This window comes from Aotus nancymaae, unplaced genomic scaffold, assembly GCF_030222135.1.
Source record: "Aotus nancymaae isolate 86718 unplaced genomic scaffold, 86718_ANA_hifiasm-v0.15.2.pri h1tg000210l, whole genome shotgun sequence".
In the NCBI taxonomy this organism is placed as follows: Eukaryota; Metazoa; Chordata; class Mammalia; order Primates; family Aotidae; genus Aotus; species Aotus nancymaae.
In genome coordinates, this window is record NW_026988625.1 from 2,072,718 (window position 1) to 2,123,711 (window position 50,994).

General features: G+C 48.7%; 1 protein-coding gene across 2 annotated transcripts; it reads left to right on the forward strand.

The window, feature by feature from the left end:
* Positions 1-3,353: 3,353 nt before the first annotated feature.
* On the forward strand, positions 3,354-39,210 carry UPB1 (beta-ureidopropionase 1). 2 transcript variants are annotated; one of them, XM_012454159.3, is made up of 10 exons: positions 3,355-3,545; positions 11,024-11,195; positions 12,954-13,041; positions 22,367-22,461; positions 25,024-25,185; positions 27,479-27,648; positions 32,185-32,266; positions 33,781-33,823; positions 35,414-35,568; positions 38,010-39,210. In XM_012454159.3, exons 1-10 carry the CDS (start codon positions 3,409-3,411, stop codon positions 38,091-38,093), a joined length of 1,188 nt encoding a protein of 395 aa, XP_012309582.2. In that variant the 5' UTR covers positions 3,355-3,408; the 3' UTR covers positions 38,094-39,210. The 2 variants fall into 2 exon arrangements, with proteins under 2 accessions (XP_021529610.2, XP_012309582.2); XM_021673935.2 differs by lacking the exon at positions 33,781-33,823 and having other exon boundaries at positions 3,354-3,545; positions 38,010-38,098.
* The last annotated feature ends 11,784 nt before the right edge of the window (positions 39,211-50,994 follow it).

The window sequence follows — 50,994 nt, forward strand, 5'->3', positions numbered from 1 at the left end:
TATTAAATTTACTTGTTCCAGGTCTGAGTTCAAGTCCTGGATATCCTTGTTAATTTTCTGTCTCGTTGATCTGTCTAATATTGACAATGTGACGTTACAGTCTCCCATTATTATTGTGTGGGAGTCTAAGTCTCTTTATAAATAACTTGTCTTATGTATCTGGGTGCTCCTGTATTGGGTGCGTATATATTTAGGATCATTAGCTCTTCTTGTTGCATTGATCCTTTTACCATTATGTAATGTCCTTCTTTGCCTCTTTTGATCTTTGTTGCTTTAAAGTCTATTTTATCAGAGGCGAGAATTGCAACTCCTGCTTTTTATTTATTTATTTATTTTTGCCCTCTGTTTGGTTGGTAAATCTTCCTCCATCCCTTTGACTCTTTGTGTATCGTTGCATGTGAGATGGGTCTGGATGCAGCATACCAATGGGTTTTGGCTTTTTATCCAATTTGAATAATAATATATATGAGTTTAATACTGCCATTTGATGCTAGCTGGCTGTTTTGCCCATTAGTTGGTGTAAATTCTTCATTATGTTGATGTTCTTTACTTTTTGATATATTTTTGGAAAGGCTGATACTGGTTGTTCCTTTATATGTGTAGTGCTTCTTTCAGAAGCTCTTGTAAAGCAGGCCTGGTGGTGGTGAAATCTCTAAGTACTTGCTTGTTTGCAAAAGATTTTATTTTTCCTTAGCTTGTAAAGCTTAGTTTGGCAGGATATGAAAGTCTGGGTTGAAAGTTCTTTTCTTTAAGGATGTTGAATATTGGCCCCCACTCTTTTCTGGCTTGTAGGGTTTCTGCTGAGAGATCTGCTGTAAGTCTGACAGGCTTCCCTTTGTGGGTAACCTGACCTTTCTCTCTGGCTGCCCTTAGTATTTTCTCCTTCATTTCAACCCTAATGAATCTGACGATTATGTGCCTTGGGGTTGGTCTTCTTGAGGAGTATCTTTGTGGTGTTCTCTGTATTACCTGGAGTTGAATATTGTCCTGCCTTACTAGGTTGGGAAAGTTTTCCTGAATGATACTCAAAATCAGAACGCCTCTCCCTCTACAGGGGATCACAGTTCCTCATCAGCAACGGAACAAGGCCTGATGGAGAACGAGTGCGTTCCATTAATAGAAGTAGGCTTCAAAAGGTGGATGATAAGAAACTTCTGTGAATTAGAAAAATTTGTTCTAACCCAATGCAAAGAAACCAAGAACTCTGAAAAAAGGTTTGATGAAACGCTGACGAGAATAGACAATTTAGAGAGGAATATAAGTGAATTAATGGAGCTGAAAAACAACACGAGAACTTTGCGAAGTATGCACAAGTTTTAACAGTCGAATTGATCAAGCAGAAGAAAGGATAACAGAGGTCGAAGACCAACTTAATGAAATAAAACGAGAAGACAAGATTAGAGAAAAAAGGATAAAAAGGAATGAGCAAAGTCTCCAAGAAATATGGGACTATGTGAAAAGACCTAATCTACGTTTGATAGGTATACCTAAATGTGACGAAGAGAATGAATCCAAGTTGGAAAATACTCTTCAGGATATCATTCAGAAAAGGTACTGGGTCTTACTTGTCTTTATATGGCTCTCCTGGCAGTGCCTTACACATAGAAAATACTCAAAGTTTGCATTCTTGAAAAGGCAGCTCCATCAGATACTAGAAACTGTCAGCTAACATTTATCAAAACAAGGAACAAAACTAGTGAATTAGTAGCCTAAACAAAATACCTGAAGTATAATATTTGGCCCTGTAGCACCTATTTTTAATGTTAGTAGCTGATTCTGGATATAAATTAGCTTCCTTTGCACTTATCTTACTTACCTCTTTTCTTTTTTTCTTTGAGATTGGATCTCACTTTGTTGCCCAGATTAAAGTAAAGTGGTAAGATCATAGCTAGGGAGCCTCAAACTCTTGAGCTCAAGTGATCCTCTCACCTGAGCTTCCCAAGAAGCAGCTGCATACCACCATGATTGGCTAATTTTTAAAAAATTATTTTGCAGCTAGAGTCTTGCTGTGTCACCCTGGCTGGTCTGGAGCTCCTGGCCTCAAACAATTCTCCTTTCTTGGCCTCCTAAAGTGCTAGAATTACAGGTGTGAGCCATCGTGCTGGCCTTTTCTGACTTTTAAACAACCCTGCAGCGTAATCTTTGGATTCCTATTTTACAGATAAAGCAACAGAAGCCTCCAATGACTGAGTAACTTTCCCGGGGTCACAAGGTTTGCAAGTGGCTAAATAGGATTTCTACAGACCGATTCTTTCAGCCTGCTGCCCGCCTGAGGTAAACGGGTCTTACTGCCTTAATTCTCAGTAGGTCCCCCAAAGAGGGTGCTTCTTTGCTCCTGAAGGGATGGCACCCTCTGGATTAGCGGGAACGGCAAACGGGGCTCTCACTCCTACCATCTCAGTGACTGTCTAAAGCGCACCGTACCCCAGGAGAGTACCCATATTTGCACACCCGCCGCAGACGTCAGAGCTGAAAGGGGGCCCTAGGGGGCATGGGGCGTGCCCTCGCCCGGGGACCCCGCATTTTACAGCATTAGCTCCATGGAGGCGCACCGGACGGCAGGCGAACAGCTGACCTTCGGCCCCAACGCGGCTCCAAAGCCAGGGGTGGGAACGCGCGGCCCAGGTGGCTGCCTGGACTCCGACCCTGGCCCCTCCGGGGTTAACACTCCCCAGACATAAGGCTCCACACTACAGAGGTGCCGCCGCCGCGTGCCCAGGAGACACTGAAACTCGTTCCTTACCTTCCTCCGCAGTCCTGTGCGGGGGGCTGGCCCGGTCGGCTGCTCTATGCTGCGGACTGGAGGTCGCGGTCGGGAAAGACCCCGCCCAGCGGCTGCTGCTGGAACCCGCCCCCGCGAAGGTCCGCAGCGGGACGCCGACTTACCACAGACCCGTGCCGCAGCCTCCCTGACAGCCTCTCCAGGGTCCCGCACCGACACCAGTGGGCAGGTGACGGGTGGAACCTGGAGGCACCCTCGCGAGGGCCCATGAGGGAGGTGGGAGGGAGCAGCCTTGGCCCGGACTCGCAAACGAGGCACTAGGGCTCCGCGCAGTCCCGCATGTGGAGGCGCGTGTTTCATCGCGTGCCAGAGGAGGGGCGAAGGGCAAGGGGCAAAGGGCAAGGGGCGGATTCCCCCACCCCGCCTCACGCTAGGCCCTGGAGCGCTGATTGGTCGTGTGCTGGGGAGGCGACAAGAGCACGTGTTCTGGCACGTGCCGAAGGCGCGCTAAGGGCCTGGGGCGGGCCCACTCGCGAAGCCCTGGAGGGCAGATTGGCTACTCCAGGAAGGGGGCGTGTCCCCACGTGGGCCGTCCGGGAGCAGGACTATAAGAGATAGAGGCGAGGGCGTCTGTGCGGTCCTGGCTTGGCCATCTCCTTTCACTGGGTGCAAAGGGCAGGCGGTTAATGCTCGGACACCCACCCTGGCTGAGTGTGGTCATGGCGGGCGCTGAGTGGACGTCGCTGGAGGAATCCTTGGAGAAGCACCTGCCACTCCTAGACTTGCAGGAGGTGAAGCGCGTTCTCTATGGCAAGGAGCTCAGGTCCGCAGCCCAGGGGCTAACTTATGGGTCTTGTGGGGCCACAGACTGCGGGGTCTAGGGGAGCAGGCAGGGAGGGGTTCAGGGTCTGAAGGGCTCTGAGGAGGTGGTGAGAAGTCCTAAGTTGGCAGGCAGAGACCATAGTATGTCTTGATGTGACAGCCCTCGGGTCCTTGGGGGGTTTCAGAATCCTGGGGTGACCTTTGCAAATCTCTTCTCCCCCAAGTTACCCAGAACTTGAAGGAAAAGGACGGGATTTTACTCTCCAGGGCTTTCTCTGTGGCCATCCCAACCTTCCTCCCTGGAGCCAGACTTATTTCCTGGGTGTCTGGCCGGATCATTGCCTCCAGCCGGAGCCCCCAAGCAGGTGTACTGATTGTCCAGCCCCAGACCATCCTTCCTGCGGTGACCTGACCTCTCTGGCTGACCCTTGGAAATAGAGGCTGTCTACATTTAGTTGGCAAGGGAACCTTTCCCACTGTTAAGCCATGGGCGTTAGTTACCACGCGCAAATGTTTTTTTACTCCCTGCAAGTTGTGTGCATCACCAGGACTTTCTGAGGGCTTGTGTACTGCTGGACAGTGTGTCCACAAAGCTGAAGAAAGACACTTGCCCTTCGCTCTAGTGTCTCTTCAGTGCATTTCTTACCAGCAGCAACGAGAGGATCTCTTTAATATGTAAATCATATGCTGTTGCTCTTTTGAGCTTAAAATTCTGTAAGGAATTTCCTAGACTCTTAGAATGAAACCCAAACTCTGATCGCAAGCAGCCCCTAACTCTCGTTCAACTTCTTGCTCATTTGTGGGCTCCCTCCCTCCCCCAGTCCAGCCAGTCTGCAGGCACCATGACCTTGCAGGAACCAGAACAATTCACCTGTAACTGAAGGTGTTGATTGGATCAGTGGTTCACAGCCACAGCTGCTGTGGAGTTACTGCAGGGAGGCTAGACCTCAGGTCCAAGGGTGTTTTCACAGCTAGTGGATGATGAAGTTAGAACAGCTGCTTCTGGGGGTGAGGTAGTAGAGAACTTTATCTGAAAGGGCTTTTCATATTCAAAGGGCTGGGTGAACTTTAAGTCCCCTCCCAGTGAATGCACTCATGCTCCTATTTCCACTCCACCTGTAAAGACTAGTTCTTGAGAAGTGTCTTAGAGCTGAGACTCCTAAAAATGTCTTAAATAAAGCAAGAGGTGTCTCATGCTTCTAGGGATGGAAATTAGCTCATTATAAGAGTGGGGTGGGCATGTGTTCCTGGGAAAAAGACAGTGCCTGGGTGCCAGGAGAGAGGTGAAGGAGAAGAGTCTCAGGAAAAGAGAAGTCAATTTCCTACAGAAGTGTTTGGCTGAGGCACATTCTGGAGAAGGGCTGAGGTCAGGCCAAGGACTGCCTGCAAGAGGGATTTTATCTGAGCATTTGGGTCACTCCAGATTGGAAGGGATGATGATAATGGCTGGTGAAATGGGAGACAACCTCTCTTGACCAATGACTGCTAGGCTTTATCCTAGGGCTCACAATAACTACGTGGCTCCTTTTCCTCTCTTTTCCTATCCCCTTTGCTTACTATGTTCTACTCAGCATTTAGCCCTTTCAGCTTTGGTTTTTTTTTTTTTTTTTGAGGTGTAGTCTTGCTCTGTCACCCAGGCTGGTGTGCAGTGGCGCGATCTCGGCTCACTGCAACCTCTGCCTCCCAGATTCAAGCTATTCTCCTGCCTCAGCCTCCCAAGTAGCTGAGATTACAGGCACCTGCCACCACACCTGGCTAATTTTTGTATTTTTAATAGAGACAGGGTTTCACAATATTGGCCAGGCTGGTCTCAAACTCCTGACCTTGTGATTCACCCGCCTTGGCCTCCCAAAGTGCTGTGATTAGAGGTGTGAGCCACCGTGATCAGCCCAGCCCAGCCCTTTCACCTTTTATCCCTAACGTATAAACCTTTGTACTTGCTCTGTCCTTGCAAGTGTGTGGGATTTGGCAATGAACAGCCTTTTGAACTGAAGATAGAAAAATTACTGCTCATTTAAATACTCCAATTCCACTTAAATTCCTATAAACTCCTCAGAGTCTGACTTGGACATGGCTGCCTCTGTGAAGGTCCAGTGGACCTGAAGTCCTCAGCCTCTCTGATCCGACTCCCAGTGTGCTCCACACAAGACCACCTCCTCTCCCAGTTACAGTGCTTAGTAAATGTTTGCTCAGTGAATGAGCCAAACGGGCCTTTGCCTGTGGCAGGCAGATGCAATCCCCAGAGAACATCGATTTTCCATTTTAAGACAGCCAGAACCAAGAAGCCGTCATTCAGTCAACAAACATTCATTGAGCACTTATTTTAGTCTTGGCCACTGGCACTGGGGATACCAGGATGAGTAAGTCATGGTTCCTGCCCTTGGGGACTTTCCATCTTTTGATGGTTGCCTTACACTGTGAGAGAAGGAGGCAGGGAGAGCTTGAGAGAATTTGTGTATTTGGGGTTGTGGGGACATCAAGAAGGCTTCCTAGGGGGACCATGCTTGAGCTACATCCTGGGGAAGGCAGGAAGGGTACCTGTCTCCAGACACCAGGGGACATACCCATTTAGAACTGTGCATGTGAGAGGGTTAGTCATTGAGTGCCCCCCAAGGAAGACCCAAGAGAGGAGACAGGAGTGGCAGGTAGATCTTTGGGGCTCTGAGGCAGCAGAACTGTGACCTGATAATGGTGGAGACTTTGAAGAGTTTGACCTGGCGGTTGAGTGAAGAATGACCTGGAATAACTACTGGATGAGCCGAAATTTTTAAAAAGGGAAAGGAAAAAAGACTAGCCTGGAAAAAGGCAGGTGAAAGGTGAGAGTCCTGATGTGAACAGAGTGCCTGGGGCTGGAGAGACAGAAGGCTTCCTTCCAGAGGTCTTGGGAAGGTCAGTGGACAGTGAGGCAGTGACGATCTTGCTGGCCTCTGGCTTGGACTCTCGGATGAGCAGTAGACATCTGATGAGGAGGATCTTTGGACAGGTTGCATTTGAGTGCTGTTTAGTTCCTAGGGCTGCTGTAACAATTGAAACAACAGAAACTTACTCTCACAGTTCTGAAGACCATAAGTACTAGACCAAGGTGTCAGCAGGGCCATGCTCCCCACAAACATCCTAGGGGAGAATCCTCCCTTGTCTTTTCTAGCCTTGGGTGGCTCTTGGCTTTCCTAGCCAGTCTCCGCCTCTTTCTTCACATGGCCTTCTCCTCTTGTCCCTGTATCTCTCCTGTAGCGTTTCTTCTATTTGTCTTTGAGCAAGGTGCAGTGGCTCACATCTGTAATCTCAGCACTTTGGGAGGTGAGGGCTGGAGGATTGCTTGAACCCAGGAGTACAAGACTGGCCTGGGCAACATAGCGAGACCCCATCTTTATAAAACATTTTAAAAAGTTACCCAGGCGTGGTAGCATGCACCTGTAGTCCTAGCTACACAGCAGGCTGTGGTGTGAGGATCGCTTGAGCCTGGGAGGTTGAGGCTGCAGTGAGCCAAGATCTCGCTTCTACACTCCAGCCTGGGGTCAGAGCGAGGCCCTGTCCACACACATCTTTGGATTTGGGGCTTACTTGGATAATCCAGGTTGATCTTATCTTGAGATCCTGACCTTAATTAGATCTGTGAAGACCCTTTTTCCAAATAAAATCACAATGACAGATTCCAGGTGTCAGGATGAGGACACAGTTCTACCTGCTACAGTAGCTTCAGGGTCCGCAGGTGGAAATAACCCAGTGGCTGGCTATTTGCTGTGTGGAGGTGGGCCTCAGGTGGGAGAGGCTGGGCTTGTTGAGCTGTGCTGGAGATGGTCATTCCAGGTGGAGGAGGAGCAGGTGCAAAGAGAGCGGCCCTGGAGAGAATGCCAAAAAGCCTGGATATTAAAGAGGTCAGAGAAAGAGACTGTGGGAGATTCTGGAAGTGAGGATTCTGGGGCAGGACAGGGAAAGAAGCGTCAGATGGTGCAGAAATGTTTACCCGGTGAGGACATTAGGAAGTCTGCTGGTTTTAGCTATGATAAGGCTGGTGGCAGTTCCTGAGATGGAGCCAGGAGATGAGGCCTGAGCCAAAGGAAAGCATGCGTGGAAGCTCCCTAGGCAGCAGGGGGAGAGAGCAAGTGAGCAAAGTGGAGCACTGTCCCTCTTTTTCTTTCTTCCTCTCCTTCCCTCCCTCCCGTGCCCCCTTCTGTTTCTCAATGGGAGAGACTCTTAACAGCTTCAGTGATGAGTGTGGAGATCTGCAGGTACTAGTGGGGAAAGATGTGCAAGTTAGGTGTATGAAGTGAAAAAGGCAAGTTGAAGAACAGAAAATACAGAATGATGCCATTGAGTCTGTACTGCATCCACGTAGGAAAATAGGAAAGAGACATAAAACATTAAGAGGGGGCTGGGCACGGTGGCTCACGCCTGTAATCCCAGCACTTTGGGAGGCCGAGGCGGGTGGATCGCGAGGTCAAGAGATCGAGACCATCCTGGTCAACATGGTGAAACCCCGTCTCTACTAAAAATACAAAAAATTAGCTGGGCGTGGTGGCGCGTGCCTGTAATCCCAGCTACTCAGGAGGCTGAGGCAGGAGAATTGCCTGAACCCAGGAGGCGGAATTTGCGGTGAGCCGAGATCGCACCATTGCACTCCAGCCTGGGTAACAAGAGCGAAACTCCATCTCAAAAAAAAAAAAAAAAATTAAGAGAGGTTGCTTCTGAGTTTTGGGACTGGGGTGGGGTAGAGAGGGAAACTTATTTTTCATTTTATACCTTCCCCACTATTTAGTTCACCCCTGCTGTGAGCACGTATCTCTTTTGTAACAGAGCTCCTTTAATTATTTAACGTGCTGATGGTAAAGAGCCATCAGAGATGGGAAGATGAAGTTCCAGAAGTGAGAGTTTGCTGAGGAAGCAGGAACTTAGTGTCCTCTGGCAAGGTCTGCCTTGATCCTAGGTGGGAGAGGTGGGGGCCCTGAAGGGCATGGTGGGGCTAGGATGGGAAGTGATGGGCTTTACTCCTTGAAGTCTGAAGGGAAGCCCTGAGCAGGGAGACCTCAGTAGCAGGCTGAGGGGTAGAAGGTCTGAAAGCCAACTACAGGGACCAGGGCGGGCAGTGGGGGCTTGAGGCTGCCTGTGAGGTTATGACTCATTTGCTGGACTTGTCCTGCTGGGCAGTGGGTGATTAATGCTTGTCTTAGTCCTTTTGGACTGCTGTAACAAAATTCCACAGACTTCCCAGTCCTCGTGGGCAGTCACAGGGAGAAAAAGGAGAAGGCTCTCTGTGTCCGTTTCCCCAAAGACCTGTGGGCCTGGTAGCTGAATGGCCCTGTCCTCAGCCTGCGGCCTCACACCAGAAAGATGTCAGGAAGAAGAGCTCTTGTCTGAGTGTGCAAACCTGGCTGTAACCAACACCTGTCTGCAGTCTCCCTCCCCGTCTTAAACCACATAAATTTATTCCTCACAGTTCTGGAGGCTGTGAAGTCCAAGATCAAGGTGCCGCAGCAGATCTGGTGTCTAGTGAGGGCCCACTTCCTGGTGCGTAGATCGTGCCTTCTCACTGTGTCCTTACGTGGTGCAAGAAGCAAGCAAGCTCTCTTGGGGGGTCTTATAAAAGAGCACTAATCCCATTCATGAGGACTCTACCCTCTTGACCTAAGCACCTCCCCAAAAGCCCTGTCACATCTGAGGTTAGGATTTCAACATATGAATTCGGGGCAGACATAAGCATTCTGTCCATCTCAGTGGTCCGCTACACTTCCCATACCAGGCCTTTGGTGGGCACAGCACATGGTCATTGACTGCATCTGCACAGGGTATGGTATGGTCGGTTAGGTTCTCCAAGGTGAAGCTGTGTAGGATGTGGGAGCACAGAGAGGCCTTACGGGTGGTGCCCAGATAGAGAGGAGTGGCTGGGAAGAGGTAGAGCCCCAAAGGCAGCTGTCCTGGAGGGTAGAGCGGCCTCTCCTCTGTTGCCTTGGTTTAGAGAATGAGCTTGCAAGGAGCTGGGGCTGAGGAGGTGGGCAGCCTCAGGGCTGGCCGGACGCAGACACCACTGGAGGGAAGGAGATGGGTAAAGGAGGTCATGCATGGTGGAAAGATGGGGAGAGAGACTTCAGCCAAGTGATGGCTACAGCTGTGTTTCCAGACCCAAGACGACCTCTTCACCTGACATCTTCCTGGTGTGAGACCACAGGCTGAGACACCAGGCAGGGTTCACCAGGTCACTCTCAAAGGCCTGTCTGGCTTCCAGGCCCACAGGCCTTTGGGGGAATAGACACATAAGCCTTGCTCCTTTTTCTCCATGTGTCTGGCCACACACACATGCTGGAAAGCTGCCTGATCATGTCCACCAGAGGGAATTTGCCCTGAGGCTGAGCCCTGCCCTGTGAGAGCAGCCCTTCCGCTGGAGGGTGGGAGGACTGTCTAAGGCAGTCACAGCAAGGGGAGGCACGGTGTGGGCACTGCTGCTATTTCTAACCTGCCAGAGTGACGGGAACCTTGACTACTTGAAAAGCAGGCTGATTGTCAGGGGCGGAACCGAACTCAGAGCTGTCAGGGCCATCACATGAAAAGTGCCTGGCAGGGGGCGGCGACAGGGGGCTTGGGCTGACAGGGCTGTGATTTTGAAAGAAACATCTCTAAGAAAGTGATTTAAAGTAGGAGAGAAATATTATTATTAGATAATGGCTGTCAGGTTATTTTTTGATGTGTTCTCTGGGTATTTCATAATCATCTTGCCCTTAGATGGTAAGGCCTTCCTGGCCAGAGGCCGTGTCCCGTGCCTCTGCGGGCTTCACCTTAGGGCGTGCAACAGGCATCAGGAGGTATTTGCTGTTTGGCCAATGGTCATGTCAGTGGAAGGTTTTATAACTAATTCTCTAGCTTTTGTTAATAAACCACAAAGGTGGATGAGCACTTAGGGCTTCCGTCTGAACACCTGGGCCCCGCCAAGCCCACCCAACACCAGGTGTGGAACTGGCCTCCCCCAGCGGGAGCAGCAGGACAGAATGGCCAGGGTCTTTATTCACCACAAGGCCTCCATATGGTCCCAGGTCATGGTCTCTCCATCCAGCCTTTCTCCTGAGCTTCATTTTCCAAGCCCCTCTCTGTTCCCACAGAGTGCCCCACACCCTAGGCTCAGCACAGCCCTGATTCTGGTTCAGAAACACTTGAGAATCTATTCCCTCCTTTCTGTGCTGACTGCCAGGACTTTAGTTCCTACCCTGATTTCAGCAACTCTAAAACACCAACCTCTTGACTGGCCTCCCCTTTGCCAGGCCTAACTGAGGTCTCCCTGCCAACTGCAGGTAAAGTCCAGGTTCAGTGTAGCGTCCGGTCGTGGCTGGACCCCCTGCTCCCCAGCTCTGTTGGGCTCTGGCACTGAGTGCCTTCTAGCCAGGACATCCTCATCTTTTCTTTCCCTGATAAATATGCAGGAAATAGGAGAGGGATTTTAAGTGGAACAGACTGCCTCCGAATCACCTTCCCTCTTCTTTTCTGCCCATCTAGGAAGCTTGATCTGCCCAGGGAAGCTTTCAAAGCCGCCTCCAGAGAAGACTTTGAACTGCAGGGATATGCCTTTGAAGCGGCGGAAGAGCAGCTGAGACAACCCCGCATTGTGCATGTGGGGCTGGTTCAGAACAGAATCCCCCTCGCCACAGATGCCCCTGTGACAGAACAGGTGCAGACTCTTTTGACCATAATAAATACACAAACGGGGCTGTGGCCCCGCCTTTGGAACATACCCCAGGCCCTGGCTGGCCACATACTCCAGGTCTGCAGGCTTGGGTGCCTCAAACGGTAGCAGATACACTCCTGCCCTGGCCTCCCCATGTCCCTCCGGCCTGCATCTCTGGCTCTTCTGTCTTCCGGTTCTCTCTCTCTCCCTCCTCCTCACTGATCTTTCCACTTCTCCCCAGCTATTGATCTGAAGCTCCATTAAACAACCAGGAGGGTGCCCTTTTAGGCTGCTTGTGCTCTCCACGGGATGCTGCCCCTCAGTCACCTGCCAGGAGGCGGCTAGCCAGCACATAGCGGTCGAGACCGTCCATCTGTGTATTCTTCTGCCTTAATCCTCAAGGCGGGGACTCGCTATATCCAGAAGTCTGCCAGCTGTGGTGCCTGCAGGCTTACGGGAACAGATAGGCATTCACTTATAACCTCACACCTAGTAAATAAAGGTGACGGCATCTTGTATCTCCCTAAAGAACCATGTTGTCACAGACACAGGTGGTTTGCTTTGTACACTTCTCCACAGCATTCCCCAGCTGCTCAAACTTTCAGGGGTTTCCCTGCACAGATTTCCTCAGGATACAGCGTGTTTGAGGATTCTTAGGGATTCTGGAGAAACCTAAGGTCTCTTGGATTCCAGGTTGGGTTCTGCATCATCATTCACATTGGTCCTTCCTTTGCTTTTGTTGGATTCACAGATGTCTGGTTCTCAGTTCTCTCACTTTTTGTATCTGGATTCATTATTGGTGGTTATGTCCCCTCTGTCATCCCAGACTGTCAGGTCATAGAACCAGCTATGTCTTTTCCACCCCCACAGCGCCTAGACGTATGCTTGCATTTTGCTACCACCAAGCAAATGTGTGTTCATGGGGCTGATGCTGTCAGCAAATATCCACAAAGCTGTGGGATGCACAGCCTCTCAAAGGAGGGGACCATAGGCATTGTAAAGAGTTTGTGCACTCTGGTTTTTCAGCCAGGTTCCCTTGGTCTGTCTTTGAACAAACACTTTTGAATGTCTCCTGGGAGCCAGGCATTGTGCCAAGGACAAGCAGACGATGAGGATGCTTTCTTCCTATCCCCAAGGAGCCTGTGGGGTCCTGGGAGTGACAGACAAAGGCCAGGGGGTGCTGAGTTACCTCGACCCTTGGCCCATAGCTGTGAGAGCCTGTAGAGGCCCACAGAGGGGCGACGATAACACCTCCAGGACGATTAGGTGAGAGGAGGGAAGTACATTCCTGGCCCAGGGCACAGCACACACCAAAGCATGGGGATTTAAAAGAGCCAGAGAGGCGAGGCATTCCATGATAAGATGCACACAGGAGAAGTAGAAGTGCAGGACAGTGGAGAGCGGAATCCTGGGCCGAGGGAGCGGCTGACCCAGGAGATGGGTGTGAGCGTGGGCCCTGGGTACAGTAAGCAGCACCATCCTCATTGCTGCCTCTCAGCAACCCCACAGGTCAGGTGGCAGTCTCCCCATTATCAGGTGAGGAAACTGAGGCAGTGTCCAAGTGTCAGCCCAGAGCCTCTGTACCTCCACCTTTTCATGCAGATTTTGGACATAAGGAAAAAACCAAATATAGAACCTCCCCACCCTACTCCCCATACCTGCGCGGGTGGGCATTGATTGTTCCATTTGCAGTAGGATGAGATCCTAAAAATTGCCTTACCAGTAGAACTAAATGGATTCTAATCCTTTTTAAATCCTCAGGTCTCTGCCCTTCATAAACGCATAAAGTCTATCGTAGAGGTGGCTGCAATGTGTGGAGTCAACATCATCTGTTTCCAGGAAGCATGGAGTGAGTCTTTTTTACGATGCTTTTTCTCTACTGACTTCAAAAAATTTTGTATTCTCTCCATGTTGCCAAGAGTGTCTGCTGCCTGAATTTTAAAGAATCTCCTTTGTTTTCTCATGCATAGAAAGGTTCTCTGCCCACATCACCAGGAACCCCGGCCTCCCTGCTGTCATGTGCCAGGCTGTTGTCTGGGTCCCATCAGTTCTCCCACATGGTTCTGAATCCATTCACTCCTCCCCATCTCTATCACTGCCTGGTCCAAGCCCCTGGCAGCTCACCCTGGCTTTTGTAATTCCCTCCAGCTGGTGTCCTGTGCCCTCCCGACTGTTCTTCACCTTCAGATCTCAGCCCAGAGCCAGCCCCCCATCTAAACATTCCTGGTACCATGTACCTTTGTGATTTTTATTTTTATCAGAGCTATACATGCTCATGGTTGAGAGTCAGATGGGTCTACAAGGTCTGTTACCGAAAAATAGCTGTTATCCCCAGAGTGAACACTGAGCTAGTTCCTTTGGAATTTACCTTTATTCATGTTGCTACTTCCCAATTTTTTAGCTTTGCATCACCTGTTGACTTCCCCCCCACCCACCCACCCATGGAAGATGTCAGTGTTAGCCCTTTCCTTCCTCCTGGCCCCTCTGCATACGTGTGCCCTTGTTTTTCTATCCCCCGAGCCATTTTGTCAACTTCGATTCCTTTTTTTTTTTTAAGACAAGGATTGGAGTGCAGTGGCACAATCAATCCTTGCAGCCTTGACCTCCCAGGCCCAAGCAATCCTCCCACCTCAGCCTCCCAAGTAGCTGGGACCACAGGTATACACCACCGTGCCCAGCTAGTTAAAAAAAAAAAAGTAGGGGGTCTGTCTCTTGGCTTTGGAGCCCCTCTCCCTCTGTCTTTGTACAGGGGAGCTTCTTGTGGTTTTTCTTCCTCCCTTCTTTCTTGCCTGTTAAACTCCTTGCTCCTTAAAACTCAAAAAAAAAAGTTTGTAGAGTTGGAGATCTCACAATGTTGCTCAGGCTGAACTTTGATTTCTTTTCTTGAATTACTTTCTGTTTTCCCTAGAATTTGCTTTGTTTTCTGTGTACTTGCCACACATTCAACCCCAAACTTTCTACCAGTTCCTAAATCCCCCTTAATGTGTTTTAGACGTATCAAGCAGTCTATCAGTTTCGTCTCCTCCAAGGAATTTGCCCCACAGCCTTGTGACTGCTGTGGTCTGAGTCAGGTGCCCCCTCTGCTGGCCACACAGTTGCTGTCCTGGGATTCCCCCTCACTGTCATCCTGGGGAATCCCTTTGCCTTGCTCTTGTGTTTCTCCATTCCCACACCTTCCTGTTTCTTGGTTTATACCCTCATTTTGGTAGAGTAGTGTAGTGGATCCTTATACATTTATGTTGCCTTGGCATCCATGTTGAATACAAGTCTAACACTCTCAAATCAGAGACAGGGCTCAGTCACCCTGGGCACAGTTTCCAGTTATACACCACACCCAAATGGCTCAAGCCAAGTGGCCAGAGGTGAGAACTTAAAGGTTTTCTCCCACCAGCAGACTGGGCTGCCCACTTTCCTGCTGCTTCCTTTAAATGAACCATCCAGGCATTTGGCCATTAACTTTAGATGACTACATCTTAGTTACTATATGTACTGCTAGCTGCCCCACACTCTCTCTGACTCTTCATTTCTGCCTCATCTGACCTGGGGAAAGAGAACTGCCCTCCTGACTCATGGCTTTCTCCCTGCCTAGAATCTGTAAGTAAAATCTGAACTTGTTTCCTATTGCCATGGTGTGTTGAATTTGCACCTTCCATGAGAAGAACCAGGGGCTGCCCCTGGCTGGGTTTTCCCTGGGATACCCGGGAAAATATATCTGCCAGTATAAACAAGTTTCACTTAACAGGGACTCCTGGTCACAGGTTGGACAGACAGGCATTAGGCTGTCCACCACGTACAAGATGTATCCCGGGAAAGGCATGCTGTAGAGACCACGTCCAGCTCCCATCATTTGCTGTTAGTGCTGGGTTGCCAGCTGCTCTGGTACTAGAGCCCGCATTTAACTAGGGACTCTCAGAACAAGTAGTTCCCTGAGGAAGAACACATCAGAGGTAAACTTTTTGAGGCCTTGCCCATCTGAAAATATGTTCCTTCTACAATTTTCTTGATAGTTTGGTTGAGCATCAAATTTTAGGTTAGAAATCATTTTCCTTCAGAAGTTTGAACACGCATTGTTCTATTGTCTTCTAGCTTTTGGGCATTGTTGAGTAGTCCACACCGTTTTAATTTGTGACCCATTGTGACTTGTTTTTTTCTGGAAGACTGTTGGAGTTTCTCTTTTTCACCAATACTCTACAATTTCATAATGATATCCCATTGTGTGTATCTATTTTAATCTACTCTAGGCACTCTGTGGGTTCTTTCAGTCTAGAAACTTGGGTTCTGAAGATCTAGGAAATTTTCTTTTCTTTTTTTTTTTTTTTGAGACGGAGTGTCACTTTGTCACCCAAGCTAGACTGCAGTGGAGCTATTTCTGCTCACTACAACCTCTGCCTCCTGGGTTCAAGCGATTCTCCTGCCTCAGCCTCCCAAGTAGCTGGGATTATAGATATGTGCCACCATGCTCAGCTAATTTTCATATTTTTAGTTGAGATGGGTTTTTGCCATGTTGGCCAGGCTGTTCTCAAACTACTGACTTCAAGCAATCTGCCCATCTCGACCTCCCAAAGTGCTGGGATTATAGGCATGAGCCATCACGCCCAGCTGATCTAGGAAATTTTCTTGCATTATTTTATTCATTATTTTCTCCTCTTTTTTTCTCCTTCTAGACAGTCCTACTATTAGGATATTGGAACCCTGGACTGGTTCCCTAATTATGTTGTGTATTTCCTCCTATTTTTTTTTTGTTTGTTTGTTTTTGACACATGGTCTCACTCTGTCACTGAGGCTGAAGTGCAGTGTCACAATCGCAGCTCACTGCAGCATTGACCTCCTAGGATCAAGCAATCCTCCTGCGCCAGCCTCCTGAGTAGCTGGGACCACAGATGCACGCCACTACGCCTGGCTAATTTTCTTGAAAAATTTTTTTTTTTTCTGTAAAGATCAGGTCTCGCTGTGTTGCCCAGGCAGATCTCAAATTCCTGAGCCCAAGCAATCCTCCTGCCTTGGTCTCCCAAAGTGCTGGGACTATAGGCATGAGCCACAGGACCCAGTCACCAAGCCAGTATCCTATTTCTTATCACTTTGTCTTTTTGCTCAGTTTTCTGGTGGATTTGATCTGATTTGTCCATCAGCCCTCCTATTCAGCTTTTCATTTCTGCTGTCAAATTTTGAATTTACTAGCATTCTTTTGGTCTGAAAGTCCCTGTTATATTACATCTTGTTCTTGCATCATGGTTGCAATATCTTCTCTTAGCTCTAAGGATATAAATATTAAGTAAATTTTGTTTTCTCTCTGCGTGGTCCCTACTTATTCCAAGTTGGACTCTGTTTTGATTGCTCATATTTTAAGAATTGGGGATTAAAAATCTGTGAGCTCTGAGTTTGTAGGAGGAGCTCACCCACTGAGCTCCATCATAGGGTGATCTGATTTAGTGGTAATTTCCAGGTAATCCTGATGTTAGTATCTCTGGGTCATTCATTTCAGGCTGGTCAGAGTCCCCAGAGATATTTCTGCTCTCTTGTCAAGAAGGTCCAGCATGCTGATGTTTACCCAATCCTCTGTTTTGACACGTCATGTGCTTTCATCTGCCCTGCTTCTCCAAAGCCAAAGAGCCTCTGCTGAACCATCTCTGGAGGATGAACCTTTAGCTTTCTTCTAGGGCGGAAGGGGCAGGTCCTAGCCTCTTGGTGTGGAGAAAGGACTTGGGCTTCTAACTACCGCTTCTTCTTTTTTTTTTTTTTTTTTACATGGAGTCTTGGGAGGGCAGTGGCACAATGTCAGCTCACTGCAACCTCGGCCTCCCGGGTTCAAGCAGTTCTTCTGCCTCAGCCTCCTAAGTAGCTGGGACTACAGGCCCGTGCCACCACACCCGGCTTTTTTTTGTATTTTTGGTAGAGATGAGGTTTTGCTATGTTAGGCTGGTCTCAAACTCCTGACCTCAGTTGATCCACCCACCTCAGCCTACCAAAGTGCTAAGATTACAGGCATGAGCCACTGCACTTGGCCCTAATTTGTTCGTTATGGGTTTGTTTTTGTTTTTTTTTTTTCAGACAGAGTCTTGCTCTGTCACCCAGGCTGGAATGCAGTGGCGTGATCTCAGCTCACTGCAACCTCTGTCTCCCAGGTTCAAGCAGTTCTTCTGCCTCAGCCTCCTGAGTAGCTGGGATTACAGGTGCATGCCACTACACTCAGCTAATTTTTATATTTTTAGTAGAGACGGAGTTTCACCATCTTGGCCAGGTTGGTCTTGAACTCCTGACCTCAGGTGATCCACCCACCTCAGCCTCCCAAAGTGCTGGGATTACAGGCGTGAGCCACTGCGCCCAGCCCCTGACTGCTGCTTAAGTAGACCTTTGACCAGTCCTTGTTTATCATCCTTCCCTGCTTCCCAGCCTTCAGAGGTACCTGGTACGTACCCCTGGTTCCTGAGCTTTCGAGAAGCAGGAGACATTCTTTACTGCTAGCAGGACCCAGTTTTCTCTGATCTACTGAGAGATTTGCCTGCATCCACCTTCCAGCTACTTGTGTTTCAGTACTGCTTCCCCTCCCTCAGTGCCCTATCCTTGTGGGTAGAAGCCTTTGCATGAACATTGCTTTCCTATCATGTTGATGGGGTTTCAGGAAAGAGCTCGTGTCTGTGTCCAGTCTGCATCTCTACCCATAAGTTCATGACGTTTTCCTGTTTTTTGATACATTTCTACTCTTCATTAGGCTATGAGCTGCATGAGGACAGTACCTGTGTGTGTTTTTCCCCAACTCTCCACCCATTCCTGTTTTATCTTTAGTGGCAAGAATAATCCCTCGTGCATGACAGGCTCTACAAATTAGTATTGACTGGATAATTGAACTAACATCTTCCCTTTCTTGGATCTGGAACTCCCTCTCATTTATCAAGGTCCAGCACAGGCACCCCTCCTTTGTGGGGCCCTGGGGCCTCCCCCAGGCAGAGCTGACCACTGTGTCCTGCCAGGTTGTGTGGCCACAACAGGTTCTAATTCATCTCCTTCCCTCTAGGCTGGCAGTTTCTGAGGGCCAGGTGTTGGGTCAATGCTTGTGGAACCCCTTTCCTTCTAGTTGAAGAACTGTAATTGGGACTTTGCAGCCAGCCTCACCCAACCCCCTCTTCCACATCCTTCTTTTGAAAGTGTGTTTACATTAGAGTGGTTGTGTAAACAGGAAAAGAAGTCATTTATTCTCTGGGGGCACTTGACTCACTCCTAATGCTCTGAAAGCTGAGAATTAACGGTCATTAAGGAGCATTTGTGTTTTCAACAGCTTTTCTGATGGCTTCCTTAAAATAATTCATCTCTCTTCACAGAAGGCGAGCCTGGGGAGCCTTGAGCCTGGTACCAAGGCCCCCGGGGCTGTTGCTGGCAGTGCCTGCTGCCTACTTGGCAAGATGGCAGTGGTGCCATTGGCAGGATATTTACTGTGGTACTCTTAGGACTAGTCTTTCTGGGACTGGAAGGAATTGAGAGGCTGAGGCTTCTCTTCCTTCTCTGTGAAATAAAGGGGGTGATGCCTGCTTCACAGGGATGTTGGAAATGAGCTCTAATACAGGAGTTATAAAGAAATATTTTTAGGCAGCTAGAAAAAGGGTAAAGGTTCTTGTGGAACCTTTTCCTGTAATAAGAAGCAACCCCTAAACCGTTTCTTTTCTAACAGGAAAGGCTTCTTAAAGACCCAGGCTAGCAAGCTTTGATATGCAAATGCAGGCAATTAGAAACTAGGTCCACCCAACTTGGCCAACGTGGTGATTCCTGCCCTCTTCTTGTCACCACCTGTGCCAAGTGTTGTGGCTGCCTCCAGATAATTCACGCATGTTCAAGACATCACGGCGGCTCATATTTGCATATCAAAGGGCTAAGGTGGGAGGGCTAGGTTTTTTGTGGACTACTTAAATGACACACCTGGTCAAACCAATCCCCAGGGCCCTATGCAAATCAGACACCACCTCCTCCAGCCTCCAAATATAACCAACCACCTTTTCCACTGCACACAGGGTATCTCTTTGTTCGGAGACCCCTGTCCCTCTGTCTCTGTATGGGGGATCTATTTTCTATCAAGCACCGTGTTTCACATGTGCTTGGCATTTGGGAAATGCTGGCTACAATTGTTACTCCTAAACAGGCCATAAGCCCCTACCAGAAGCCAGTTAAACACTGCCCCATCACATCAGGCAGCTTTCTGCAAACCCTCCTCAAGTTAGTTCAAAGTAGCTGGAACAATAGCAGACAACTGGAAACTTCTGTCAGGCTAATCCCTTTAAATGAAATAGACTTGGGCTGGGCATGATGGCTCATGCCTATACTCCCAGCACTTTGGGAGGCTGAGGCAGGGGGATCACCTGAGGTCAGGAGTTCAAGACTGGCCTGACCAACATGGTGAAACCCGTCTCTACAACAACAAAAAAAATTAACCAGGTGTGGTGGGAGGCAGCTGTAATCCCAGCTACTTGGGAGGCTGAGGCAGGAGAATCACTTGAACCTGGGTGGTGGAGGTTGCAGTGAGCTGAGATTGTGCCATTGCACTCCAGCCTGGGCAACAAGAGTGAAACTCCATCTCAAAACAGCAACGACAACAACGAAACAAAGAAATGAACTTGGGTTACTGTGATGTGGGAGATCTACAGAGTGTACTGAATTGGTCCAGATAAGGAATTCAGTTTTCCACATTGAGAAAGAAAAAGATGAATAGCCCAGTAGGAAATAGGCAAAGAGTATGAACAAAAAAAATGTAGGGGAGGAATCCAGACTGGCCAGTGAATATATGGTCAGGGGCTCAGCCTCACCAGGCATATGGGAAACATTTACTCACAATGAGGCAGCATTCACACAAGCAGACTGGCAGGTACTGAAGGTAACTCCATGCACTGCAGATATCCATGTGTGGCTGGGCTGTAGAGCAGCATTGCATACATAGCAAAAGGTCCCAAGGCCCACTCCAGCACATTCCCCTCCTTCCCCTGCATAGGGGTCTGCTCTGAACCTGGTGTGCATAGAGATGACCAGCATCTTTGAACTGTTACTATGTGTGTACCTACTGTTTGGAAGGAGAAAAAAAGTAGCCGGGCACAGTGGCTCATGTCTGTAATCCCAGTACTTTGGGAGGCTGAGGCAGGCAGATCACAAGGTCAGGAGTTCAAGACCAGCCTGGCCAACATGGCAAAACCCCATCACTGCTAAAAATACAAAAATGAGCCGGGCATGGTGGTACATGCCTGTAATCCCAGCTACTCAGGAAGCTGAGGCAGGAGAATTGCTTGAACTCAGGAGGCAGAGGTTGCAATAAGCCAAGATTGTGCCATTGCACTCCAGCATGGATGACAAGAACAACACTGCATCTCAAAAAAAGAGAAAGGCAAACAAAAACCAGTGAGTTGGATGAATTTCCTACAGAATTAGCCCCTGGTGGGGCCTGGCCGGAGATTATGAGAATAGGAGCATTAATCCTTGCAGATGCTCATCCCATCCAGTGGTACTTTTTGTGGGACCATTAATGAGTAGCTTTTCTTATTTCTGAAGAAGCCTCCCTGTCACTAGGAGGAGGGAGGGTCCCAGTGCCATCCCTAGTAACCTTCTGATACTTTACCCAAGGAGTCTTCATGGAGCTTCTGCCACCTTGCAGATTGGCCAACAGCTTGAGATCTGCTGGTTGGGAACTTTTGCTATTTAAAACATTTTTTGTAATTGTGGCATATAGATATATATAACAATATTTACCATTTTAACCATTCTTTTTTTTTTTTTTGAGACGGAATTTCGCTCTTGTTACCCAGGCTGGAGTGCAATGGCGCGATCTCGGCTCACTGCAACCTCCGCCTCCTGGGTTCAGGCAATTCTCCTGCCTCAGCCTCCTGAGTAGCTGGGATTACAGGCACGCGCCACCATGCCCAGCTAATTTTTTGTATTTTTAGTAGAGACGGGGTTTCACCATGTTGACCAGGATGGTCTCAATCTCTTGACCTCGTGATCCACCCGCCTTGGCCTCCCAAAGTGCTGGGATTACAGGCTTGAGCCACCGCACCTGGCTAGCCATTCTTAATTGTATGATCTGAGGCATTAAATACATTAATGTTGTTGTATACCATCATCACCTTGATCTTCAGAACTTTTCTCATCATTCAAAATTGGACCCCTCTACCCATTATACAGTATATCCCCTCTTCTGGCCCCTGACAGCTCTACTACTTTTTTGTCGTTCGGAATTTGACTACTCTAAATACCTCCTATGAGTAGACTTCTACAGTATTTGTTTTGTATCTTAGCATATTCTTTTTTTTTTTTTTTTTTTTGAGGCAGAGTCTTGTCTGTCACCCAGGCTAGAGTGCAGTGGCATGATCTTGGCTCACTGCAACCTCTGCCTCCCAGGTTCAAGCGATTCTCCTGCCTCAGCCTCCCGAGTAGCTGGGAATACAGGCGCCCGCCACTGCACCTGGCTTTTTTTTTTTTTTTTGAGACAGAGTCTTGCCCTGTCACCCAGGCTCGAGTGCAATGGCACGATCTCGGCTCACTGCAACCTCCACCTCCTGGGTCCAAGCGATTCTCTTGCCTCAGCCTCCCAAGTAGCTGAAATTACAGGCATGTGCCACCACGCCCAGCTAATTTTTTGTATCTTTAGTAGAGATGGGGTTTCACTATGTGGACCAGCCTGGTCTCGAACTCCTAACCTTGTGATCCACCTGCCTCTGCCTCCCAAAGTGCTGGAATTACAGTCATGAGCCACCCACCATGCCTGGCCCTTAGCATATTCTTAAAGCTTCATCCATATGAGCATGTATCAGAATTTCTTCCCTTTTTAAGAGGGCTGAGTGATACTCCATTGTGTATATATATGCACCACATTTTACCTATCAATTATCTGTTGATAAGACAGTTGGATTGTTTCCAGCTTTTGGCTGCTGTGAATGATGTTCCTATAAACATCAGTATGCAAATATCTGTGCTGCGATTGTTTTTAAGACTTTGGAAAAGACATTTGGCCCAGACTCTTGTTTGCCATGAAGCCCAGAGGTAGGGGCTGCCCAGTGCCCACAAACAGGAATGGGACCCAGAAGCCAGGCCATGGCACTCCTGAGGCTGTATTCTCTTGCAGTGACCTCCTGCTGCTGGACTGAGGAGCCCCGCTCAGACGCTGTGCATCTTGGATATAATTCTGCCCTTTCTCCTATTTATAGCTATGCCCTTTGCCTTCTGTACGAGAGAGAAGCTTCCTTGGACAGAATTTGCTGAGTCAGCAGAAGACGGGCCCACCACCAAATTCTGTCAGAAGGTAGGACATTAACTGTGCCTCTGGTAGCAGCTGCCAAATATGTGCAAGTCACAGAGCACAACCACAGCTGCTGGGTATGGCCCTTCACCATGGAAAATGCACTCCTTTGGTGTTTGTTTTGCCTGATAAGATTAGATAAGACTATTTGCCACTTTTTTTTTTAGGATACTCTTTTTTTTTTTTTTTTTTGAGTTGGAGTTTCGCTCTTGTTACCCAGGCTGGAGTGCAATGGCGCGATCTCGGCTCACCGCAACCGCCGCCTCCTGGGTTCAGGCAATTCTCCTGCCTCAGCCTCCTTAGTAGCTGGGATTACAGGCACGCACCACCATGCCCAGCTAATTTTTTGTATTTTTAGTAGAGACAGGGTTTCACCATGTTGACCAGGATGGTCTCGATCTCTTGACCTCGTGATCCACCCGCCTCGGCCTCCCAAAGTGCTGGGATTACAGGCGTGAGCCACTGCGCCTGGCAGGATACTCTTAAAATTGGAGAGTGTAAGGCTCCAGAAGGGCCATTAGTAGCTTTTTTAGGCAAGGGAGCTGCAGCCCAGGGAGGGTGGTAGGAGGTGACTTTTGTAGTAAGTCCTGCAGCTGGCAAGTGGCAGGGCTGGCATTCAGGGACCAGAGGGGCCAGTTCCTCGATGAGAGCTCTGCCGGCTCCGCTGCAGTTAGCTTGAGCCATGGAAGCTTCGATTCATGGCCTGTGTCTCATCAATGTAGAAATTGTTTTTGATTTTTCTTCATTAAAACCTCATAATACATGTCGTGTGGTCCCATTTATATGAACTGTCCAGCATAGGCAAATCCATAGAGACAGAAAGCGGATTAGTGGTGGCCAGGAGCTGGGGGCGAGGAAGGAAGGGAGTGATTGCTAATGGGTGCAAAGTTTCCATTTAGGGTGATGAAATATTCTAAAATTAGATAGTGGTGATGATTGCACAACTCAGAATATCCTGAATACTACTGAATTTCACACTTCAAAAGAGTGACTCCTTGTTCTGCTCTTTCCCCACTTCTCATTACTGGACTTGACCCAATCTTAAAGTGAATCTTAATGTTGTGTGAATTATGTCTTAATAAAGCTGTTACCAGAAAACCCGTAACATTTCATGAGGTGACGAAGGGTAGTTTATCCTTATTTTCAACTCTAACAAAAGAACTCTTTTCATTTCTTTGTATTCTGCTTCAGATTTTATGTATATACTTCGGGGCTTTTGGGGCACAGCTATATATAATCATGGTGACTTTATCAATACTTTGTTGCGATTCCAAACACTCGTGTTCTCAGGCTATAGGGGGAAAAAAACTCTCATTCACCGGGTTGTTGGTTCCTTGCTATGGAGAAAAGAGGAAGGGGACTGGTTAGGGGACTTTTGCAGATGATAAACCTGAGCCAGGGCTGGAGGAAGAGTGTAAAAGGGAGCTGATGCCAGGGACACTCTGCCTCCACAGGGACTTAAGGCTGCTCTTAACATGGCCCCTAGTGCTGCTTTCCAAGTGTGCCTCTCCTCCGTCCTGTCGTTAAGGCCAGAGATCATGATGGCTAATTAGAGCAGAGGACAAATGACCCACCGGGCTGCTCATCCTGGGGTCACCAGGGCTTGATGTTCTTACTTGAGACAAAAGGAATTTGATGCCAAAGAGTTTTATTTTTGGTATAGGTAAGAAGTTTGACTATTCTTTTTATTCTTTTTTAAAGTAGTAAAATATATATAAAATGTACCATTTTAACCATTTTAAGTTCAGTAGTGTAAAGTATATTCACGTTGTGCAGATCTCCAGAACTTTTGCATCTTGCAAATCTGACTCTATACCCATTAAACAATAGCTCCCCACTCTCCCAACCCCTGGCAACCACCATGCTATCAATATTATACTTTCCATTTCTGTGAATTTGACTACTCTAGATACCTTACACAAATGGAATCATATAGTATTTGCCTTTTTGGCACTGGCTTGTTTCATTTAGCATATCATCAAGGTTCATCCATGTATAGCATAGAACCATAGCATCTAAGGCTGGATGATACTCCATTATATGGGTGTGCCACGTTTCGTTTATCCATTCACCCATTGATGGGCACTTGGGTGAATGGATGAATGAAACATGGCACATTTCACCCAAGTGCCCGTCACATTTGTAAACGCATGTTCATTGCAGCATTACTCACAGTAGCAAAGAGATTGCTATTGTGAGTAATGCTGCAATGAACATGCATTTGCAAATCTCTTTGAGACCCTGCTTTCAATCCTTTTGGATATATACCCAGGATTGGGATTGCCAGATCAAATGGTAATTCTTGTGTAATTTTTTGAGGAACTCCCATATGGTTTTCCAGAGCAGCTGCACCATTTTGCTATACCACCAACTGTGCACAGGACAATGATGATTCTTATTTAGCAAAGCGTGGACATCAGGGCATTTAGTGTTCCAAACAACAAATGCAAGTGATTGCTCTGACCCAAGCCTAATGATTTAGTAGGATCATTAAATTCTTCTTCAATAAAAAACTACAACAATTGGTTTGAAAGTGGGACTCTGCTATATTCATCATTTTTCCAGCTGGCGAAAAACTATAACATGGTGGTGGTGTCTCCCATCCTGGAACGAGACAGCGAGCATGGGGGCATTTTGTGGAATACAGCCGTGGTGATCTCCAATTCTGGAGCAGTCCTGGGAAAGACTAGGAAGAACCACATCCCCAGAGTGGGTGATTTCAACGAGGTGAGCCACCGTCAGACAGATAACCAGCCCTGCTCACTTGCCCCTGTGTGTTGTGGATCTCTGTGGGACTTTCTGTGGGGAAGTTCCGTGCAGGGTAATGCTCCATGTCATGCACACTCCACTGGACCACAGGCAGACAGGATTCAGGTGGGACTCTCAGAGGAGTCCCAAACACCTTTAGCACAATGGCGCATTTTTTTTTTAATACAACCTGATTTGGCCTCCTGAATTCTTTGAAGTAAGTGGTATGTATATAAATTAAAACCAAAAACAGGCTAGGTGCGGTGGCTCAAGCCTATAATCTCACCACTTTGGGAGGCCAAGGAGGGAAGATCGTGAGGTCAGGAGTTTGAGACCAGCCTGACAAACTTGGTGAAACCCTGTCTCTATTAAAAATACAAAAAAACAAATTAGCTGGGTGTGGTGGCGGGCACCTATAATCCCAGCTACTTGGGAGGCTGAGGCAGGAGAATTGCTTGAACCCAGGAGGCTGAGGTTGCAGTGAGCTGAAATCGCACCATTGCACTCCAGCCTAGGCAACAGAGCTAGACTCCGTCTCAAAAAACAAAAATAAATATTGCACAAACATGAAATGATTCCTGTGGCCCCTTTTCAGACTCAGAGCCTAGCACGCCACAGCCCTGTCCTTGTTTGGAACGTGGCATTCTTTGTCCATGACTCATGGGGGGGTCTGAGGTGGCCCATGTTTGTGTGTCAGGTGACAGTGGGCAAACATGTATCTGTGTATGTGTGCGTTATGTGGTGTTTTCATGTGCCCCATGATCAGGGCACAAGTTGGGGGGCCATTTTAGTTGATTAATGCCAACCCCTGGATAGGTAAGATGGGAGGGGGTGGACGTTTGAAGGAGGGATATGAGCGCTGCCTAATGCCTAAGATTCTAAATCTGAACTTGCTTTGTGGTTAATACAGTTGTTCAGGATGTGATGTCCCCAGTTCTCTCTCCATGATTGTGGAGGTCCTGGCCATTCTCAGGCTGGTCAGGCAGACAAGAAATGGTCTGCAGCGCTAGAGGAGGTTTCCCAGGGAGAAAGACGAACCCAGCGTTTCTCAGTAACAGCTGGAGGTGGGGGTGTGGGGGTGGGAAGACGCATCCCTCACCTGTTTACCCTGGGATTAATCTTTAGCTCCCTACAGATATAGCACAGGGCTTGTCTCAGCACAGCAGGATCTACTCTGGTGTCCACCACATGCACACATCCTGGTTGCTGCCTGACCATGGCCAATTTTGATGGCCAGGGTCAGGAGGAGGTGAAAGGCTCCCAGAGAAGATCTGTTTGGGATCCCGATTTGCCCTCTAGCTTCCCTCAGTGCTGTCCAGGACAGTGTCCCTGCCCTGGCACTCTGAGGAGCAGACAGACAGGCAGAGATGGGAGGATGGGGTCCAGTCTGCCTGCCCAACAGGGACCTCTTTAACCCTAGGCAGGATGGAGAAGGTGCGCTTTCAGGATTCCACTAGAAGATTTGACCTTAATCATTTGGGCGAGTTATACCCACTGAGGAAACAGCTTTCTCCTCTGAGCAGGGAGAGGGTTACTTGGATGTGCTCCGGGTCCCCAGGGCTCCACTGTTCTATATAATGACGTGTGGTAGCTGAGGGCAGTGACCAACTCATGTTAATGCCAGCCAAACCTGAGCCTTAGGCCAGGCGTGGTGGCTCACGCCTATAATCCCAGCACTTTGGGAGGCCGAGGCGGGCAGATCACAAAGTCAAGAGATCGAGACCATCCTGGTCAACATGGTGAAACCCCATCTCTACTAAAAATACAAAAATTAGCTGAGCATGGTGGCGCGCGCCTCTAGTCCCAGCTACTCAGGAGGCTGAGGCAGGAGAATTGTCTGAACCCAGGAGGCGGAGGTTGCGGTGAGCCGAGATCATGCCATTGCACTCCAGTCTGGATAACAAGAGCGAAACTCCATCTCAGAAAAAAAAAAAAAAAAAAACCCTGAACCTTAGAGTTGGACCATGACTGAAACCTCACCAGAATTTGAAATAGTGTGGAACGTCGTTGTGGGGATTTTTTCGACGTGTCACAAAGGAGACTGGGCAAATGCTTCAGCCACTGTGATTTCCCCCGGGGGCTGCCTTGTTTGGTGTCAGGGTTTTTTTGTGTGTGTGTTGTTTTTATCATACTGAAATTCTGGAACTTAGAGTCACACTCAGGAGTGTAACCATCCCTGGACTATGGGTGATACTTCTGTTTTTCTGCCAAGTCTAAGGAAAGGGACATCTTAAAGGTCAGAGGCATCAGTATATGGCCCTTTGCTTTTCAGTCCACTTACTACATGGAGGGAAACCTGGGCCACCCCGTGTTCCAGACACAGTTTGGAAGGATCGCGGTGAACATTTGCTACGGGCGGCACCACCCCCTCAACTGGCTTATGTACAGCATCAACGGGGCCGAGATCATCTTCAACCCCTCAGCCACCATTGGAGCACTCAGGTTACTCACTTGGTGGGGTCTGGGGGCTTCCTGGGGCCTAGCCAGCTGAAACCCAAGACTGGGCTGTGGAGCTCAAAGGTGGCAGCAGACAGTCTCGGCCACCAGGATGTTAACAGAGCTGAGCCCCAGGATTGTATGTTGTGCATGTGACCAGCTTTTCGGTTAAAAAAATCCTTGAGATGGCAATGAATAATCCCCCACCCACAGCAAGAGCTGCTCTACAGTAAAACACCAACCTCTGCTGTGATTCTGAACACTGAGATGAAAATAATTCCCCCCTTCCCTGTAGTCACCAGGGGACTGCAGAAAGCCCCACTTTGGGCTGGGCTCGGTGACTCACACCTGTAATCCTAGCACTTTAGGAGGCCAAGGCAGGCAGATTACTTGAGGTCAGAAGTTCGAGACTAGCCTGGCCAACATGGCAAAACCCTTTCTCTACTAAAATTACAAAAGTGAGCTGGGCGTGGTGGCATGCACCTGTAGTCCCAGCTACTTGGGAGGCTGGGGCAGGAGAATCACTTGAACCTGGGAGGTGGAGGTTGCAGTGAGCCAAGATGGCACCACTGTACTCCAGCCTGGTGACAGAGTGAGACTCTGTCTCAAAAAAAAAAAAAAAAAAAAAAAAAAAAAAACCCACTCACCTCTAAGTCCTTGGGGCATTGGAGCATAGTAGGTGCCAGACATCTGGACAAGAGAAGCCGCAAATGAGGGAGTTGGTGATCAGTCAAGGAAACTTGTCTTTAACCAGAGAAGGGTTTTATTTTTGTAACACATAAGTGTTTTGGTGTTAGCCTCACCCCTAAACAGATACAACTGGCCTTGTCAAGGCAGGGCTGGGGGATGAGGGGAGAGTGGCCCTGGAAGCTGGAGAACTCTTGGGCAGTACCCCACCCCCTGGGCCCCTCATTTAGGAGCCACAGCCAGTGAGCTGATCTGAGCCTGTGTGACTGTGCTGCTGCCGCCTCTCTCTTCCCCAAAGGCTAAGCATTTGAGTGGTTTCCAGTTTTGCATCACTACAAGTAACAGAACTCTAGGAATTTATGTGCAAATACTTTCTTCCCAACTCACTTCCTCCCAAGCAGGATTCCTGCAGCAGGAGGTGCTGGCTTTCACTCTCCGTGGTCTTGCCCTGTCCTGCTGTGGGTAGGGAACGGGGAGTTCTGGTGGGTGGGCAGCTTTGAGTCTCTGCAGCCCACACTTGTCTCTCTTGTCCTCATTCTCGACTGAATTTCAATTGAATTTCTTCTAAATGTCAGGGTGTAATGTTTACCTTTTCTTTTCAGCACACTGCCCCTTTCTCAAGAGTAACATCCCCTCCGCTTTCAGCGTTTGCACAGCAGGTTCCATCTGGAGTCAGAATGTAAACCCCTTGTCTGTTACCTCAGGTCTACCACCCTGCCCACGTACCTGGAGATATGGTCCATGTCCAGGAGGGGTACTGTTGGGTAGAAGGGGAAAAATCAGGCCTCAATCTCCCCTCAGAGAACATTCTGAAGTGTCATGGTGGCCAGGTCACCAGTGACAGCGTTCGTTGGTGGTCGTGGGTAGGGTTATTACTGGTCATCCAGCTACCAGGCCTGAGCAGAACTTTGGGGCCAACCCCTAGAGCAGCCCCCTCCGCTGGCTCTGGGTAAGACATTTGGCAAGCTCCATCTCCCTGCAGGGGTCCCTAGAGGAACCAGAAGCACTAGGGCATCTGGCTTCTGGGCCAGAGCAGGCAAAGCTATGGCCACGGACTCAGATGGCTCCTGGCCTTGTGTGTTCAGAGGCCCTCCCCGACCCTTTTATCTTAGGCTTTTATTAGCTCCGGTTAGGCAAACAGAAGCACCCCAGTGTAATATGCATATAATTGCTATGTCCTCAGCAGCCTATTAGGCTTATTAAAAATGATTGATTTTTCCTTCCTCAGCCAAGAATCATCCAACCCTTGGCTTTTCAGGGTGAGGCTGGCAGTAAAAACTAACAGGTCTTTTGGAAAGCAGTATGTTTCATGAGCTCCTAAAATGCTCATGCCCTTTGGCCCGATAATGATACTCTTAGAACTGTAGCCTGAAGAAACAATCTGAAAGAGGGAGGGAAAGCCAGGCACAGTGGCTCACATCTGTAACCCCAGCACTTCAGGAGGCCAAGGCTGGCAGATCACTTGAGGTCAGGAGTTTGAGACCAACCTGGCCAACATAGTGAAACCCCATCTCTACTAAAAATACAAAAATTAGCCGGTCATGGTGGTGGGCCTCTGTAGTCCCAGCTACTCGGGAGGCTGAGGCAGAAAAATCGCTTGAACCTGGGAGGCAGAGGTTGCAATGAGCTGAGACTGTGCCACTGCACTCCAGCCTGGGTGACAGAGCAAGACAGGAAAAAAAAAATGGGAAAGGCAATGCATGGGAAGGTGCTCACAACAACTTACTTACAGTAATCAAAAAGCTCGCCTGGGGGAAGTGTCCAGGCTAAGTATATTGCAACCCATCTCTTCCACAGGTTGTTGTACAGCCACTAAAAAGAGTCATTATGAAGGTAATGTAACATGACAAAAGCCTGTGAGCAAGAAAAAGATGTCCAGGCTGTGGTCAGAACTCTTGGAAAAAAGAAAAAAACGTTTGCCTATGGACAAGGATAGTCATGGAGTGTGGGTGAAAGGCAGCAGGTGGTTTATTATGTGATAGGATTCTGGGTGGTTTGTTTAAAATAATAAATGATGGAATTGATAGTGTTTTTTAGCACAATGCTGGGCAAATCCCCACCAGCCGCACACAAGCATTGGATCATAGTTTCCAGAACCATCCATTCCCTTTTCTGGCACCTTCTGCTGCCTGTGTAGGAGACAGACATGTACATGTGTATGTACACACGTGGGCCAGCAGGGTGTCCTCATTCATTTTTGAGTCCCACAGTTCTCAGCACACAGTAGTGTCTGAGTGCTTTTGATTGGGTTATCCTGATAATCCTGGAATGTGTCCCTTGCAGCTTGTATGACCGAAGATTTCTGCCACCTGTGTATATTCATTGGCAAGTCACCATCCTATCCCCTTGCTGCATCTTGCCTTCCCACTGCGATTATTTTTAGGGATTTGTGAGCACTGCACTGGGAATATGGCAATGGTCCCCACTTCCCCATCAGACTCATGATTCCCGCACACACTGGGCTCTCACTAACCCCAGCTTCCTTTCCCCTGGTAGTTTTGAGAGCATAAATTTTATTGCCAGCTGTGGGTTTGGGTCCTATGCAGAACACCTCCCTGGAGAATTGCAACTAAGATGTTTATGGCAATCGCCCTGCAAGTGTCTGTTTAATTCCTGAAAATGTCATTTACTGGTGTGTTTCTGTAAAAGTCGTTTCTGAAGTTTTGTCAGCTTGGCTTAGCAGCTGGGGAAAAAAGCAGCAAAATGAGTCCCCTCAATCAAGCCTGTGATTGTTTTTTTTTTTTTTTTTTCAGACTTGTGACTCCTCCTGAGAATTAGGCTTGTGACAAGCACCCACCCCCTCCACCTACTTCCTGGTTTAAACCAGGTGCATGCTGACAGGAAGGAAGATTCCAGGGCATTTTGCTCCCAGTCACACAGTGTTTCTAAGTGGGCATTACTCCTGTCAATCTGGAGTCTTAAAGATGTTCCTCAGACAAAAGATAATTAGTGACAAGAAGGCCCACTGGCTTCCATGTCACATCTTAGTTGGCGGGCCAGAGAAGGACAGGGTCTCTGGTTGAGGCTCTCCCATCACACTCTCTCTTCACAGGTGCTAGACTGAGGAAGGCCCACAGCTCAGCCGAGCCCGTGGGATGCCTCCATCCTGGGCCACTTCCCCACTGGCCAGTAAGAGAACCAGGGAGTCTTTACTTAGAGACTCAGGGTTCAGAAGAGGGAAATGGGAAATCACTGGGAAATGGACCGGCTTGGAGGAGGTGATCCTGCTGCAGAATCTGACCCCTTATCCTATTACCTAAGTTCCTTTCTTGTTTGCTGGCCCTGAAATCTTCCCCCTTTGGAGATTGCCTTGCAAGGCAGCACAGAAAGGCAGGAGAGTTAGGATAGGGCAGGTAGTGCCCATGCTTAGCCCTCACAGGCCCTGCACAAGCCCTCCAGGCTCCCGGCTCCCTTCTGGCATTCACCAGGAGAGGTTCTGCCCAGCCCAAAAGGTGTGTTCCGGGAGAAAAGATGGAGGTGGGAAGTGGTGGTTATGGAACTCCTACCACGTGGATCTTCACCTGGGTGGTCAGTCTTCACAGTCTTCCTTTGAGGACATTTCAGAAAAGGAAACAGGCTTAGGATGAGGATTCGATCCAGGGCTGCTAATTCTGGCAGAGCACAGCCACGTGGCTTCTGCCTGCAGCAGTCCCTTCCCAGAAGGATGTTCAGGCCAGGGCAAGGTGCTGAAGATAGGCCGGCCTGCTTGCAGGTTTGGGGTGTGACCAGTGAGTCTTCTGGCTGTCCCCACCACTGGCCCAGGAAAGCCTGCAGCCATGCTGAGCTCAAGGCTGAGCATCGACTAAGTCTGGCCAGAAAGTCGGCAGCCTGGTTCCTCTTCGTCCTCTCTTACAGCGAGTCCATGTGGCCCATTGAGGCCAGAAACGCAGCCATTGCCAATCACTGCTTCACCTGCGCCATCAATCGCGTAGGCACGGTAAGTCCCGAGGTCTGGCTGGGGAGAGGAGCCGCCACCTGGTGGCCCTGGTGGGACACCCCGTTCCCTCTGCACGTGTGCCACAAATCCTAGGGTCCGGAAAGGGGTAAAACTGGCTTGGTCTGTTACTTTTCAGGATATCTCTGTCCTCCTATTTTTTCTGTTTTTGTGTTTGGCTGAAGCCATTTTGAAAAGATCTTTGATGTGGCAGTTCTCACCCTGTCACCTCCAAGTATCCAGTTTATCTTCCCCATTGGCCCCATTCCCTGAACAGTTCTGACTGCCAAACAGAATGCACTTATATAATCTCTTCCTCATCTTTATTAATCAGATATCAGACTCTAATCAGAGAATCTGATCAGTCTGAGATAACCAAGGTTCCACACTAAGTCGATCGATCTGACTTCTAACAGCGTAAAGAAACCTGATATTTTTGGCTGGGTGCGGTGGCTCACACCTGTAATCCCAGCACTTTAGGAAGCCAAGGCTGGCAGATCACTTGAGGTCAGAAGTTTGAGACCAGCCTGGCCAACGTGGCAAAACCCTGTCTCTACTAAAAATATAAAAATTAGCAGGGCAGGCCGGCACGTGCCTATAATTCCAGCTACTCAGGAGACTGAAGCACGAGAATTGCTTGAACAAGGAGGCAGAGGTTGAAGTAAGCCAGGATCATACCACTACACTCCAGCCTGAGTGAGACTCTGCCTCAAAAAAAAAAAAAAAAAAAAACTCCAGGCGTGGTGGCTCATGCTTGTAATCCCAGCACTTTGGGAGACTGAGGTGGGTGGATCACCCGGGGTCAGGAGTTCAGGACCAGCCTGGCCAACATGGTGAAACCCCGCCTCTACTGAAAATACAAAAAAATAGCTGGGCGTGGTGGCAGGCAGCTGCTTAGGGAGGCTGAGGCAGGAGCATTGCTTGAACTGGAAAGTGGAGGTTGCAGTGAGCCAAGAGCGCGTCATTGCACTCCAGCCTGGGCAACATGAGCAAAACTCCGTCTCCAAATATAAATAAATAATAAAAATAAATAGAAACCTGATGTTTTAGTTAGCCTTTGTAACCCCATCACAGGTTAATATACAGTTTCCGTTAAGCTTTGGGGGAAATACTGAAAGCTGTGTGTGTACCCACACCCCCACCCCTAGCCCACTTCCTTCACAGACCCCGGCCCAGGGTTTTAATTACTTCAGGCAAGCCGGCCTCAGTTGCCCACAGCCCTGAGAAACCAGTTTGTGCCCAGTGTCTTTCTTTTCTCTCAGATTATAAATTCCCCAAAGGCAACATCCAGGTTTTTACCCTGCTTGTCAAATTCCCCCGCTGGCCCAGGGGTAGCTGCTCAGCATGGGTGTTTAATAAGCACTTAATTGCCCGGTGAGTACAGACCTTTCCAGCTCACCTTAACTGTTTCCTGACTGACTTACCTCTTAGCCTGATTGTCCGGCTGGCTGAGTGAGCTGGAATGTGTAGTGGTAGTGCCACCTATAGGTTCCCCTTACCACGGTCTTATTTCACAGGAGCACTTCACGAACGAGTTTACCTCTGGAGATGGAAAGAAAGGTATGTCCCCTGAATTTCCATGGTGGCTGCAGTTGAGGAGTGGGCCTTCGTCTCCCCTTCTCTGTCTGCTTCCTCTGGTCGGGATCTGCCACACAGATCATGTCTGCATGCCTGGCACCTTGGAGGAGGCGCCAATCCCTCTCTGCTTTATTGCCTGCAGCATTGGAATCAGCCTGTGGGTGGGGTGTGGATAGGCAGACCCAGGCTTGAGGATTGGGTTGGACTCCATCCATCCCCTGGGAGTGGTGTGAAGATAGACCGAGAGGATGTCGGGGATCCTTTGTGAGCCCTCTGACAGGGAGAGGGGCTCTCATCCAGCCTGTAGACCTCTCTCCCCACTTTCCTTTGTCCTTGTCCCCTTTCCCCCTGCCCAAACCAGCTGTACAGGTGCCCCAGGGCATTGGCATGGATGGCCCTGGGTTTCTAGAGTCCACAGCTTGTTTTGATCTGAGGGCATGGTCCACCTCACCTCTGCTAAGAGCCCTAAAGATCGATACAAAAGGTCTTTAAAGAAAAAAAAAAAAACCCTAAAGACTCCTTTCCCAGGTGGGGCGCGGAGGCTCACACCTATAATCCCAATACTTTGGGAGGCCGAGGCGGGTGGATCACGAGCTCAAGAGATCGAGACCATCCTGGTCAACATGGTGAAACCCCGTCTCTACTGAAAATACAAAAAAAAAAAAAAATTAGCTGGGCACGGTGGTGCGTGCCTGTAATCCCAGATACTCAGGAGGCTGAGGCAGGAGAATTGCCTGAACCCAGGAGGCGGAGGTTGCAGTGAGCCGAGATCGAGCCATTGCACTCCAGCCTGGGTAACGAGTAAAACTCCGTCTCAAAAGAAAAAAGACTCCTTTCCCATGTCTCCAGCCAAGAATGAGGGAGGTAGGGACTGCCCCTCCCTCACCAAGGAGGTATCTGAACTAGCTCAGAGTATCCTCTAGAAAGCCGAAAGGGGCTGAGCAGATCCATTTTCCAGGAAAAAACTTCCTGAAAGGGTCCCAGATGCCCCTACTGCAGGCCTCAGACTTCTAGAGTCCCTGATGCTAGTTAACTTACTGCAAATAGACATGCAGAAAGGGCAGGAGAATGAGCATCCACTGGGTGCCTGCTGCGACTGGGTCATGCTAGGCCCTGCCCAGCCCCCCCTGTTCCTTACGTGTGTGGGGGGTGGCTGCTAGGCCTCCCTGACTAGTGAGGGGACCAAGGCATGGAGGGAGGGTGAGGGTGACGCAGCGGGCAAGGCAGATGAGGGCAGAGCCTCTAGCTCACTGTGGGGGGCCACAGAGGAAGCCCCCAGAGTGTGACTTTCTGATTTCCTTCAGCTGTGGGTGGCAGCAACACCTCTCAGAAGGGTGACATTTAGACATTTCCCCAGGGGCAAAGGGGAGCAGCATAAGGGGGGCATTTGCAGCAACTGGCTGGGCCTTCAGGCCTGAGGAGGGAGATAGGCCCTTTGGGCCTTAGCATTTGGCAGACACTGGGAGGATGGCGTGGACCTTGTCCTGGGCCTGCCTCAAGGTGCCTGACCGACTTCAGAGTCCACAGTGCATCCACACAAGTTTACAGATGCGTTTCTTTGCTCCTCTAAAGCTCACAAGGACTTTGGCTACTTCTATGGCTCGAGCTACGTGGCAGCCCCTGACAGCAGCCGGACTCCTGGGCTGTCCCGTACCCGGGATGGACTGCTGGTTGCCAAGCTCGACCTAAACCTCTGCCAGCAGGTGAATGATGTCTGGAACTTTAAGGTAGGTCCCCAGGACCCCTGCTGTTACCTGCTCCTCTGCTTTGGCTCTCATCCTGCTCTCAGGGCTGGGAACTACTGTTGGGGGGTTGCCCACGGCAGCACGGGGTACCAGCTCCCACCCGAGGGCTCCGTGTGAGCTGAGGGCTGAATCTCTGCCTCCTTGGTGGCTCCTGGGAGGAACAGTTGGGCCAAACAATGTACAGGCAGCAGGCTGCAATAAATTCTCCTCTCATCTGATTTAGATTCTGGGTGCCTTCAGACAAATTAATCTCAATTTCATTTGTCCAGAGAATAGAATGGATTGGTTCCTCTAATCCTTTTTTCCTTTCCAGGCATTTGCACTTATCACAAGATAAATGTGCATGTCTGGTTCTGCTTGTGGCCAGTCCCCACAGTCTAGGCCCTGATGATAGTGGGAAATGGGTCATGCAGAGAAATGGAATCTAGGCCTGGCTCTGCCACACCCTTCCTCAGTCCCCTTAATTAAGCCCCTTCTGCTCCCAAGCTTTAGTAATCCCAGTTGTAAAATAAGGGACTTAGCGAGAAGGTCCCATGCTGGCTTTGACACCTAATGCCCTGTGATGTTAGGAGTCAGAAGAGTGGAGGTGTCTACCCTCCTGGGACGGGACTCTGCCCTAGAAGGGCTCACATCTTCGGAGTTTGCTGTATTAGTGTTCAGTGGTGTTTCTACCAACTCAGCACCCCTTTTTCTTTTTTTGGTGGAGTGGGAGGCATGGAGACAAAGTCTTGGCTTTGTCATCCAGGCTGGACCAATGGCACAACCGTAGATCGTGACAGCCTTGACCTCCTGGGCTCAAGCCATCCTCCCACCTCAGCCTCCCGAGTAACTGGGACTACAGACGTGCATCATCACCACCACACCCAGCTAATTTTTTAAATTTTTTATAGTCTCACTGTTGCCCAGGCTGGTCTTGAACTTCTGGCTTCAAGCAATCCTCCCACCTCGGGCTCCCAAAATACCAGGATTACAGACGTGAGCCACTGTGCCCTGCCCCAGCCACCTTTTATAAATAAATCATTTATGCAAATAAGTGTCACATTGCTAGGCTGGGCACGCATGTAATCCCAGCACTTTGGGAGGCTGAGGCGGGTGGATTACCTGAGGTCAGGAATTCAGGACCAGCCTGGCCAACATGGTGAAACCCTGTCTCTACTAAAAAATACAGAAATTAGCCAGGCATGGTGGCAGCACCTGGAATCCCAGCTACTTGGGAGGCTGAGACAGGAGAATTGCTCGAACTCGGGAGGCGGAGGTTGCAGTGAACTGAGATCGTGCTATTACACTCCAGCCTGGGCAACAAGAGCAAAACTCCATCTCGAAAAAAAAGAAAAGTCACATTGTTATAACTGACTTTGCCCGGTGTGACTGAGAGACCACCAGGGCCTCTAACCTAGACATGGGCTTTTGGCCTTGATCCCATTTTCTGAGCATGGGTTCCTGGGCACATCCCCTCAGTCTCAGATCCTTGTCAGACTAACAAGGTATTGCCCATGAGAGAGTCTCCTGACCTGTCTCTCCTCTTCTTAGAAGCAGAACCTTTCCCAACTTTGGTAATGGGCTTGAGCTCCTGTCGAGGCTTTTGGGGGTAGCCCACCTTGGGAAAGGAGGGAAGGAGGGAGGGCATGCTGGATGTGAGCACTCTGGGTGGGCTTTCCAGCCCCATCACCCTTTGTATCCACGATGAGATGCCACATGGAGTAGACAGAACTCCACACCCATCCAGGAGCCCCTGGTTCAAATCCCAGCATTTTTTTTTTTCTTTTTTTTTTTTTTTTGAGACAGCGTCTTGCTCCGTCGACAGGCTAGAGTGCAATGGTGCAATCTCAGCTCACTGCAGCCTCCGCCTCATGGGTTCAGGCAATTCTCCTGCCTCAGCCTCCTGAGTAGCTGGGACTACAGGCGCATGCCACCACGCCCAGCTAATTTTTGTATTATTAGTAGAGATGGGATTTCACCATGTTGGCCAGGATGGTCTTGATCTCCTGACCTCATGATCCACCCATCTCAGCCTCCCAAAGTGCTGGGACTACAGGCGTGAGCCACCATGCCCGGCTTAAATCTCAGCCTTTTGTACACCTGGCTGGTGATTTGGAGCAGTTCACTCTTCTCTGGGCTGTAGGCTGCTCTGGAAAGCAACAGGACCATGGGACTCCCCTCCTCCCTCCTGCCTCAGCAGACCACACCTTCCGGATGGACAGGTCTAAGAGGTCGCAGCAGGCAAGGCTGGGCTGTATGAGTCATCGTGGCATCTCTGAACTTTGCCACAGTACCAGAATCAGTGCCAAAAGGTCACTGTCAATGAACCTTCCAGACGCATTCCTGTCCCATGGCTGCCCTCCAGTGGCAAGAGGTGGTGGCGTGTAAGTGATGGGCATTTATAAAACCAGAACCTCTAAAGTACATCTGTGTTTTGCTTTCAGATGACGGGCAGATATGATATGTACGCACGGGAGCTGGCCGAAGCTGCCAAGCCCAACTACAGCCCCACCATTGTGAAAGAGTAGCTGGCTTCAGTGCCTGCCTTGGGGTGAGGGAGACACCTCTGCCCCAGCAGATTAGCAAGCGTGGCAGGTTTAACATATCCAAGTTTTCCCCAGCACCATTGTCCAGGTCAACTTTAAAGTGCCCAGGCAGAGGGAGGGTGGCATGGGGAGTCACTTTTTTTTGGGGGGGGCGGGGGAGATGGTGTCTCGCTCTGTCACCCAGGCTGGAGTGTAATGGCATGATCTTGGCTCACTGCAACCTCCACCTCCTGGGTTCAAGCAATTCCCTGCCTCAGCCTCCCAAGTAGCTGGGATTGCAGGCGCCCACCACCATGCCCAGCTAATTTTTATATTTTTAGTAGAGATGGGGTTTCACCATCTTGACCAGGCTGGTCTTGAACTCCTGACCTCATGATCCACCGCCTCGGCCTCCCAAAGTGCTGGAATTACAGGTGTGAGCCACCGCGCCCAGCCAGGGAGTGACTTCTTAATGGGTAAGAGGCTTACTTCTTTGGTGCTGGAATCGTTTTGAGTCTAGGGAGAAGTGATGGTTGAATAACGTGGTGAATGTATTAGATGCCACTGAATTTGTATACTTCAGAATGTTTCAGTTATGCGAATTTTACCTCAACTAAAAACAAAATGCCCAGGCACTGCTTGTGCTGCTGGATTTGAGATTAGACAGATGATGTTGTCCATCCTGTCCACCAGTGGGAAGAGGGTGAGAGCTGATCCAGAGTCCCTGAGCCTATGGCATGGCTGTGGTGGGTGGGATGGTCTTTGGATGTGTCGGCCTAGCTAGGCTACAGTCCCCAGTAATTCAATCAGACATTAATCTAGGTATTGCTGTGAAGGTATTTTGTAGATGTAACAAAAGTCCATAACCAGTCAACTAAGTAAGTGAGATTATCTAGATCATCTGGGCAAGCCTGACCTGATCAGTCAAAAGGCCTATAGAGCAGAGCTAAGGGCTTCCCTGAGGAAGAAATCCTGCCTGTGGACAGCAGCCCAGCTCTTGGCGAGAGTTCCTGACAGCCTGCCCTTCCTGACAGCCTGCCTTACAGATTTTGGACATGACTAGCCAGCTCCTACGATCACTGAAGTCAATTACTTGCAATAAAGCTCAATACATACCCTACTTGTTCTGCTTCTTTAGTTGAATCTGACTGCTATGGATTTTGGTGCCAGAAGTGGTTCTAGAGAAATACAACCTTAAAGATTGAGTCTTCTGCATTGGTTCTGGATTTTTTTAGAATTCTTCCCTAGTTTGATTGAACTTAAAGGCATTAATGACTATTTCCATAGAGTCAGGGTAAAGAGGGTAGTGGTAGTCCACGGCATGGTGCAGCAATACTAATTTACATGAGAGGCCAGCCATCAGCCTGTGCCCAGAGTTCCAGCCTGCCCTTTCTGATGGCTTGTCCTGTGGATGTCAGACTTGCCTGGCCAGATCCCATCATCAGAGAAGATAATTTGTTTCACTGAATCTCTCAATATCTCTATCCATCCCCTACTAATTCTGTTCTCTACACCTTGGTTTTTTTTGTTTGTTTTTTTTTGAGACGGAGTTTCGCTCTTGTTACCCAGGCTGGAGTGCAATGGCGCGATCTCGGCTCACCGCAGCCTCCGCCTCCTGGGTTCAGGCAATTCTCCTGCCTCAGCCTCCTGAGTAACTGGGATTACAGGCATGCGCCACCACGCCCAGCTAATTTTTTTTTGTATTTTTAGTAGAGACGGGGTTTCACCATGTTGACCAGGATGGTCTCGATCTCTTGACCTCATGATCCACCTGCCTCGGCCTCCCAAAGTGCTTTTTTTTTTTTTTTTTTTGAGACAAGTCTCACTCTGTTACCCAGGCTGGAGTGCCATTTCACAGTCCGGCTCACTGCAATCTCCACCCCCCAGGCTCAAGCAATTCTTCTGCCTCAGCCTTCCGAGTAGCTGGGAGTACAGACACACACCACCATGCCCGGCTAATTTTTGTATTTTTAGTAGATACGGGGTTTCACCATGTTGGCCAGGCTGGTCTCCAACTCCTAACCTTGTGATCTGCCCGCCTCGGCCTCCCAAAGTGCTGGGATTACAGGTGTGAGCCACGGTGACCAGCCCTTACACCTTGGTTTTTATAGCTGTAAAATGGGACTGGGCCAGGCACAATGGCTCATGCCTGTGATCCCAGTACTTTGGGAGGCCAAGGCAGGCGGATCACTTGAGGTCAGGAATTCAAGACCAGCCTAGCAAACATAGTGAAACTCCATCTCTACTAAAAATATAAAAATTAGCCAGGCATGATGGCATGTGCTTGTAATCCCAGCTACTCAGGAGGCTGAGGCATAAGAATTGCTTGAACCTGGGAGGCAGAGGCTGCAGTGAGAGAGATTGCACCACTGTACTCCAGCCTGGGCAACAGAGGGAGAGCCTGTCTCCAGAAAAAAAAAAGGACTCTATTCCTCTTCCTGCTTTATGTCAGGACAGTAGTAAGAGGCTAGATGGGCCAGGGAGCCCCTTGGCAGTTGTCAGTGCAGGGCCTGTTTGGCCCTGTCCCTGTACTACACGGCAAGAGTCCAACCTGCCAAGTCTCAAACTGCAGTTGACCAGAGTATCTGGTTGGGGGTGGGGTCCAGATTCTGTAATTTCCATCTTACTTTTCCCAATCAGAGAAGGCAGCCTTATCCCTTCACTGGCCCAGCAACTGAATTATATGGAGGCACGTCCATGTCAGGGCTGGGGTGCTCCTGGACACCTACCAGGGATGAGAAGCCCCGATGGAGCTGCCTGGCCATAGCTCTGTGGTAACTCCCTTGACCTCTCTGTGCTGCAGGTTTACACTTTACCTAATGGTGTTCCTTATACCTTAAAAAAAAAAAAAAAAAAGCAAAAAGCAAATAACAAAGAAAAAAAATCCAGTCCTAGAGACACAGAGAACTTTTTTGCCTCGTCCTCTAGCTTTCAAAACCTTAGTGTCTGTGGTTTCTAGAAAGAGGGTGTAATCAACCTAATACAGAAGCCAGCTTAGGTGACAAATTGGTGCATTTGTGAAACAGGCATGAATAAAGGGACCAAAACTCTTTGATTATCTGCTACTCTCATTGCCTGGAAACAGAACAGTCAGGCCCATCTTAGAGTAGGCAGGCCCTGCACAGACAGGGCCGTTTCAGGGTTTAACTTATGCCTGGAACATGTAGATGCTCAGTAAACACTTGAATGAATCTGTGGTGGTTTTTGCTTCCTTGTGATTATTGCTGATGCCACATACAGTGGTTCAGTGTACATGGCCTGCAGGCCTGTGGGCCCCTGTGCAATCTTGGGTGAAGCCTTCTGACCCCTCAGTTTTCTCACCTCTAAGATGACAGGTGACTGGGCTCAAGAATCTCTAGGGGCACCTCAGCTCTGGCAGGCCACCTTCCTGCCAGGCTACAGCTGCATTGCTGGCATCTAGGGTGGAGTAGCTGAACTTCAGTGTGACCAATAGAAAAAAGGAGGCTGTGCACAGTGGCTCATATCTGTAATCCCAGCACTTTGGGAGGCTGAGGCAGGGGGATCACTTGAGCTCAGGAGTTCAAGACCAGCCTGGGCAACACAGACCTTGTCCCTGTAAAAAATAATAATAGAAAAAAGAGGCCAGGGGGCGGTGGCTCATACCTGTAATTTCAGCACTTTGGGAGGTGGGGGTATTACGAGGTCAGGAGTTTGAGACCAGCCTGGCCAACATAGTGAAACCCCATCTCTACTAAAAATACAAACATTAGCCGGGCATGGTGGTGTGTGCCTGTAGTCATAGCTACTCGGGAGGCTGAGGCAGGAGAATCGCTTGTACCTGGAAGGCAGAGGTTGTGGTGAGCTGAGATCACACCACTGCACTCCAGCCTGGGCAAGAGAGCGAGACTCCATCTCAAAAAAAAGAAAGGAGGGCTAAGGCATTATTAAATATTAAATATACACCACATATTAGACAAAAAACTTAAAGAATAAAATCATAAAAGTATGTTTTCCCATTATAATGGAACAAAACCAGAAATCAGTAGCAAAGGGACTACTGAAAAGTTTTAAAAATTAACACACTTTTTGTTTTCTGAGACAATCTTGCTCTGTCGCCTAGGCTGGAGTGCAGTGGCACAATTGTGGCTCACTGCAATCTCTGTCTCCTGGGTTCAAGTGATTCTTGTGCCTCAGCCTCCCAAATAGCTGGGACTACAGGCACACGCCACCACGCCTGGCTAATTTTTGTATTTTTAGTAGAGACAGGGTCTTGCTGTGTTGGCCAGGCTAGTCTTGAACTCCTAGCCTCAAGTGACCCACCTGCCTCAGTCTCCCAAAGTGCTGGGATTACAGGCATCAGCCACTGCACCCGACCAACAACACACTTTTAAACAACCAATGGATCAAAAGAAATAATAAGGGAAATTAGATATCTTGAGACAAATGAAAACAAAAATACAACACACCAAAACTTATGGGATGCCGCAAAAGCAGTGCTGAAAGAAATGTACAGCTATAAATGCTTATGTTAAAAAAGAAGAAAGTCTGGGCATGGTGACTCACACCATAATTCTAGCACTTTAGGAGGATGAGGTGGGAGAATCACTTGACCCCTCTACAAAAAATTTAAAAATTTGCCAGGGATGATGGTGCACACCTGTAGTCCCAGCAATTCCAGAGGCTGAGGTAGGAGAATTGCTTGAGCCCAGGAGTTTGTGGCTGCAGTGAGCTAAGTGAGCTATGATTGCACCACTGTACTTTGGTCTGAGCAATAGAGTAAGATCCTGTTTCTATTTTTTTTTTTTTTTTTTTTTTTTGAGACGGAGTTTCGCTCTTGTTACCCAGGCTGGAGTGCAATGGTGCGATCTCGGCTCACCGCAACCTCCGCCTCCTGGGTTCAGTCAATTCTCCTGCCTCAGCCTCCTTAGTAGCTGGGATTACAGTCACACGCCACCATGCCCAGCTAATTTTTTTTTGTATTTTTAGTAGAGACGGGGTTTCACCATGTTGACCAGGATGGTCTCGATCTCTTGACCTTGTGATCCACCCGCCTCGGCCTCCCAAAGTGCTGGGATTACAGGCATGAGTCACCATGCCCGGCTGAGATCCTGTTTCTTAAAAAAAAAACCCTCAAATCAACAACTGAACTATACACGTTATTTACACATTAAGGCACTAATAAAAGAGCAAATGAAAGAGCTAACAGAAGCCAATAATAAAGATAAGAACAGGGATAGAGAATAGAAAAAGAAAATTAACAAAACCAAAAGCTGCTGCTTCAAAAAGATCAACAAAATTGACAACCTTTAGCTAGACTGACTAAGAAAAAGACTCAAATTACTAAAATGAGAATTGAAAATTGGGACACTGCCATTCCTACAGAAGTGAAAAGGATTATCAAGTACTATAGACTGTAGTATGGAAACAAACTGGATAGCCTAGATTAAATGGGCAAATTCCAGCTGGACATGGTGGCTCACACCTGAATAGCACTTTGGGAGTCAGAGGATGGTGGATCACTTGAGGTCAGGAGTTCGAGACCAGCCTGGCCAACATAGTGAAACCCCATCTCTACTAAAAATACAAAAATTAGCTGGGTGTGGTGGCGTGCACCGTAATCCCAGCTACTTGGGAGGCTGAGGCATGGGAATCACTTGAAACAGGTTGCAGTGAGCTAAGATTCCGCTGCCGCACTCCAGCCTGGCTGACGGAGTGAGATTTTGCCTCAAAAATGAATGAATGAATGAAAGGGCAAATTCCTAAAAACAAAACCTACCAAGATTGAGTCATGAAGAAATATTAAAAAGGAGGAACATCAGATCAAAAACTAAATAGTCGGAGATTTTGCTCTATTTGCAAGCTAAGTTAGCCTTCTGCAGTTTCACAGATGCTCACAGAAGACATACTTTTTTTTTTTTTGAGATGGAACCTTGCTTTGTCACCTAGCCTGAAGTGCAGTGGCGCAATCTCAGCTCACTGCAACCTCCGCCTCCTGGGTTCAAACTATTCTCTTGCTTCAGCCTCCTGAGTAGCTGGAATTACAGGCTCCTGCCACCACGCCCGGCTAATTTTTGTATTTTTAGTAGAGACAAGAGTTTGACCATGTTGGCCAGGCTGGTCTCAAACTCCTGACCTCAACTGATCCACCCACCTTGGCCTCCCAAAGTGCTGGGATTACAGGCATGAGCCACTGCTCCCAGCCACACAAGACACTCTTAGGTCAGACACAAAGGACAGTTTATTACAGCAATAGCAGTAGCTAGAGTACCAGCATTTTCTTACAGCAGTTTCCCAAGCCTAGTTCCCACAGAGCAACACAAAGAGGACCAAGTGAATCCTGCACATGCAGTGGGTTTTATTGAGGAAAGGAAGAGGGAAGAGAGCTTACAGAATTTTTGTCTTTTATATTGGATGGTTGGTATACCTTCCCTTTGCACTGATGGGAGGCGGCATCTCCACCAAGGCCACAAGAACACCTGTCCTTTGCTCTATAGATACAAAGCACCTGCCTCTATCTTCTCAGGCTATACCACCTTCCTTGAAAAGATAGTCCGGAACAAAGGCCTTCATAGTTTTAGGTGACAAGACACATAAAGAAATGTGAGAGACCTGTGGAGAATTATCTCCCAATAATAATCACCCCTCATTTCTATACTCTCTTGGCTTCTAGCAATTTTCTTATGGGTGTACCATTTTATCAGTCACTGATTAACGTGACCAATGGGCATAGACCAAATCAGTTCAGTGTGTCTCCCAGAATTTAATGAACAGGATTTCAAACAGCAAAATGAGTCCAACCTGCAATATTAACCCCAGTCCTGACCCCAGGGTCTTCAATGCAACAGGCTGAGCAAATCCTATAAATCGTCAAGGTCTACTTTAGAAAGCCAGGTGACTTTCTCAAATATTGACCTTTCTACTCAGCCCAAGTCATGAATCCAGGTACAGCAGGATATAGTAGATACTGTGCAATCTGGTGGTTCACAAGAACAAAGCGTAGGGCAAGTCTGTCATCCATACCACCCCACCCTGGCCAGTGAGTTGCCCCTGAGCTGAATGGCTTCCAGGGCCAAGGTGGTGCCACTGATCACCCAACTAAAGTTAGGGACAAATGTTGCATCGCCTTTCCTAATCAGAGAACTCCCATCATAGGGATAACTCTCCCTATAGTGCACATAAGGAATGAGTCAGTTACCAGTCCAAGAAGCTCCCCTGAGTAACCGAGGGCAGCCTCACTTTAGAAGGATCTCCACAGTTGTCGGCCAGGTGTGATGACTCACGCCTGTAATCCCAGCACTTTGGGAGGCCAAGGCAGGTGGATCACCTGAGATTAGGGAGTTAGAGACCAGCCTGGCCAACATGGTGAAACCCTGTCTCTACCAAAAGTACAAAAAAATTATCTGGGCGTGGTGGCGGGCTCCTGTAATCCCAGCTACTCAGGAGGCTGAGTCAGGAGTATCACTTGAACCCAGGAAGCGGAGGTTGCAGTGAGCCAAGATCGTGCCACTGCACTCCAGCCTGGGCCACAGAGCAAGACTCCATCTAAAAAAAAAAATCTCCACAGTTGTCTGTGGGCTGTGTAATCATATTGGTGGTATTTACTTAAGCATTTGAAGGTCTCTTGACCACCCTGAAGAGGCAAGACACTGGGGAGAATGATGAGTTAATGTCTAGCCTCCACACAAGTACAGTCACAAAGGCACATATAGTTACCCCTAGAAAATGTTTATAATTGTTGGGGTCCCCCAAGTGGGACCTACATTCATTGGGGCACAGGTCCTGGCCACCTGGTAGGGCTTTGGGTTCCCAGTTTACTTTTTTTTTTTCAGATGAAGTTTCGCTCTTGTGACCCAGGCCGGAGTGCAGTGGCGTGGTGTTGGCTGACTGCAAGCTCCACCTCCTGGGTTCAAGCAATTCTCCTGCCTTAGCCTCCCAAGTAGTTCCCCAGTTTATTTTGAATAATTGAGTCTAGTCCTTGTATTTGGAAGGACAGCCTGAGGGCAGTTAGTCCAATCTATCCGATTTGTCCATGCCACCAGCAAGGTGGCACTTGTCCTCCCCACAGAATGGCTGAGGGGGGTCTATGGGAATGGGGAAGGGAACAATATCTCGTGGTATTGCAGGTGATATTTGGGGAAGGTGCAGGAGCCAAGGACATCCCCTGCTCTTTCCAGTGGACTTCCAGGAAGGTTAGTGGGAATGGTGAGCAAACCAAGCGGTTGTCAAAGCCATCTGATGGGGGAAGGCAGAACCCACAGTCATCAAATTTATTTTATTTGAGCCAGGTTCTCACTCTTGCCCAGGCTGGAGTGCAGTGGTACCATCATAGCTCATTGCAGCCTTGAACTCCTTGCCTCAAGCAATCCTCCCCTGCAATCTCCCAAGTAGTTGGGATTACAGGCAGGAGCCGCTGTGCCCAGCTTTGCAGTCAGTTAAATTTAAGGTGCTTGCAAGATCTTGGGAGAGCTGCAATACCAGATCTTTTTTTGTTCATAAACAAGTCTTCAGGGGCAATTATAAAAGACAAAGATCATAAATGCCTCTTCCTCTTTATTTCCTGGAATCCAAGGTATTTTCTACCTAGGTGCCAGAATTGCTGCTCCCAAGCCAAAATCGGTATCTCATTCCAGTCCCTATAGTCACCTCTTTAAGGAAAAAGACCAGTACTGGTCACTTCTTTTTCCAGTTTTCCCCTTTGTGCACATAGACTTTTTGATTAGAAGAGTCAGGTCCGAGAGGAATAAGGGCATTTTTATAAAATGCACGGAGACTCATTATGTTCCCCACTTTGTCCTGCAAGTGCCACTCTAAGGGGTCTCAGTGAGCAGTGTGCTTGCCAAGTGGTCATTATGGTCATTATTCTTATGCTCTAAGACCATGTCAGTCCAACAAGAGAATCCAGGTGGCTGAAACACAGTCAGGTTTGAGCCCCTAGGCCCCTTATAATTGCACTGCCATCTAGAAGGTGTGCCCACCAGGCTGGCCTGGGGTTGCTGCTAGGGGAAAGCAAGCAAGCAACTTGCCCAGGAGGAGTCCAGTCAGAATCCCAAATTTTAAAAATAGATCTTATAACTTTCCTACACCTCTTCATTCAGATACACCTTTCTACGAAGTAGCCTTTTTAAAGATAGGTGCATTTGGCTCATACCTAAAATCCCAGCACTTTGGGAGGCTGAGATGGGAGGATTGTTGAGGCCAGGAGTTTGAGACCAGCTTGGTCAACATAGCAAAACCCTATCTCTATTTAAACAAACAAACAAAAAAAAAGCAGGGCACAGTGGCTCATGTCTATAATCCCAGAACTTTGGGAGGCTGAGGCAGGTGGATCTCTTGAGGTCTGGAGTTCAAGACTAGCATGGCCCACATGGGGAAACCCTGTCTCTACTAAAAATACAAAAATTACCAGCCAGGTGGAGTGGCTCATGCCTGTAATCCCAGCACTTTGGAAGGCCAAGGCGGTTGGATCACAAGGTCAGGAGATCGAGACCATGCTGGCTAACACAGTGAAACCCCGTCTCTACTAAAAATACACAAAATTAGCCAGGCGTGGTGGCACACGCCTGTAGTCCCAACTATTCGAAAGGCTGAGGCAGGAGCATCGCTTGAACCAGGGAAGCAGAGGTTGCAGCGAGCTGAGATTGCACAACTGCACTCCCACCTGGGCGACAGAACAAGACTCCATCTTAAAAAAAAAAATTAGCTGGGCGTGGTGGCACGTGCCTGTAATCCCAGCTACTTGGGAGGCTGAGGCAGGAGAGGCTTGATCTCGGGAGGCAGAGGTTGCAGTGAGCCAAGACTACACCACTGCACTCCAGCCTGGGCAACAGAGCAAGACTCCATCTCGAAAAACAAAAAACAAACAAAATGCTTTATGAAAGTGTATGGAATGGGAGGGAGGCAGGGAGGGAGAGAGAAAAGTAGAATCAGAGATGTTGAGTTGATTTTTGAGGAAGCCATTCCAATGCTCAGCAATACCAGATGCCCAAGGATGGCAGGAGTGTGGAAGATCTCTTGAATACCACAATTGTTGAGTGGCTTTTGTAATAAAAGGTCCACCATTGTCACACTACAGATGGTCCAGAGAGCCAAAACATGACACAGATTAGTTTCAAGGATTGCAGTGTTGTGCCCAGAGTTGGCTGATAGGACTGGAACAATCCAATAATCTGAAAAAGTGTAAACAGTGGCAAAACACTACCAATAGCCCCACGAGGTCAAAGGTCTAATGAAGTTGATCTGCTGTGAGTAGGCTGGGGCCATGCCCTGTGCAAGAGACCTCCTCCTTTGCAAGAGAAATGGGCCAACCTTTGATAGGAATCACAGCCTGGTATGTGGTGGTAGCTTCTGCATGAGAAATAGTCTTTTCTGGCTGGGCACAGTGGCTCACACCTGTAATCCCAGCACTTTGGGAGGCCGAGGCAGGTGGATCACTTGAAGTCAGGACTTTGAGACTAGCCTGGCCAATATGGTGAAACCTCATCTCTACTAAAAATATAAAAATTAGCTGGGCACGGTGGGTGCGTGCCTGTAATCCCAGCTACTTGGGAGGCTGAGGCAGGAGAATCTGTTGAACCTGGAAGGCGGAGGTTGCCGTGAGCTGAGATGGTGCCACTGCACTCCAGCCTGGGCGACAGAGTGAGACTCTGTCTCAAAACACACACACACACACACACACACACACACACACACACACACTCTTTTCCTTTGTGCCCAGTCCATGATGGTGGATGTGTTGCCATGTCCGGCACAATGATGGATCCCAGTGGCAATATGGCCAGTGCAGGCTCCCTCAGCAGCCTTATTTCAGTTGGTCTCCTTAGAGAACAGGCTTCAACCATGGGCATCTACATGTGTGACTCAGAGCAATCACAGCCAAAACTTATTCCCATAGTCCATGACCCCAAAGATGGGTGTCTTTAATCTGCCAGTTGAGATTTTCTAACTAGGCCATTGGCAACACCCCAAGAGCCATTAAAAATATAACAAGGCTTACTTACCAAGGGGAATATTGGCTCAGGGTCTACTGAGCAGAGTGACCCATCCATTTTCTGTTCTGTGCAGCTGCTTCTGAGGGGGAACAGCCACAGCAGCCCTGTGGACACCATGCGGCTTCCACTTCATCAGACCATCAGTGAACCAGAGCCCTGGCATTTAGGAGAAGCTCTGTGAACTGAGGTTCCTGTTGGGCCAGTGACTTTGCTTTGGTGGAATGGGGGATATAAGTATCCCCCAAAGGGTTAGCTGCCAGTTTTTTTCATGTAAAACTGAGATGTCAGCAGGGCCAGACTCTCTGTATTCTTAAATATACTGTTTCCATCTTAAGTTCACCATTCCATGAAAGCCAGCCTTTCATGGGTCAGGCTTTCTAAGAAAAGTCCAGATAGCTTTTCGAAAGAGGTATACCTGATCTCTGTGTCAGGGAGACAGGCAGTAAGTCCAAAACTGGGGTACCTCTGGGTACAGTCGGCTTCCCTTTGCCAAAGGTTCCAACTAGCAAAATTATCAGTCACAGAGACTTGTATAGCTTAAAGGGAGCGTTAGGGTTGTGAGGACCCACAGGTAGAGAGGGGGCTTGCTGGACAGCTTCCAATACAGCCTTCTGGCCTGGGTCCTGCTCTAAAGGGTGCTGGGTGGCAAGTTAGCAGATGTAAAGGACCAAGTAGGATGCCCAAGTGAGGCATACGCTGTCTCCAATACCCAATGAATCCGAGAAGGTACAGGGCCTTCTTTTTTGGTGCTGGTAGAATGATCAAGAGGAGATGGCAGCTTTTCCTTGACTGTTGAAAGGATTAAACATAGTGAATTGGCTGAGTGTGGTGGCTCACGCATGTAATCCAAGCGCTTTGGGAGGCTGAGACTGGCGGATCGCTTGAGGCCAGGAGTTCAAGACCAACCTCGCCAACATGGTGAAACTGTCTTGACTAGAAATACAAAAAATTAGCTGGGTGTGGTGGCATGTGCCTATAATCCCAGCTACTTGGGAGGCTGAGGCAGAAGAATCACTTGAATCTGGGAGGTGGAGGTTGCAGTGAGCCGATCGCACCACTGCACTCCAGCCCAGGCAAGAGCGAGACTCCATCTCAAAAAAAAAAAAAAAATGGAATCAGCAGTCATAGCCCAAGAAATGGAATTTCGTCAGGGATTGTCAGTCCTCGCTGCTGGTGGTGTGGTAACACTATGATCAGGATCTCCGAGACTGAGACTTTTGACTTGCCATCCAAGAGGATGTCATCTGTATGGTGAAGACTGAGTTAAATCCTGACTTACCCACGGAGGGGTAAATGGCAGGGGAGTTTATCCCTCTAGTGTTGACTGAGAGAACCCCCTTTAGCACTTCAGGGCTGGAAGGAGAAGCACCAGTTCCTACCACAAATTCAGGTATAGATGCAACAAAACAAAGACTTAGAGTTGGCCCAAAGGGCTCTATAGCACTTGGCTTTTTCTCTCTGCACTGTGAAACTTTCCCAAACCCTGTCAGTTGAATTTGGAAACTCCCCTCATGAGACCAATCAGGATGGTGGCTTATGCACCCATATCCAAAAGACATAAAAGTTTTGGTCGGGCACGGTGGCTCACGCCTGTAATCCCAACACTTTGGGAGGCCGAAGTGGGCTGATCACCTGAGGTCGGGAGTTCGAGACCAGCCTGGCCAACATGGAGAAACCCTGTCTCTACTAAATAGCTAGGCATGGTGGCACATGCCTGTAATCCCAGCTACTCGAAGGCTGAGGCAGGAGAATTGCTTGAACCTGGGAGGTGGAGGTTGTGGTGAGCCAAGATCACGCCATTGCACTCCATCCTGGGCAACAAGAGTGAAACTCCATCTCAAAAAAAAAAAAAAAAAGTGGCTGGGTGCAGTGCCTCATGCCTGTAATCCCAGTACTTTGGTAGGCCGAGGCAGGCAGATCACTTGAGTCCAGGAGTTCAAGACCATCATGCCCAA

Bases quoted from the DNA above. Each gene is read 5' to 3' on its own strand.
- UPB1 (XM_012454159.3), top strand. From the start codon at position 3,409: ATGCTCGGACACCCACCCTGGCTGAGTGTGGTCATGGCGGGCGCTGAG. The intron at 13,042-22,366 runs GTGAGTCTTTTT...TCCTATTTATAG, and splicing joins CTGTTTCCAGGAAGCATGGA to CTATGCCCTTTGCCTTCTGT. The intron at 22,462-25,023 runs GTAGGACATTAA...TCATTTTTCCAG, and splicing joins CCACCAAATTCTGTCAGAAG to CTGGCGAAAAACTATAACAT.